Genomic DNA, 61,936 nt, shown 5'->3' with positions numbered 1-61,936 from the left:
GACAAAACGCCAAAACACAGACTTAACAATGTGGTGTATGCTGTACAGTGCAGCGAGGAATGCCCAGACCTCTACATTGGAGAGACCAAACAGCCACTTCACAAGCGCATGGCACAACACAGAAGAGCCACCTCCACAGGACAAGACTCAGCAGTCCATCTGCATCTATGGCTACGTTCACACTGCAGGCGAAAGCACATCCAATCGACTTTTCTGACCCCATATCCGATCTTGCTATGACAGTGTGAACGGCACAAATCTGATATTTTCAAATCCAATCTGGGTCACTTTCGTATGTGGTACTGAATCCGATACATATCTGATGTTTTAGAAAGCGACTGCTGTTTTAATGGTCATGTTGCATTAAATCCATCTTTTATGTCACTGACACAAGACAGACGACAATTATCAGCGCCTGAGAAGACATCATGAACGCTTCCTGTCCATCCAGCGTAGATGTCAGTGAAACTGTTGGGAAGACAACGTTGGAGAAACGTGAACATTTTATTTGTACTGTATAATCAGCAGATTCTGACAGAAATTCGGAATCGGAATTGAGCATTAAGACCTGCAGTGTGAACGTAGCCTTAAGGTCAAAGGTCACTCTTTCGAGGATGCCAATGTTCACATTTTGGACAGAGAGGACAGATGGTTTGAAAGAGTGAAAGAAGCATCTATGTCCACTGTGAGCGACCATCTTTGAACAGAGGCGGGGTTTACGACACCAACTCTCTGCCATCTATAATCCAGTTTTGAGATCCTCCCCAGACGCCTTAACGCCCACTCACATCCTGGGCCATCTGACCTCAGGAAATCACATGATAGGGTGGGGCCAGGTTTCCTAATGAGCTCACCCGAAACCCTGGCTGATTGGGACCCACACCCGTTTTCACACCACGGCTCACGTGATTAGGTAGAGGATCATCAGGGGGTTGTCTCTCTTGGGGAACCCTCCCATAGGGCTTTACAGCATCCTGCGATTGCATTTGTCCCTAACCATCGGGAACCCTCACATTAACTTTTATAGAGTGGAAAAAGGTTAGCGTTCATCGTCCAGCTTTACTGTGTCTGCTATGCTAACATAGCTGTGTCACTAGCGATCACATAGCACATCATTATAAACCAACTAGCCCAACTTTAGTAACCCTACAAACATCACTGCTGTTTTGTGTTCTGTCTTCACTCATGTCTGAAGTGATAGCAGCGCTGTACGACTTAATTTTTTCTGAAATGCCTCAATCAGAACATGGTATATTATATTTCAATGGAAACTAGCGACCTAACTTCCTGCTAACTTCTCCGTTAAACTTAATAAATTCTGTTTTCCTGGATGCCTGGATGTTAAACGTAATTGTTGCACCTGCCAATCAGCCACACTGATCATTTTATTAAATATGAAAGGATTTAGACAGTTTTTAACTCTCAGTGATGCTGCAGTGATCGTTTGACTTTTGGACCTGCAGCGGAGTTTGGGCCCAGACACAGCTAATGATGACAGACTTAAAGACTGGATTGGCTGATGTCTGAGGCCTGTAGCCAATAAATGCTCTCCAGGGCCTTTATAACTGGACTGATGCTGCATTCAGGGCCTCTGTGTTTGTGAAACTGCTGTTAGTATGTTAGTTAGGATCTGATCGTCTTTGTTAGCTTGTTGGTGTTTGTTAGCCTTCATTGATGGTCTTGTTAATTTAGCCAGAAACCTTGAGTGCCCATTCTATTTTGGTTTTCACCGTTTTCTCCTGTTTTTCCAGCCAGTTTGATGTTACTGTCCTCACTCGTAGACCAACTTGGGGATGCAACAACAGCAACATTTACTTTTAAGCAGGTGTGTTTGTTATTTTTATTCAGAGTTTTACATGGTATAATTTGGTGTTATTGCCATGACAACAGATCCAACAGCGCACTGAAGCTAAACAGCAAAATAAAATCTGTAAGAAAAAAAAAACAAAAAACAATTTTTTTCCAAATGATTTAAAATTGTGGACACAAAGGTACATACTGAATCTGCAAGGCACTTATACCAAACTGGAGCCCAGCAGCAGTAGCTTGCTATTGTGCCACACTGTCTTTAGTCTCCATGAGCAGCTACGATGCATATAGTTAACACAGGTGTCCTGCTTCTGTGTGATGGAGCATCAGAGATCAGAATCTGCTGCTGTGTCTCGCTTCTGTATCTGTCGAGCTGCAAAACACACAAAATAAACATGGATATGATGGATGGTTATAAATCATACAACTGCTTAAAGTCTGTTTCACTCTATAATTTACAAACTGAACATCATGTTGAAACTCTTAAGACTAAAAGGATCATTTTCTCAGAGACTTTTATGCAGTTGGACTTCTATTTGTAAACCTGCAAATGTGCAGCTGCACAAACATCTGCACTAAAGCTGAATCATGTTACACCTCAATGAGTCTGAAAACAGTGATGATGAGAGCACAGAGGCTCTTTGAGCTCATCCACCTTTCCTCCGGGTAACAGCAGTGATGCTGATCATGATGATTAAGTAGAGCAGTCCAATCAGTGTGCGGACAGTCATGTGCCACAGGTGATCAGCAGCTGGAGGACAAAGAAACATCTGGAATCAGAGCCTCATCCACCACCAGCTACAGTCACTGATCACTCAGTTATTCAGCTGTATGGGAACAAAACTGAACACTTGATTATTCTGGTACGTTTGTCCTGAAACAAACACACCGGGTAACACTCAGAAATTAATATTTTGTCTAAATACTGGTCACAATAATGCAAAAGTCGTTCTTTGAATAACTGCTTTCATACCTAAGATTTCCTCAGGTGCTGCTGCCGCTGTTGCTGCAGTTCTTGTTGTCAGTGAAGTGGTCGTTGTTTTTGGTGGTGGTGTTCGCGTTGTTTTCCTGTCTGTGTTTAACATTTGAAAGATATAAAAGACAGAAAATGTACTTTAGAATAGTAACTTTACATAAAAAAGATTTTTTAAAAACATATCAGAACCCCATGAGTGTTGGTAATCAGCCCAGGACTCTTCGTTTCCAACTAATATTGGTCAGTTTTTGCTGGCCTCTGCAATTCGTCCTCTCAACCCACTGGCTCCAAAACCTTTCCCAGTATCCGCTCACGTTCGCCAACAAAGCATTGTCAGTAAATATATAGATCTAGCACAGCTCATTCTTCCACCACTCAACCAGCCCACTCCACCCATCATGCGCAGTCCGGCCCCATCTCAGGCAAAACAGCTCACTCCACTCGAGTTTTCTTTTGCATTTTCACTATACAGAGACAGCTTCTGCACTACTTTCCCTTCCCAAAGACAAGTTCTCGATACCTACTTGACCATAATACTCGATCTCGCCCTACACTTCGGCAGCACCAGCTTTTACTAGTACCACATCCAGTTCACTTCTCAAGCAGCTGCTTGCCTACAACAGTTTGATCAGGACACATTCTGGGGCAGGAACTCTACTGTCGCTGTCCGATCTTCACTCTCCTGCAAGATATGCAGTGCTCCGTCACATCCTGCTTCCGTTTGTAGCATTCCAGCCCAAAGCAACTGACAGCCCATAAGCCACACATCCACTCTTACCTGCTTGGGTCCAGCCTCTAAACCAGAAATTTCCAAACCCACAGCATCCATTCCTAGCATGCCTTTGCCACAAGGTACAGACTGAAAGGGCGACCCATCGTGAACCTAGGAGGCCGCACCATTTGCAATAATTCCAACTCCAGAAACTGATTCCAGTTGCCTCATGTCTTAGTGCTGCTATCTTCACTCCTGCTCTTTTTGCGGCAGCGGCCATTCCTGCCCAGCATGCCCCCACAACCCCCCCAAACAATGACCAGTTTTATCTGTTTTGACACCTATACATATTCGCGCTTTAAAAGAAGCCTTAAAAAAAAAAATCACCCTTACCCAGACTTGGTGAACTTTTTAGTAAAATGTTTTTAAGGTTTCCACCCAGGGATTGTTACCCAGCCATCAGGTCTCTTGTACCTGTAAAAACCTCCAGTCAGCTCTCGAAGACCCAGACGCCATTGAAAGCCTGCTCGCCAAAGAAGTTAGGAGGGTTTAATGAGTGGACCCTTTCCTAAACTGCCTGTTCCCCTTTTTCGCATCGCTACCAGAAAATATTCAGGCAGAAAGCGCATCATCATCATAAATGTATCTGCACCTCATGGGAGTCATGTTTTTAAATTAGAGATGTCATTCCCTGGAAACACCTGGAGAAACACAGCTGACACAAATGAACCTGACGCCACCAGGGAAGCAAAACTGAACACATTGAACATGGAAACAAGACTTTCAAAATAAAACAGGAAAACATAGAGAGACGTAGACATGACAACCACACTTGACATTACAACAATGGTTTGTATCATATCTATCTAATAGACTCCAGTTTGTGCATGTAAATGGAGAGTCCTCTACACACACTGAGGTTAATTATGGAGTTCCACAGGGTTCAGTGCTAGGACCAATTCTGTTTACATTATACATGCTTCCCTTAGGCAGCATCATTAGAAGACATAGCATACATTTACACTGCTATGCAGATGACACCCAGCTCTATCTGTCCATGAAGCCAGATAACACACACCAATGAGTTAAACTGCAGGAGACCTGGATGGCCGCTAACTTTCTGCTTCTTCATTCAGATCAAACTGAGGTTATTGTACTCGGCCCTGAAAAGCTTAGAAATATGGTTGTGAAATGCACTACACACACACACACACACACACACACACACACACACACACACACACACACACACACACACTTCTTTATAGCGAGATGCCACGTTTATTTCTAGTTTTTGTTTGGTGTGACAGTCCAGTCTCAGCTCTTCCCAGCCTCCTTCCCGCTCCTCTCCCGTCTCACAAAAAAAGGGAAGAAACCGTCATCAGACCAAAAACCACCAGCTGTGTTCTCACCTGCCTCTCCAGCACCGCCCCGTTGAGCTCACTGCACCACTCCTCCCCTGCAGCTGAGCCAGGGACATACACCCCCACCGCCCGACTGAGGCCAGGGAGCCGTCTGGCCGAACCTACTTTCGTGGACAGGATGCGATAGCTGCCGTCTTCTCCACCTGTGGACGCACCTGCCTGCCCCCAAGTGGTGCCCCAGATACTGTAGCTGTGGTTGGAGAAGGGTGTTTTTTCCTTGGATTGGCAGACAAGGGAATCTGCCAGTAACCCTTGGTTAAATCCAGTGTCGTGAAAAAACGGGCTGTGCCCAACCGGTCCAGGAGCTCGTCGACCCGGGACATGGGATAAGCATCAAAGCATGACCCTTCATTCACCTTGCGATAGTCGACACAGAACCGTATAGACCCATCCTTCTTCACCACAAGAACTATGGGGCTACAGCAGGCACTGTGCGACTCTTCTATCACTCCCATTTTCAGCATTTCAGCCAATTCCCTCTGAACAATTTGCCGGTTATGCTCAGGAAGCCTGTAGGGCCGTGAACGCACCTTCACGCCAGGCTGTGTTTCAAAATGATGCTCAATGAGAGACCTTCGGCCGGGCAGGGGGGAGAACACGTCTGCAAAATGCTGCTGTAAGGCGTCAACATCCGCTTTCTGGGCCTGTGTGAGATGGTCATCACAAGGGAGGGAGGCGGGGATGATAGAATTTGGCCCCTCCGGCCCCAACTCCTCTCTCTCCTTAACCAGGCTTACCAGAGAAGCGTTTTCAGGCTCTCTTCACGCTTTAAGGAGATTGAGGTGATAAATCTGCGGTGCTCTTCCCCTGTCTGACCTCATAGTCAATGTCCCCAATTCGCCGTGTGACCACAAAGTGTCCTTGCCACTTTGCAAGCAACTTTGAGCTGGAAGAAGGGAGTAATACAAGCACTGTCTCCTGGTGAAAATTGCCTGAGTCTAGCCCCTCTGTCATACAGGCGTTGCTGACGCTGCTGAGCCTGGAGCAAATTCTCCCGTGACAACCTCCCCAAAGTGTGGCGTTTCGCTCTCAGGTCCAGCACGTACTGAATCTCATTCTTGGCGAGGCCCGGACCGTCCTCCCAGCTTTCTTTAATCAGGTCGAGCACCCCACGCGGCTTCCTGCCGAACAGCAGTTCAAAGGGAGAAAATCCCGTGGAGGCCTGGGGCACCTCCAGCACTGCAAATAACAGAGGGTCTAGCCAGCGATCCCAATTCCGTTCATCCTCGTTAATGAACTTACGAATCATGGACTTTAAAGTCTTGTTCAACCGCTACACCAGCCCGTCCATATGAGGGTGGTGGACGCTGGTTAATGCCCAGTAATTCGTACAGTTCCCGCAGTGTGCGAGACATGAACGATGTGCCCTGATCTCTTTCGGGATTCCGACTCGGGACCTGAAACAGTGCCTGCGCCACACTCTTTGCAGAGATGTTGCGCAGCGCCACTGCTTCCGGGTATCGCGCTGCATAATCCACCAGGACTAACAGAAAGCGATAGCCGCGTGCACTCTGGTGAAACACCCCGATGAGGTCTGTGCCAATGCGCTCAAACGGGACCTCCATGAGTGGGAGCGGGTGCAAAGGCACTTTTGGTATGAACGGCTGATTAACAAGCTGGCAGGACGCGCACCAACGGCTCACATCCGGATGTCCGGCCAATAAAATCAGGCTGTTATTCACTCCAGAGTTTTTTCATATCCTATATGCCCTGCCATGGGGTTATAATGAGCCGCCTGGAAAATCATTGCCCCTCCATGAACTGCTCCAGCACCGACTTCTCCACCAGCAGCGTCTCCCCCTCTGACGATCCCGGCTGCAGCCACCACACCGCCGCGTCGTGTAGTTTCCGGGCCCAAGCAAACGGCCGATCCTCCCCGGCGAATATCCTCAGGGGAAAGATCCATCCTGTCCAACACCGCCCGGCTCATGTCCTCGAAGTTGCTCCTCGAGGAGCTCAGACGGCGGCCCTGAGTCTGCCGCCGTCTGAGCCTCCCCCGACAGCAGAGGAAGCAAACGTGGAGCCCACTAAACCTGCGGCCACTTCCAAGGTGGCCGCAGGTTTAGTGGGCCACCTTGGAAGTGGTTTAGCTCCAATCAGCCGCTCCAGAACCTGGGTCTGCCGGTCCGCCTGCTCCTTCAGCTTTGCCAGGTGATCACGCTGGAGCGCCGCCTGGTCTTGGCTCATCTTCGCCATCTCTGCTGGCATTTGCGCCAGGAACTGCAAAGGCTGGGCAGCATGTGGGTCTGACATTCCCACCAGACAAGGTTTCGGCACAACTTGTGAAATGCACTTCACACACACACACAGTTCTTTATAGCGAGATGCCACGTTTATTTTTAGTTTTTGTTTGTTGTGACAGTCCACAGTCTGGACAGCTCCGGTCTCAGCTGTTCCCAGCCTCCTTCCCACTCCGTCTCACTAAAAAAGGGAACGCCACCAGCTGTTTCCTCTCCAGCACCGCCCCGTTGATCTCACTGCACCACTCCTCCCCTGCAGCCGAGCCCGGGACCACACCTCCGCCACAGTGGTATCTAAGCAGATTCTTACTCTGGATGGCATTACCTCGGCCTCCAGTAACGCTGTGAGGAACCTTGGAGTCATTTTTGACCAGGACATGTCCTTCAACGCACATATTAAATAAATATGTAAGACTGCTTTCTTCCATTTGTGCAACATCTCTAAAGTTAGAAATATCCTGTCTCAGAGTGACGCTGAAAAACTAGTTCATGCATTTATTACTTCCAGGCTGGACGACTGTAATTCATTATTATCAGGAAGTCCAAAAAACTCGCTGAAAAGCCTTCAGCTGATCCAAAATGCTGCAGCAAGAGTCCTGACAGGGACTAGAAAGAGAGCAGATTTCTCCTGTTTTGGCTTCCTGTTAAATCCAGAATTCAAAATCCTGCTCCTCACATACAAGGTCTTAAATAATCAGGCCCCATCTTATCTTAATGACCTTGTAGTACCATATCACCCTATTAGAGCACTTCGCTCTCACACTGCAGGCTTACTTGTTGTTCCTAGAGTATTTAAAAGTAGAATGGGAGGCAGAGCCTTCAGTTTTCAGGCCCCTCTTCTGTGGAACCAGCTTCCAGTTTGGATTCAGGAGACAGACACTATCTCTACTTTCAAGATCAGGTTTCAAACTTTCCTTTTTGCTAAAGCATATAGTTAGGGCTGGACCAGGTGACCCTGAATCCTCCCTCAGTTATGCTGCAATAGACGTAGGCTGCCGGGGATTCCCATGATGCACTGAGTTTTTCCTTTCCAGTCACCTTTCTCACTCACTATGTATTAACAGACCTCTCTGCATTGAATCATATCTGTTATTAATCTCTGTCTCTCTTCCACAGCATGTCTTTATCCTGTCTTCCTTCTCTCACCCCAACCAATCACAGCAGATGGCCCCGCCCCTCCCTGAGCCTGGTTCTGCCGGAGGTTTCTTCCTGTTAAAAGAGCAGGGGTGATGTGGTGCATAGAAGGGGTCCTGGTGATAATACGGGCAGCAGAGTTCTGGATACGTTGAAGCTCATGGATAGATTTTTGACTAAGACCAAAAGAAGAGAGCTGCAGTAATCGATCCAGACTGTGAACAAGAGTGTCAGCGGCATGTGGGGTCACTGTTTGATCAGACTTCACAAACAGGAAAAGACTCATGAACACCTGGACATTGATTAAACATAAACTAGAATAATACTCCACTTAACCATAACCAAATAATAACACCAGAACTTTGTGTTAATTGAATCTAACATTAGAAAATACAAAATACTCAAAACGCTGGTTTACGTGAACAGTCGAACTCGGTTTGTTCTGTGTCCAGTCCTCATTGGGGTCTATGCTGACTGGCTTACTGTACAGATGTGAGGTGATTCAGTCTCAACATGTAACTCTACACGACTTACAGTAGAGAGCAATGAAGTGAAAATCTACCTTTGTAACAGCGCTTTCTAAAGTGCATCACGTCATGAAGAGGACAGTTATTCACATCCTCTCTGGGACATGTCAACAGAAAACGATTCTAATATTACGTGTGGGTTTAAGATTCAAAAACAGAAAAAGGGAAGTGAAAGTTTGACGTTACCTGGCGGGATCACCCTCAGCTCTGCGGCCGTTTCGTTATTGCACAGGTATGTTCCAGAGTCTGAGACAGCAGCTCCACGAATGTGCAGTGACTTATCCACGAATGCATGGTAATGTTCTCCTGGATCATCGTGTCTCATTACACCGTCATTAAAAACTGTAAGTATGATAACTTTCCTCCCTTCTGTCTCTCTGCTCCAGGTCACGTTGCCCTGAGGGCGAGGACAGGGCAGAGTGATGGGCTGCTGCTCCTCAGCTTCTCTATAGATTAAATCTGTGAAACATAATCTATGAAAATATCTAACAATACCAAATTATCTGTTTACACATGAAAGGCGGAGTGTTAGAAGCCTGTACCTGCAGAGACATCAGAGCCCAGAATAAAAGCACAAAGACAGCAAATGTTCACCCACATCCTGATGCACTGAAATAACTGCAACAGCTGACCCAGGCTTCTGTTTCTGCTGAGAACAGGAACTGTGTGGTTTACAGGAACTGTGTGGTTTACAGGAACTGTGTGGTTTACACGCACATCTTCTGCACATCTCAGAGTCTTTTTATAGGAAATGAATATTAATGTTTCCTGTTAATATTTCCTCAGGATTTGTTGTTGACTACCGACAACAACAAAACTGTGTCTGTACTGGAAAGTGAAAATTACTTTTCTGTGAACAAACACACTACGCCACAGCTACAGTGGGGCAAAAAAGCATTTAGTCAGCCACCAATTGTGCAAGTTCTCCCACTTCAAAAGATGAGAGAGTTCTTCCATCACAGGTATGCGTCAACTATGAGACAAAATGAGGACAAAGATCACATCGTCTCATTTTTAAAGAACTGATTTGTAAATCGTGGTGGAAAATAAGTATTTGGTGAGTAACAAAAGTTGATCTCAGTACTTTGTTATATACCCTTTGTTGGCAATGACAGAGGTCAAATGTTTCCTGTAAGTCTTAGCGAGGTTTTCACACACTGTTGCAGAGGTGTGGACTCGAGTCACATGACTTGGACTCGAGTCATTAATTTTATGACTTTAGACTTGACTTGAAAAAATGTTCTAAGACTTGTGACTTGACTTGGACTTTTACACCAATGACTTGGGACTTGAATTGGACTTGAACCGGTTTACTTGAAAAGACTTGATATTTTACCCCAAATCTAAAATTTAACACACACATTATATAGAAAGTGTGCATCATTAATTCAATTCATTCATCCGTTTATTCCAACCACACTCCGTACGTATGTGTGTGTGAGCTGTAGCACAGCCAATCAAATTAACCAGATTTCTTTTTTAAGAAGAAAAAAAACGCTCAAAAATGTTATTTTTTCCAGGTACATAAACTATGAAGTAGTCAACAAAAAACCGAAACGCAATATGCAAAACATGCAAGCAGAGAATCACAGACAGAGATGGAGCAACTTCCAGCAGTTGGAGTTGCATAAAGAACGGTAGGCGGTGCTTCATGACTTCATCTAACTGGCAAATGTTTTCCAGGCTACGTTGGTGATACAGTTTTTTTTAATGTGTATGATATTTTTGTCATGCGATTTTAAAGCCGGTCCTACAACCGCATCCAAGAATAACATGCAGCTTATCTCAGAACTGTCGGTGAAAATTATTCTTGGAGCTAGGTTTAATTGAGCTGCATTTTAAAGAGGTGCAATTTCACAATTTGTGTATATTTTCTAAGTTCACTATTTTGTCATGTGTTGAGAAAAACAGATCTAACAATCACATGGTCTAATATTTACATTTAGCATAACTGCAACATTATTTTCTTTTTTTTTTTTTAAGACTTGAAATTCAAAGTTTCAGACTTGTGACTTTACTCGGACTTTTACAGTGACTTGAGACTCGACTCTGACTTGAGGATAAAGACTTGAGACTTACATGAGACTTGCAAAACAATGACTTGGTCCCACCTCTGCACTGTTGCCCCACAGCCTGATGTTCCCACCATGCTTCACAGCAGGTATGCTGTTCTTTGGATGCAACTCAGCATTCTTTCTCCTCCAAACACAACAATTAGACTTTTTAGCAAAAAGATCTATTTTGGCTTCATCTGAACATATGACATTCTCTCAGTCCTCTTCTGGATCCAAATGCTTTCTAGCAAACTTCAGACGGGCCTGGGCATGCACCAGCTTAATCAGAGCGACACGTCTGGCACTGCAGGATTTGAGTCCCTGGCGGCTTCGTTAGCCTTTGTTACTTTGGTCCCAGCTCTCTGCAGGTCATTCGCTCGCGCCCCCCGTGTGGTTCTGGGATCTTTGCTCACCGTTCATGTGATCGACCCCACGGGGTGAGAGCTTCCATGGAGCCCCAGGTCGACGGAGATTATCACTGGTCTTGCTCCCACAGTTGATTTCTTCACACCAAGCTGCTTGCCTATTGCAGATTCAGTCTTCCCAGCCTGCTGCAGATCTACAATTTTGTTTCTGGTGTCCTTTGACAGCTCTTTGGTCTTGGACATAGTGGAGTTTGGAGTGTGACTGTTTGAGGTTGTGGACATGTGTCTTTTATCCTGATAACGAGCAAAAACAGGTGCTATTAATACAGGTAACAAGAGGAGGACAGAGGAGCCTCTTACAGAAGAAGTTACAGGTCTGTGAGAGCCAGAAATCTTGCTTGTTTGTAGGCGACCAAATACTTATTTTCCACCATAATTTGCAAATAAATTCTTTAAAAATGAAAATTTTTTACTCATTTTGTCTCTCATATCCTGGAACACCACCAAGTCATTGGTTCAGGTATGTGGATGACACCTGGGTGACAATCAAATCTCAGGACGTTCCACATTTCACGGATCACATTAACTCAGTGGACCAACACATCAGATTCACCAGGGAGGATATGAACAGGGGCAGGTTAGCCTTCTTAGACTGTGAGATTTCCATCAGTAATGGGGGACATCTACAAGCTGACGTGTACCGTAAACCTACACATACGGATCAGTATCTAAGGTTTGACTCTCATCATCCACTGGAGCTCAAACTGGGCGTCATCAGGACGCAACACAGAGCGAACACCATCCCCACTGACACAGCAGCCAGGGAGGCAGAAGAACATCAGGAAGGCCCTGAGTAAATGTGGTTATCCCAGCCGGACTTTTGTCAAAGCTGGGAAGGCTCCTAAAGAAAGCTCCAGCTGATCCAGGAGAGAAGGACAACCACATGTTAATGATCCAGGCACTGACCTCACAGCCCATGGTTCATTCAGTTGTGCTAGTTTCCATTATTATGCAAATGTCCTGTTTATAAATTTTTATCATCATCCAGGTGACTTCTTCAGCCGAGGCTGAAGAAGTCACCTGGATGATGATCAAATGTTTCTCCCACTGACAACACAACGTCCAGATGAACAGAATCAACTTTTTGGGATAGAGTGCTCCCAGCTTTCTGTCGAATGGCCTTCATTGCTTGGAGAATCGAGGAGAGCATCCGGCAGGCTCTACGGGATGATAATAATAATGCATTGGATTTATATAGCGCTTTTCAAGGCACCCAAAGCGCTTTACAATGCCACTATTCATTCACACACACATTCACACACTGGTGGAGGCAGCTACAGTTGTAGCCACAGCTGCCCTGGGGCAGACTGACAGAAGCCAGGCTGCCATATCGCACCATCGGCCCCTCTGGCCAACACCAGTAGGCGGTAGGTGAAGTGTCTTGCCCAAGGACACAACGACCAGGACAGAGAGCCCGGGGATCGAACCGGCGACCTTCCGGTTACAGATGCGCTCCCCTAACCCTGACCTCCTCCAACCTCCAGATCGCCGTTTTGTTCCCACGTTCGGACTCACATATCTAAATTCTCCTGTCACCACAGAGCAGGTTGAACCATCGCCTTACCGAAGCGCCACTTCTGGTGGGAAACGTGCGCGGGAGTACGTCTCCGCCTGCGAGACCTGCACCAGGAGCAAAACCAGACTACTGCAGCCATTAGCCATACCTTCCTGCACTTGGTCACACATTTGTCTGGACTTCGTCACCAGTTTGCTCATCTCGGCAGGTAAATCCGTAATTCTCTCTGTAATTGATAGATTCTCCAAAGCCACTGACTTTATAGCCTTGGACAAACTCCCCACAGCTACTGAAACCGCTAAACTTTTGGTCGCTTCATCTTCAAGCGCCACAAGAGCTCAATCCGAGATCACCTCCAGCAGAGGACCCCAGTTCACATCACAGGGTTGGAAGTCATTTTGCTCTTGAGGGGACCAGGTCAGCCTCAGACCAACGGAAAGACTTCTTAGGTTCTTAGCTTTTGTGTTCTCATGTTTATCGCAGGTTTAGTTCAGTGTGTAGTCTGTCTCTCTGTGTCGTGTCTGCGTCTTTGTTTAGTGGTTTCCTGTTTTATTGTGAAAGTCTGTCTTATGTTAGTGTGTGCAGCTTTGCTCCCCCTGTCTCGTTAGTCCAACCCCTCCCAGCTGTGTCTCCCTCCTGTGTCGCGTCGTACCATCAGATTATGCCTGTGACAGTATTCAGTGTTCACTTCATGTTTTGTTTCCGTGCCAGCAATAAAGCTGAGGTTTGGAGTTGTATTCAGGGTCCTCCTCTCCCTCCGCCTGCACACAGAGCCCTGACAGATCAGATGCTCTCCTGAGAGAAACTGGGAGACGAGCGGGGATAAATCATGAACTCAAAAGCTATATAATAATTCAAAAACACAAAACACTGGGTCACCGACCCAGGACCGTGACACGTTCCTTCATACTTGACCCTCCTCTCATTTCAGATTTTTTCAGGTCACATCGCAGGTTGGAGGCTGCTCCTGCTGCATGGCTGCTGCATGGCTGCTGCATGGCTGCTGCATGGCTGCCAGCTTGGCCATCTGGCCAAGCAGAGTTGCACTTTTTAAATGTCTTTTATTTTCCAGCTGCCCTCCTTCTGTGTCACACACAGGTATCTCAGGTCCCAGCAACATGATTGGATAATTAGGTCACGTGTGTGAGTAAACCTCCCCTGACACCACACCCTGAATCCATTGCTCCACCCCTCCCAGGCAGCTGAGCCACAAACCACACCCCGCCCCAAGGTCACTACCATGAGATATTTTATATTCACTGTCTTATTCTCACCGCTGTCAGATTTCTCCTCTTTGATCACTTTTAGATAAGCAGCTGGTTTTCCATCACAGTGGTACAGTCCGGAGTCAGCAAGCTGAACATCTGGAATAATCAACATCTGGCCCACAGTGGAAGCATGAGGGCAGACTATCTGTTGTTTTCCAGCAAAACTTCTGCTCCACGATGGACTTCCTGATCTTCGACCAGCATGAGGGCATCTCAGGGTGACGTTCCTCCCCCCCACAACAGCGAGTCTCATTGTTCCTGTGCACAGTAAACATGAACATTACGGGGTCAGCACCTGTCTAAGGTTCACACACATGCATTCGGTCTGTCTTCTGACTTTCATTCTCCTCTCCAGGCTCTCACTGCAGATCACAGTGTCGTCTGCAAACATCAGAGTCCACAGAGACTCCGGCCTGACCTCATCTGTCAGTCTTTCCATCACTGCAAACAGGAAGGAGCTAAAAGCCGATCCCTGATGTAATCCCACCTGCACCTTCACACCCGTCTCTCTGCTCTTATACATGAGTTGCACCACCCTCACTTCTCTGCCACTCCTGTCTTCCATCTTCAGTGCACCTCTCTAAACAAAATGAAATGTTCTCGAGAGACAGAGAAACATGGTCACATGACCTCACATATTCAGACCTGAGTTCAGGGTCATAAGCCTGGGCTGATGTAACGGTCAGAGAGGCAAAGCGTTTCTAGTCTGTGCTGTTTCAGATGCTTTTTGTGGCAGACACGCAGCTACACTGGGGCCATGCGGCACATGTTACCTGCTCACCAGCAGAGCCACACCAGTGAGCCAACGTTCATTATGCAAATTTAGATGTACCGGAAATTTACATAACGATGTAACGTCATAAGGGTTTCTTTTGAAAAGCAGGCTTTCCTAATAATAAACTACTACTATAACAATAATTCTCGGTATGTGGAGAAGACATCGTGTCATTTCTTAACCATTTATCAGTTTTTGTAGTTGCACCAGTGCAGCCAGTTTTGGCCCAGCAGGTGATGTCAGCGGGGAAGCTAAGCTAACCTCTGACCCACACTGACTGCTCAGATGTGAGCAACATCTGACTCAGAGACTGTTATGACCTCAGCACTGAGAAAATATCCACATCATGTTGGGAAAAACCCAACTGAAGACTGAAAAATCGAATAAGTTTGCTGTCACCTGACGGGATCACTGTGAGCGCCATAGCAGCTTTATCGTCACAGAAGTAGGTTCCCGAGTGCGAGACAGCAGCTCTGTAAATGTAGAGCGACAGGTCGTCGTATGCAGTGTACTGCTTGGTGAGGTCATCGTGTCTTATTAAACGTCCGCCATCGGCTGTCAGGATCTCCTCTCTGCTGTCATTTCTCTCTCTGCTCCACGTCACTCTGCGCTCCTCGGAGAGAGGACACCTCAGAACAACGGAGCGCTCTTCTTCAGCCACTTCATGCATCAAACCTGCAAAACACAATATCATAAAAATACAAGTGAACATTTGGCTGCAGCTGGATTAAGATTAAATCTTTACTGAGGTTTTTTAAATTAAATCAGCTGCACCACACACCACTGACACAGGCTTCAATATGCAAACTTATCATTAAGGTGTAAAGAACAAGTTTAAACATTTAGGTCAACATGTTCAGAATGAATGTAAACGGTTCTTACCTGCAGTGACTTTACAGCTCAGGAAAAAGGCAAAAAGACAGCAGCAGATGTTTGCTGCCATCCTGATACAGACAGAAAAGATTTAAACTCTGACTTCATCTTTTCTTCATGAGAAGAGGATCAGGAGTTATTTAGGAACGGCCTTAACACCTCTCACTGTCTTTTAATAGTGTTTCCTGTTTTGTGCGCATGAACGTGTGCAAATACAGTGTTGGTGCTAAAGGCGTTCGGGGAAGTGTGACTTCTGAAACACAAAGAGGATTTAAAGAAACCTGCATCAGAAACTGGCTGATGGCAGCAGAGACCCAGGAGCAGAGTGGGACAGGGCGCTGATGACCGGTCGGGCGGAGACGCAAATGGACCAGACGGTGTGGAAACCTCTGGTGAGACAGAGCTAGCTGCAGCTGTGCAGGACACGCAGCGTGCTCAGGACGCTTCTCAAGCTCAGGGAGCGACGTGGAGTTTGTGGCCGGCTGGAAACGCTCGCTCGAGCTCCCAGCTGATGCAGGAGGCTGAGACAGCTCGCAGCCTCCCCCATGTTACATAGTTAATGTTGGATTGCAGTCGGCACAGTCAGAGGACATATCTTACACATCGTGTTTAGACATTAAACTAAACATTACCCTCTGAACAATGTCCTGCTTCTCCTCAGTTACTTCATAGATTAAATCTTACAAACACATTTAAACACAAAAGACAAAATGCAGTGAGCCCAGTGAGTGTGAGTGTCTGGTAGTAGGAACTCAAGCGCAGAGCCGTAGGCGTCTCCAAAAAACAGTTTATTCACAGCACCAGTGCACGATATATACAGTGGAGGGGAAGCTCTCTCACACTCGCTCACGTCTTCTTGCCCAAACTCACACACGTTCACACGACTGGGGGGTCACAGGTACGGAAAGTCTGTCGCAGAAGAGAGGGAAGTCACACACGAATCACAGGTTCACCAGCACTGGGAGAAACACTAACGTCTGTAGTACAACCACCCAGCGACGAGAGGATCTGTGTTCCAGCCTCAAATAGTGCTCCAGGTGATGACCGCTGATTGTTGACAGGTGTGTGGGCCAAGGGCGGAGCCCACAGTGAGCTCCGCCCAGGCAGAGAGAGAGAGAACCAAACAACACATGTAGCCCTGTGGGGCCGGCCGGGCGCGGAGACCATGACAGTGAGAGCCTATAACAACACAGCAGGAGATGTTCACTGTCACCATCGTTCTGTACTCAGATTAGCATCTGAGCTAATACTTCGGGCTGAGAGCAGGAACTCTGTGGTTATATGTGGGTTTGCCCACACGTAACCACAGACAAAGAGGTGCTTTATATACAAGGTCAAAAAACCTGTACTGAGTCCATCCACAACTCAGCTAAACTAAAGTTCGTGGATGGTTTTGTTTCTTATGTAATATCTCAAAGAGCAGCTCTGCTAACTCAAACTGACTCATGTGTTATTTTTACTTTAAGCTGAAAACAGGAACTGTGCGGTCGTGTTTGCAGGTCCTCAGCACACCACAGTGTCTTTTTAGACGCATACAGAAGATGTGTGAACTGCCATCAGACACATGCAGTGTGACGTTTCCTCCGTCTAGTCTGCGCAAGTAAAGAATACAACAGAATTCAAATGTCTGCAACAGCAGAAGACGAAGAGAGGACTCCTCAGCTGTGTGGCACATCGATCATGCAGGTGCACTGAAACCTGCTCCTCACATACAAGATATTGAATATTCAGGCCCATCTTATCTTAATGACCTTGTAGTACCATATCAGCACTTTGCTCTCAAAACATATAGCTGTAGGCGGCTGGGCGATTCCCATGATGCACTGGGAGTTTATTGTTCAGTCACTATGTATTTATAGACCTCTCTGCATTAGTTATTTTTAATCTGTGGCAGTCTTCACAGCGTGTCTTTGTCCTGTCTTCCTCCTCTCGGCCCCAGATGGTTTCTCTGTATTAGTGTAGTCTTTATCTTACCATACAGAGCATGCTGAGGTGCCTGCTCTTGTGATTTGTTGCTACAATGAAATTGAATAGAATTTGTCTAACAGCAGGAAAGCAGCACAGCATGGCTGTGAAAGCAGGGTTACGTCTATGAGACAGCACCGTAATATTTTGCCACTAAAATCAATAATTATTGTAACAAATAATTGGAATCAAATATTGATGAAAATAATTGTGATAATTAATTTGGTCATAGTGATGAAATCCAAATTACAAGGCTGCCGGTCCAGACGGTGTAGCTGAATGTGAAAAGGAAGCACGGCATCATCAACACCTGTCTGAGTCACACATGCCCACTCAGTCCTCGTGGAAGAAGTGTCGAAAAGGTGGAGCTGAAAAGCTGAGAGAGGAAAGCATGAAGAGAAACTAAAAATAGATGCAGCTGCTGCATCGTGAACATTAGTACCACCAACAACTAACCAACCAGCCTCAGGGTGCTGGACTTGGGGTGAAACCCTTCATGCATGGTCAAGAGCTTCCTGGACTTGATGTCAGTGGCTTCTATCTCCTTCTTTGGGCAGCTTATTATCCCAGCAGGGTACCTGATCACATCAGGGCAGGTGTTGATGGCCCAGGTCTTGTTCTTATCGTTCAGCTGACTCCTCAGGACTTGCCTGACCCTCTGCAGGTACTTGGTGGTTGCGGTTTTTCTAGCGACCTTTCCATGACTCCCACAAGACTTTTTTGAGCATGTTGTAAGCTTTGTGCTTCTTTGGAGATCCCAAAGATAATTACTGGTGGATTTGGATCAATCTTGGTTTTAAGAATATTAGACAGACAGGTGAAAATGTCACACCAAAAACCCTGAAGTGCATTTCCATAATGTGTCATACGTTTTTCACAGAGGGGGGAGCAGTCTGGGTACATTTTGTGAAGTCTTTCCCTTGAGTAATGTAACCTGTGTACAATGTTATACTGAATTAGGCAGTGACGGGAATTAATAAAAAGCCAAAAATCTTCCGATAGGGAAATCCCAAATTCCTTTTGGATGAATGAGTTGAAGGTGCACTCATCTCCTGTAGTGCGTCATAGAATAATGAGATTCTCTGTTCGGACCCCGGCTATCACTAAGGCTTCTATCCAAGGTGTCGGACGACGTGTGCAGATATTATTCCGTAGTTGAAGATATCTTAAAAGATGGCTGCGCTGTAGTCCAAATCTATCTATTAACTGTTGAAATGACATGAAGGCATCGTTTGAATACAAGCCTTTTAATTTACGAATTCCCAGTTCCTGCCACACGTTGAAAGCTCCGTCTGCACATGATGGAAGGAAAGAGTGGTTAGCTGTAACATACTCATCGATAGTGGTGGTATGGATCTCTGGTTATAGTTATAGTGTGCACTTGTCAAGGGAGTAGAAGTAATATTCCACCAACACAGTAAGGAAGGCAGTCCTGCAGACCGTGGGGGAGTAACGCTGTATCATCAAGTAAGAGGGAACTTATTCTTAAATTTGATGCCCAGTAATAATGCAGGCAGTGCAAGTCCTCCAAGGCCTTTACAAAGATGTTCTTTCTTTATTCTATGCGTTTTCCAGTTCCATATAAACGACATAATAATGGCATCCAACTTTTTGAAGAAAGATTTGGGCAAAAAAATCGGGATATTTCGGACCAAGTACAGATATTGCGGGAGAAAGACCTTACTGAGTTCACTCTTCCTATAAATGAGATAGGGAGCGTCCTCCAAAACTGGATGTTGTTTTCTAGCTTCTCCAGTAGAGGGAGACAGTTTTCTTTCACTAGTGAACTACATTTTCTTGTTATTGAGATGCCCAGATATGTAATTTTTTCACAAGTTATTTTAAATGGTAGAGATGTAAGCCACTCACTACTTTCAGATTTGATGGGCAATACTTCACTTTTCCCCCAGTTGGTCCTGTAACCGGCGAAGGGGCCAAATCTTGTCCCAATTGAAATTTCTCTAAGACAGCAAAGAGATAGGGCCACTCCACATGATCAAATGCCTTTTCAGCATCTAAGCTGAGTATAAGTAGATCCTGTTGCACCTTAGAGGAGTAAATTATATTAAATAGATGCCTTAGATTATTAAGGGAACTCCTATCTGCTATAAAGCCTGTTTGATCTGAATGTACCAGTTTATCTATCACCATACTGAGTCTACTCGCTAGTGTTGTAGCCAGGACTTTCTGATCCAAATTTAATAAAGAGATAGGTCTATATGATCCCACTTCCTCCAAGACTTTACCTTTTTTGGGGGAGTACAGTAATAACTGCTTCATTCAATGTTGGTGGTAAGGTGCCCACATTGTATGCATGGTTGTACAGTTTAAACAGATATGGAGCCAGTTTGATCTTAAACTGTTTGTAAACCCATCTGGGTCTGGACTCTTACCATTTTTAATACACCGATAGATTTAGTAATTTCTTTTGTTGTAATCTCGGCATGTAATCTTTATGTAATCATGTAATCTTTAATTGTAATGCCGAGATTTTTGTTTTTAATTCATGTCCTTATTTGCATACCATAGGTCAGAGAGGACACTGTGTGCTGTTGTGACAGCCTGTGGGCTGTAGCCTCGTTTTCTTATTGTTTCTGTGGCTGCTGTGGTCAATACAAATATGAAAGCATTAATTTATTTGATTATTGAATTTGTTTGTCTAGTTTCGTGCCCCCTGTCAGCAGAATGAACTTAAAAAGTAAAGTAAGTTGACTCAAACAACATCTACACAAATAACTCAAATCAAAAATGGACTCACTCTATTTGCAAAACAGTGAATGTAACACATGTAAAATTAACTGAGCTTCTAACATGTTTTTAACGCCTGTTGACTAAATGCAGCACAGCTCCAGAAACAGCAAAGACAAAGAAATGAGACGTGACGGGACAGGAACTGTTGAGCTGCAGGACGTTGAGAGGGCAGAGCAGCAAATACTTTACATGTAGGTCTGGATCACATGCTGAAGAATCTGTCGTCCCTCTGATGTTCAGACTGGCTGTTTGCTGTGTGACTGGATGACGATGAACTGATCCCAGTTCAGTCTGTACGGCTCTTGTTTCTGTGTGATGGAGGATCACAGGCCGCTTTCTGCTCCTCTGTCTCTCCTCTGTTTCTCTACCCGTCGAGCTGCAAGAGACAGAAATGAATATAAGATGTTGGATGATCACAAAGCAGAAAACCATCAAACATCTGCACTAAAGCTGAGTCATGTTAAACCTCAGTGAGTCTGAAAACAGTCATGATGAGAGCACAGAGGCTCTTTGAGCTCGTCCACCTTTCCTCCAGGTAACAGCAGTGATGCTGCTCATGATGATGAAGCAGAGCAGTCCAATCAGTGTGCGGACAGTCATGTGACACAGGTGATCAGCAGCTGGAAGACAAAGAAACATCTGGAATCAGAGCCTCATCCACCACACCAGGACTTGTCTGCTGGAGCTGTCAGTGGTTTAATTCTTGTCATACCTGCGTTTTCCTCTGCTGGTGGTGGCAGTTCTGTTGTTGTTACCATTGTTACCACTGTTGCTGTCCATTCAGTTGGTAAGAGCGGTGGAGCTGGAGGTGGAGGTGGTGGAGATGGGCGTGGTGGAGGAGGGGCTGGTGGGGGTGGGGGCGGTTGGGGTGGTGGAGGTGCCTTTTTCCTTCTAGCTCCACAGTTTGTCAGGGGGCAGAAACAGCAGTTTGAGGTATCAAAGTGTTTTTGAATGGCCGTGGAACCAGGAGATAACAGCAGTCACAACATGAATTGTGTGATGTGCAACAAAAACATCTGGTATCACAACTGAATAGTAAAGTACACCCTCCCCCACTCGCCCCCAGCCATTCTTTGCACGTGTTCGTTTCTTTGTTTCCACGTCCTGTTTTATTTCGCTCGCTGCGCTTCTCTGCCACCTTGTGTATTTCCCTTTTTTGCCTCATGCTGAAGGATGTCTTATTTCCTAAAATGAATGAGGAGGAGCTACATCCAAGGATACATAGGTCTATCCTGTCAGAGATAAAGGAGGCATAACGCACAGCTGGAATATACAAACCACAACAAGGACTCTTTCCCCCTTCTCATTTTATAATTACACGTCCTCATTAAAAGAGCTTGATGTTACCTGATGGGATCACGGTCAGCTGTCCCCGAGTCTGAGACGGCAGCTCTCTGAATGTACAGGGACCCGCCTTCCAGCACTCTCTCTGCTCCACGTCACTTTGCCCCTTACAGAGCGACGGCAGCTCAGAATGACCTGCTGATTCTCCTGAACGGCTTCATGGATGAAACCTGCAAACACAGAATTCGTAACAAGACTCTGATCATTTACCTGCCCGATGCAGCGAGAGGACATAGAGTCCGCCAGTACAAACCAAGAGCTCACAGTTTAACACAGACCGTCATGAAAACAGTGAAACAAGGAGCAGATTAAACTGTTTGGTTTCAGTAAATGTGCAAAGTTCTTACCTTTAGTGACATTAGAGCCAAGAATGAAGACAAAAAGACTGCAGATGATGTTCACCTTCATGTCAGGATGGACATTATGATTCACCAAAGGCCGACAACAGGAACTCTGTGGTCACGTATGTAGGTCTCTGGTGTGAGCTCTTTTTATACATAGCATCTAAACCACAAGAAAACACAGTGTGCAGTGTTGGTGTGACACTAAAGGTGGACACACGTATGTACGATTGTTTCTGTTGGTGTCACAGATCTCGGGGTTGGACACTGTCCTGATTCTTTGACTGAGTCTGGTTTTCCAGCAATTAACTGAAGAAACGCAAAGATTTCTACTCAACAAAGTGAAACAGAAAACCAAGTCACGTGACTCTGCATCCAGGTGCTTATTATGAATCATAACCTTACCAACTTTAATCTCAGTGATCAACAGGACATACTCGTATAAGCTGCATGTGTAGAATCATTTTAGTCCAAGTAGAGTTTTGAAACCTTGTTCCACTATGGAAGCATCTACCACCATGTTTTCAGACTCTTAAATTTAGGATTCTTTGATTATAATAATAGTTACATCGTTTCTGCTGCACCAGATTTCATTCATCAACAAAATTACAGTGATGTGACTGTCAGTCATTTGCACGTTTAAAGGTTTCAATAGTCAGAGCTGTGAAATAGAGCGTACACGTTCATTTGCTCTCAGAAAACCACATGAGCTCACTCACCACAGACCTTCAGTGCACAGCACAGGTTAGACCGCTGGGTTAGTTTAGTGGGACAACAAAACCAGGTGCATGTGTTTGGTCTGTGCTGTCACACTGACCTTGGTCCTGTGAAAGTCTCTGTGTTTTAGTCCCATTTTCACCTTGAAACAGTCCCTTACAGGAAAATCCAGGAACAGAAAAACATGTTTTTGAAATTCCTGTTTGTCTGCAGCAGATCACAGCACACCTGTGATCACCTGACATGTCTGCTCACACACCATTTTATTTTACAGCTGGAAACTTTTATTTATTTTTATTAACGCTCCGAGTGCGTCACTAGGAGGCGCTGTGCTCCACCTTCCACATAAAAGCCACAGCAGTACACCGGAAAGCAGCTGCAGCTCTCCGAGTTCCTCATTAAAACTTCCCCCTGCAGCGCGCAGCACCTGCGCCATCCTCAGGTGTGCTCCCAGTGATTAATAAAAACAAAACCCTCGTGAGGGGCTGCAAGCTGCCGCTTTCGCTTTGTCCCCACTCACGCTGCACTGTTATGTAACGACTCCCACGCTTCATCCCCAAAACTAAAAATGAGAGCCCCATGCCAGCCCCGCTAGCATCGTTTACTACCACGCGGATTGTTTTGTTTATGTGTGCACACCGGCTTCTTCTTAAATTCGTCCACAAACTGGACATAACGCAGAAATCATATCTCTCTGCCTGGATCCACGTGAGTTCACCAAAACTGTTTTTCTACTTCTAACCCGTGATTGGCTCCCCTTGCCTGTCAAACCCTGACATTCCTAGCGTTCACTGGCTTGCTACACATGTCAATCAAAATACGACCATTTGATTGGACCGAATCACCTTTAAAGCCCTTCCTCACTTGTTCTTCTCAACGATAGGCTCCCTGGCAACCCAATAGTAGTCTCTGAATTCTCCTATTGGCCCAATATTTAGTCAATCACACATCCCTGTGCTGTGATTGGCTTCTCTAGCAGACGTGGGCGGTAGCTCTGCCCAAAAGAAGCGTTTCCTTGTGCTGTCATATGCGACGTAAAAGGCAAGGACCTACAGTTCAAGAGGATACAGAAAGTTGACATAAATAAGGGAATTTAGAGCAAATATATATTTGATTAGTTTGAATTATAAATGATATCTTTACATCACACCGCCCAGCTATCTTGATGCGGACGCTGGAGGCGGTAATCTGTCTGTTTGTTTAGCTAGCTGCTATCGAGCCTCCTGCTCCTCAAACACACCGCCTGCGGGGCGATGGGTACGGATCTGTTGTCGGACTTGGACAGCCGCTTCTTCGCGGATAACCTGCTGACGAGCGAAGACTGGGGTGAGGCAGCATTTTGAAGCATTAAGGGTGAGGCTGAAGCATTCAGAGGAGGCTGACGTGATAGCGGGGGTGTGGATGCATCGAGAAGGCGAGGCGACGCAAACGGGGTCGTCGGAGCGTCTTCGGCGCTCATTGTTCTCACCGTGACATCTGTGTTCACGACAGAACTGGTCAAATATATTCGTATATGATGATTTTTGGGTTGTGTTAGAGCGCACGCGACTGCAGGGCTGTCCTGTGCACGCACTTCCTCCTTCAGCCTGCTCGCCCGGACGCGCCGGTGTGTTCAACACGTTGGCTGGAAACGTGAGCTGCTTTAATTTAACCGCACACGTCGCCCTCTGCGTGTTGTTCCCCCATTTCCGCTAAAAACCCGCATTAAACCGCGTACTGTTGACATGTTTCAGGGCAAAGCTCGAGCCGCGGTCAGGGGGAGGAAGAGGGCTGTCACGACTGTCGTGATCAGCGCACGCTGTTATCGCGATATCTGCTGGAAACTGGTTAAAAAACCTCATCAGCCTTCTCTTATCTCCAGCTTCACAATAACCCCGAGAAAGGTGGTGTAGGCAGGTGGATGCAGGTGGAGGGTGTGCTGTTCCCTTTGTTAGAATAACATGTCATGGATAACCAGTCAGATAGAACAGCCGTGCTGTAGATGTAGCTCTCTCTGTTATGTTAACATTTTTAAATAAAAAAACACGTTTCCAGGATTTACCTGCCTGTTAAACAGTGAAGTAGGTTTACAACCCGTTTTATTGTAGTTGTTAGACCAAAGAATTTATAGCGCCCTGCCGCTGCGGTAAATACAGTTTCATCTAATCTCACCTGAGATTAGATGAAACTTTAATGATCCCCCTGAGAGAAGTGGGTCAGAGCAGCAGCAGGAAGAGTGAATACACCTGAGAACAAGAGACGCTTATAAAGGACAATAACGTGTAAAACACAGCTATTTCTGACCAAAGTGCAAGCATGCTGTATGTATGCACACAGCAGCACAGGAGGCGGAGTCATCACATATAAACTTCTGTGTGTAAAAAGTTTAGGTTTTTTATTTTGTTGGTAAGAGAAACTCTGCTATTATTATCCACAGATCAGTGTGTATTTATCAGCTTCTAGAAAATAAAATGGTATCAGCATCTATAAACATGACAAAACAGTAAGAGGAGACATGAGAAACACCATTCAGCCCTGCTGTGTGTTAATGGTGCATAGTTTGTCCACAAGGGGGCACTCTGCAGCTTCCTCGTTGATAACAGCTATCGGCACATTTAATCTTTCTTAATCACAAAAATATCCTGTATTAGTCAGTAAATCATTTTAAAATCTGTGATCGTAGCGTCTCTGAGCTCGAGTTCTGGGATACTCGAATACTTTACGCCGTCTCCGGCTGAGCTGATGGACTCATTTCTAGTCCTGTCCATCTGCTCACACTTCAGCTCCGCCTCCCATCTCCAAACCATCACAGCAGGTCTCACCTCCATCTTTAAACCTGCTGCTGTCCTTCTGTCACAAATCCTGTGCAGAGATCTGGAGGATTCATAAAAAGTAAAGGTCACATGCAGATTTTTTGAGTGCTGCTCTGACAGCATGTGGCTTCAAACTCCAGAGGTGTGAGGAAAGCATGACGGGAGAAGCAGAGTTGACACCATCGCGGTGTGTGCGTGGTTGAAGCTGGTTTTGTTTTCTCTCATGTATGTGGACTCGTGTCCCCTGCAGATGCCTGCCTGTTCCAGTGTGAGAGCATGGAGGAGGGCGAGGACGGGGACTTCGGCCGAGGCTTGAAATACGACGCATCGGTACGTTCGACACACAAAGCTCACGCTCTGCTTTCTGTGCACGCCTCACATTGAACCCGACACCCTGCGACCAGCACTTTCACACGGTGATGAAATCCAGTGTGTAGCTCTGCTGCTACACTTACAGCTAATCCTAGATCATCAGCACCGTCAGATGATGTAAAACCAAAGTGTTCAGCCGCAACATTAAAACCACCTGCCTGATACTGAGCAGTGAAGACGGCTGTGAGCCTGCAGGGCTGTGTGGGCTCTGCCTCTGGGACCTGGCCTGCTGTGACTCGCTGGGCACATTTGCGTAGCCTCACAGAGCTGTGAGCTCATTATTTGACTGTCTGATATTTATGAAAATGACGACGCTGAGCCCAGCGATCGCTGCCTGATTGGGTCTTTCGAGTCGCTGCACTGCTTCCCTGATTCGTCACTCCACTATCACATGACCCACAAACACATCCTGGATAGCAGGAGATCAACATGTACAAGAATAAACGGACAAATAATTTCTGAAGTAGGGATCATTTGAGTTTTAACAGATAAATTGATTTTGCTCAACTACAGCAGCTTTGCATGAGTGATGGTTTAAAATAAGCCTTCTTATACTTCCACTGGACCTCACTGCAGCTGCTCAGTTCATAATCTGTCTGAAATGAACAGTTTGAGTTTGCCCCACAAACAGGTTTGAAGAGCAGGGGCGTGGTTTCTGTGGCCGAGACCTCCATATAAGGAATATTTCCCCTTTGTGGCTTCAGCTGCATCAAGAGTGGGAAACAGCTGAGACTTCTAGACATGTTTAATATCTACATCAGCCATCGTAGCTGCACAGTCAGGAAGACAAAGAAAAGCAGAAGAAGCTTTTTTTAGCACCAGAATCTTTGTTTGCTTTGTTTGTTTGTTTGTTTGTTTTTTAAATAGAAAAACAAAACTTTCAAAGTAAAAGTTTGTTTTTCTGGATTTTGGTTCTTCAGATTAAAAGTCTCTGAAACAGACTGACACATGACTGTTTTGGTTAGCAAGCTGCTGTGAATGCAGTGTTTGCTAGTTTAGCTGTGAGCTTAAAGTGCTGCAGATGGTGATTAATAATTGTTATGACTTTAACGATCAGCGGTGACGTGGCGTGTGTTGCGGAGCTGCTTCCTGGTTGAAGCTGCAGGTTCAGCAGGATGTTTCCTGGTGTTTTGTTATCTGTGATCTGCAGGACGTGACCGACAAGTTTACTGAATTGCAAACAGTTTCTGCAAACGTCCCACCTTAAAATAACGATGGAAATATTTGGCGTGCTGCTTTGGCCCTCAATGAGGAGAAATGTTTGCTTCATGTTTATCACCTGCTTCCTGTGACCTTTGACCTGAATTGAGTTTCCACATCACAGCTCCTGATGCTTCATGCTTCAGCAGATTTACGTCCTCACAGAAACTCAAGTTTTTGTCTGAGTTGTTGTAGCTGCAGATCACAGCTCCGCCCACTTTGCTGCTTTGGTGACAGCGGTGTGATAATGAGACACACACACACTCTCGTTTTGGTATCTTAGTGAGGACATCTAATTGACATAGGCGTTCCCTATCTGCTAACCGTTAACTATGAATGCCTAACCCAACTGTGACCCTGACACTAACCCCACACTTTAAGTCTCAAACATGCAAACTCGTGAAGACGGGCACGTTTGGGCTGTTGGTCCCCACAAAGATATCTAAACAGCATGCACACACACACAGTTGCTGGGTCTGATTGTTTACTTTCTTTGCTCTCTCTCTCTCTCTCTATCTCTCGTTCTGCCAGTTCGACAATGACCTCGTGCTCACCCTCGATCCTGACAACCCTACGTCGCCCTGGCGACACCTTGACGACAACCTTCTCACAGGTACATGGCGGTCAGCGGACCGTGGCGACCTTAAACCACCACCGTTTAGTGTGAGTTTGATGTAAATGAGCTGTTTCCTGTGTGTGTTTTCTTTGAAGCTGACGCTCCGGCCATTAAAAACGAAATGACAATAACGCAGCCGCTGCCGGTGGAGATGTGTAAGTCCCTGTCGGGTTTCTTTTCATCGGGTTTTGGATCGTTTGTACGTTTCCTGTGGTTTCACTGTTTGTCGTGTGCAGTGTTTCAGGTGAAAGCAGAGCCTCCCTCGCCCCCGTCCTCGCTCAAGTCCGAGTGCTCGGCCTCTCCACCTGACCCACAGGTGTGTCTCAGTCAGTGGGTATATTATAGAAAGCTAATGAACACAGACGGGTTTGTTATGGCGTTTAAAAAGATGTCCTCGTTTCTCTCTCCTGCTCAGATCACCGTTAAAGGCGAAAATCCTCCGACTCCTCCCTACATGTACGGAGACGTGCTGTCGCCTCCTCTAGGGTCCATGGAGGTTACCGTAGCAACAACAGCACCCCCAACACAAACCCAGATTGCTGCGGTGACACAGACGCAGCTCCAGACGCCGCTGACGACGCCGATCCCGGCGGTCATCGGCGGGCTACAGACGCAGGCTACAGGTACGACCGCTCGCCCGCTTATCCACTGAAAGCAGCCAATGGGAAAGCTGGGTGTGGTTTGGTTGCTTTGGTGATTGGTGCACGAGCGCAAGTTTTCCAGGTGTGGCTACAGAGGACCAGTGTTAGCTTAATGAGCAGCTTCCCTGGCTGGGAGTCATTCTCCACGTCAGGAAGCATCAGAAACATCAGGCCTGCTTCTCCAGCTTCGTGTAATCAAATGTAACCTTTGTCCAAGAATCACACAAAACAAGAAGAACGTCTCCGAGGCGCCTGGTTAGCTGCTGTGACACCGAGGTCAGACTTTAGCCTTTTGACACAGTGATGGACAATCTGAAGCTCAAAGTCAGATTCAGGGTTCTCAGTTTAATGAGCTGTGATCAGCTGATGGCCATGGAGTGATGTAACAGCCACGCGTTCAGAGTTCATCAACCTGCAGGCTGATGACGAGCTGCTGATTCAAGCCTGATGTTCAGTAATGACAAATAACCAGCAGGCAGAAAGCGTCGCTGCAGGGAGGCTGTTAGAGGTGTGTGTGTGTGTGTGTGTGTGTGTGTGTGTGTGTGTGTGTGTGTGTGTGTGTGTGTGTGTGTGTGTGTGTGTGTGCACTGATACACGTTTATAGGGGAGGTCGGGTCTCTCGGGGAAATGTAAGTTTGTTTTGCATAACTGCACTTTAAACATAAAAGTTGTTTTTAGGCAGGCGACGTCATACGAGCTGCAAAAATGAGCGAATGTCTGTGTGCAGATTGTATTCTGCTTGGTGTTGTTTGTTCGTGGCCGCTGCACACGTCGCTGCACACGTCGGTCTAAAAACAGGATGTTCCCGTGCTGGTTAACTTTGGCTCTGAGCTGCACTTCAGTGTGAAGCAGCTGTGGACGAGTCGGCGAGCACAGCACCGGCCCTTTGTGTGAGAGGTGAAAGAGTTCAGGTGTGTGAGCTCTGCCTCAGTGGCTCTCTGCTGTTTCCAGGTGTAAGCCTGCTCAGAGAGCCGGTGTGAATAAGGCAGCAGCTCAAAGCAGCTTTTATCTGAACTGTGGGGAAAACGGAGCGTCGGCGGGTCGCTCGAGCTTTCATGTTTGGGCTCTGCCTGAAGGGAAAGCTCTCAGTTTACTGGGCGACTGTGGAGGTGGAGCCTGAACATAATAGGTCGGTCCCAACAGACATGAATGTCTCATCTGCTGCAACCTGATCCTGGTTAAAGGCAGAGAAAAGGCGAGTGTATCATCATCATCATCATCACCACAGCGACTCACTCTGAGGCTCGCCGCTCACCTTAAAGTGTCTCTAATGAACATCAGAGGGTTTGGATTATAAATCCTGGCAGTGATGGCCGTATGAAAGCACACGCTGGTGTCACGTTAGCTTACCTCTGTATGCGTGTGTGCGCTCTGCCAGCAGGATGTGGAGGAGTTTAAATCCTGCTCAGGGTCAGACGCGTCGGGTAACCATGACAGCGAGAGGACATCACTGAGTGAAATATGTTTCCAGAAGTTTCTGAGTGATTGAACTCAAACTACTGTGTTTATCTTCTAAAATCAAGTTTGTCATTAAAAGTTTGGAGCATTTCCTGCTCTGTTGTGGACAGCACGCCTGCAGCGCTGCAGAGCTGCAGCGCCTCCACACCGGTTGTTCTGTGCGAGCATGCAAACGACGCACGCTAACAAACCTGTTTGTGTACTTTGGATTAACTGCAGCGTGCGCGCTCCGTCCTGTTTGCATGCTGAGCCTTAGCGTCGGGTTTCACTTACGCTGTCGTTTAACCAAAGAGCCGCGAGGTTCCAGTCTGACCTGTGAGCGCCGCTGCAGCGTCTGTTAAACGGCGCCGTTTTAACCTCTGACGCCGCCTCTTTGTCTCTTTCAGTCTCTCTCAGTCCGAGCTTGGCCACGTTAAAGGCCAACACCATCCTGAGCACCAAACCCCCCATCCAGCCCCGACCCGTGTGCGTCGCCACCCTCCCCGTCTCCCAGACCGCCACGCCGGCCAAGGCGCTCATACTGCAGGGCCTCCCCTCCATGGACCAGACCAGACCTGGTAACAACATCCTGTTTCTTCCTTTACTAATCCTTCTGTTTATTTCCTTTCCCATCACCGTTTCTTTTATACATATCTACTTTTATGTTTCACATCTAAATAATTTAATTTATTATTATAAGTTAATATATTAATTTATTTCTGCCTTTGCTTTTCGTGGCGTTTCACTTTGTGCAGCTGATTTAATAACGTAGTCGGGGAATGAGTGATGACGGAGTCCGACCTTTAACCTTCCTAAACAGTCATGTGTTCAGTTCTCGTGTGTCGAGGATGCTCTGAGCAGATTCGTCTTCATCTTCTCCTCTTCCTCCTCCAGTTGTCATCTCTCCGTCCGTCTGCCTCGGCTCCACGCCGGCCATCGTCAAAATGGAGCCCGTCTCTCCCAGCATCCCCCAGCACTGCTCCAGCCCCACGGCCCCGCCCACCAGCAAACCCATCGTCCCGGCGACCACAACTTTGCCCGGCAACAGCTCGAACGGCATCGATGTGAGTACAGCACTGACGTTACAGCCAGTACCCACAATTCCTCACTCTGAGCCTGTGAACGGATTACATCACACAACTTTCACACAGCTCCTCCTCTTCTTCCTGTCCTCTCTTTTTAACTTCCTCCTTCCTGTTTCCCTCACTGACCACCTCCTCCTCCTCAGATGAAAGTGCTGAAGCGGCAGCAGAGGATGATAAAGAACCGCGAGTCGGCCTGCCAGTCGAGGAAGAAGAAGAAGGAGTACCTGCAGAACCTGGAGGCTCAGCTGAGGGAGGCCCAGCAGGAGAACGAACGGCTCCGCAAGGAGAACCAGGCACTGAGGGAGAGACTGGCAGGGAAGGAGGTGAGACTCCAAGAAACATCACAACACACGAGTGAAAGGTTTGATGGAAACCGCGCGTGAACCGTTCTGCCTGCTGTTAAACTGTAAACGCCGGGAGCAGCAGGACAGCAGCGGACACACCGGTTGGTGGAGTCCTGCGAGCTGGACGTTCTGGTTGTTCGTGTTTTCCCTCTCAGCTCTTCAGCTTCACGCCATTCCTCAGCCTTGTGATAAGGATCTGATGCGTGACAGCAGCATCAGAGCGCCAAGCGTGGCGTTCAGCGTAATGTCGCTTAACCTGCTGCTGAGTGAGGAACGTTCTGTGAGACGCAGCGTCTCTGCGTAACGACACTGAATGATCTGCTGAGGGAGCCAAAACCACCAACAGGAAGTAACTGAGACAAAAGGGGAGGAGTCAGACGAATAAGAACAGAGTCAGATGGACCTGCTGCGTCAGCGTTCAGGGTCATTCTCTCATCGTGTTCGTGTCATTTCAGGGCGCCGAATCAGCGAGTAACAAGAGAGCCGTGTGCGTCATGGTCGTCCTCCTCTTCATGACCTTCAGCTTCGGACCCGTCAGGTATCGTTTGCGACTCGTCGTGAAAATATTTGCCGCCGCAGATGTCGGCGCCGCTTTTGATCAGCACGTTCTGTTCTGCATCACAGCATCACAGACAGGAAGCTGGCGACGGGTCTGCACGAAGACGTGGTGTCGTTTACAGGACGGCGGCTGCTGGAGATCGAACAGCACCAGCAGGCGCCGCCGCCGCTTACCAACAAGGTGGAGGACAAGACGGAGACGGAGGAGGACGGAGGAGACGAGCGATGGAAGAGAGCGGAGGCGAAATACGCCGCAGAGCCGTATCAGTTCAGGTGAGAGGAAGCTGATGTCGGCGTTTTGTGACATCACTGCGACTGTCGGCTTTGAGTGTTTGTGCTGCCATCACACCACAGGAGCAGCTCTGAATACAGAGCGCTTCGGCAGAGGCGGAGCTTTATCACACAGAGAGGTCAGGGGTCAAACACCCAGCCACAGCAGCACCAACACACACACACACACCCACTGATACACCAGTGGGTGTGTGTGAAAGTGTCCACGCTGTCACAGTTATCAGCTGACAGACACGTTTAACAGAAGCCCGCCTGCATCAGACCGTTTCTCCACACTGAAACAAACGTGTGTGTGTGTGCGTGCGTGCGTGTGTGCGTGCGTGTGCGTGCGTGTGCGTGCGTGCGTGCGTGTGCGTGTGCGTGTGCAGAAACCTGAGCGACGTGTTCAGTGATGTGAAGGACCTGGTTCTGCAGGACATCGACCGTTACTTCACCTCCTCTGACTGCCGGCAGTTCAACCGCTCCGAGTCTCTCAGGTGAGTCTGACTGTGTTAGGATCTCCACGCTGGCGCTGTGGCTCGCGCTGTGGCTCGCGCTGATGTGAGGAGCTGCAGCTGTATTTAAACCTTCCTGCTTCTGTTTCTTTGCTTCCTCTGAATCTTGCAGGCTGGCGGACGAGCTGAGAGGATGGGTCCATCGACACCAGATCGATCGCAAGAAGTCCGGAAAGCCGAAGATGGCCAAGAAGGCCAAAGTCACCCAGGTGAGGAGTCGTCTTCATCTCCCAGAGTTTTAATCCTTTAATGGAGAACAGTAGTTGGTCTTCAGCTCACTGGGATCTGTGTTTTGTGTCACTTGTGTCTCGTTCTGCAGCAGAAAGCTCAGCAGAGGAAAACCAACTTCTCCAGATATCTGCCGATCCAGACTCACCGCTCCATAGAAAGGTACGACGCGCTCTTCATCGCCGAGCGCAGACCTGCTGATGGTGCAGCAGTCAGCCTCAGCAAGTCAGACAGGAAGTGACATACATGACCATCGTTTAAAGAGTCTTTAAAAACATCCAAAGCTTAAATCGCTGAATGTTTCTGTGCTGCTGAAACTCAGTTATAAAATATTTGTGCTGATTGTTTAAAAAAAAACAACTTTTATTATAACGTGAGCTCATGTTAGCTGAGAAACACTTTTGCTGTGTTGTTGCATTAATGTTGGTTACTGTCCAGCCTGATGAGTCTCTCCCTGCTGCAGTCAGCTGCAGGTGCTTCCTGGTCCTGAGGTCACCTACAGCGACTTCCTGGACGCCATCGACCGCAGAGAGGACACGTTCTACGTGGTCTCGTTCAGACGGGTATGACGCACGCACACACACACACACACACACACGCACACACACACACACACAGCAGGCTCTCACAGCTGTGCGTGTTAAACGGCGTGTCTTCCTGCAGGATCACCTCCTGCTTCCAGCCATCAGCCACAACAAAACCAGCCGGCCCAAGATGTCCCTGGTGATGCCGGCCATGTCTGTAAACGGTGAGTGTGCACGCTGTGGCGCGACAGGCTGCAGTGCAGCTGTGAATCACTCGGCGAGCGCCGCCGTGCACAGCTGACTCGGTCACGGCGGCCCAGCGAGCGCCGCGCCCTCATGGTGAAGATAAAAGGCTGTCATTGGCTCAGCTGCTGTTCTTCTCCTTATTGATACAGCTGTCCTGATGATGATGATGATGGTGGTTACTGTTATTATCATTAACCAGCCGCTCTTCCTCCATCTCCCTCCTCTTCCTCAGAGAGCCTCTATAACTCATCTCAAGGCTACGAGATGATGATGCAGGTCGACTGCGAGGTCATGGACACTCGGATCGTCCCCATCAAGTCGTCCGCCGTCCCCCCCTCGCTTCGAGACCCACCCCCGCCTCCCCCCTCCTCCCACGGCAGCTCCAACCATCACCACAGCAACCACACCTCACTCCGAGGACGCCACCAGCACCACCCCTCCTCTTCCTCTCCGTCTCAGAGGCAGCCTTTACCCGCCCGCCGACGGACAGCTGAATACTTAATCAGCCAATCAGAAGGAGTCTGAAGGTCGGAGGTTAAAGGTTGGAGAAAGACTTGAAGTATAACCTCACTGTCCCTGCACCAGGTAACGGTTCCTCCTCCAGCAAACAGGAAGCTCCTCTCCGCACACAAGTCGAGTTTCCTGCCGTTTCCCAAAAGGTGAAAATTCAAGAAAACAAATTGAACTTGAGGACGTCCCACAAACGCCAGCATGTTTGTAAGAACGACAGCGGCGTGCATGCTGCGTTTTAATGTTTAACAGCGAGAACGCAGCGTGGAGAAGCTGCTCCATGAAGCGCCCACAGCCACACATCTGTCACCTAAGCTCCGCCTTCTGTACCTCATAATTCAGACAGAGGACGAGCTGAGCTTCTTCTTTCACGTACAAACAGGAAGTCTGTTCTAATGCTCTGAAAGATCCGAGTAAACGTCAGAAATAAACTTTACAGAATAAATTCAGCTCATTTACAGGATCAAGTGTAACGTTCATCCTTCAGAGACACCGAGCACAGCGCTGAGACGTTAACCGGCGCCAGCGTGTTTTTCACGTTTTAGTGAGTCGTAATTATGAGATACAGAAGCCCAGAGGAGCTGCAGCGCCTCTCAGCTGTCAGTCCGGCAGCTGCTGCATGAAGCAGGAGCCGCAAAGATGTGACGCCGTCCGTACGGCGCGAGGTGTGGCATCTAAAATATCGCCAGCAAAAAGCCAAACCAATGAAATTCCACTGAGAGTGAAACAAAAGCAGCTCGTTTGGTACTTCTCTGGATTTTCTGTGGTACAGCAGTGAAATCGTTTCTGCGTCGTGCGTCAGCCGTCGCCTTTATCAATGTTTTGTTTTTTATGCTTGTTTTGGAGCGGTTATTTAATAGTTGTAAATATGAGTGTAGATATCTTGTCACCTTTTTACTTTTTCTAATTTTTGTTTTTTCACAACAAAAAGTAAAAAAACAAAGAAAAATATTTTGTATTTGTCGGACGGTCCGGCGTGACTCTGTGCTGGTCGTTTGAACTCGGGATTATCTCCTGATCTAAAATATTTATGGATATATGCAGATTTTTGATCTTTATTATTGTACAGAATTAACGTGTAGAAAACTTCATACAGTTTGTTTTATTGTGAAAAATCTTGGCCTGTTCTGCTCACTTCCTGTCTTTTTTTTTTTTTTTTAAGTTTAGACTCTAACAGAGCAGCTTTGCATGATCCACAGTTCATAATAATCCTTCTTTATCTGATACGGGGCCAGTTTATCCTCTGTGTGGAAAAATAAAAAGCTGCTTTGGCCACTCCCCTTTAACCTTTCTTTTGAATTTTGGGTGGGGCTTCTGTGGCTGAGATGACCATATTAGGGATGCTTTCTTTGTGACATCATCCAGAGCCACAAGGAGAAAAAAACTGCTGAAATTTTCCATTTGAGCTCCTGGATCATAGGACGATTGTCCATTAGTGCACATATGCTTGTGTTTACCACGAGCACGGAGGGCGGGGCAAGAGACCTGGCGGATGAAAGCAACCCCCAAATGTACAGAATAGCTCCGGCCCGCTGAGCTGACGCTGTGACTTGTTTTTGAGTATGTACGAAATTTTCAATCGTTTAAAAAGTTTAAAGCGCCCAAGTTTCACCCATCAGGGTCACGTTTGCTCAGCATTATGGGAAATGTAGGATCTGCAGCCTTTCTTACAGTGAACATGTGGGAAAACCTCCTCCTGTGTTAATGTCGTTTCACTTCATGGTGTTTTCCTTTCATACTGATGTTACTCTTCATGTGTGCAGAGAGGAACGTGGAGGATATGAAGGTAAACTTTTCCTTTTAATGGTGGTTTGAGTTTTAAAACACAGATGGAGCAGAAAAACGAGATTTGTCAGCTGCTCGTTGGTTCTTTCACACACAGTCGGCTCATGTTTCACTTCCTGGTTTCTGTAATCTGAAAACGCACTGAAAGCTGTTACTGAACCTTTGGGGTGCTTGTTGATCAGCTGACATTATGACATCACGCATTTAGATAAATCCTCAGGAAATGTTCTGGTTTGTGTCTGTTCATCACAAGAATGACGTTTGCATTCTAAATGTGGTTCAGACGTAGTTTTATTCAAAACTCCGACCTTTGACCCGCTTTAAGAGCCACCGTCTGCTCTGCAGCCTGTTCTTGTACAAACCAGATTGTGAGCTCGCTGAAGCTGCACATATGAAAATGTAAACTGTCCTTTTTTATGTAAAGGGAATAAAATCATGAATGTGTAAATATTTCACAGGCTCCTGCTGATTGGTCGCTGCCTTCATGTTAGCAGGAAATGAATCAGAATCAGACGGCTGAAGGTTCAGAGCCGCGAGCTCCGAGGAAGCCGGAAGACTCACTGACCCCTCACTCACTGACCTTTCACATCACAGACTCAAAGGGGACTTTTATTTTTCTCACTGCTCACACTGGATTTTTTAAAAAAAATTAATTGTTCACATTTAATTTCATAAGTCAGGGAGAAAAGAAAGCAGGTTGAGGAACAGACAGGAGAAAAGTCTGTCCATCCAGCAGAGGGCGCCAGAGTGCTGCAGACTGACACTTCATGAAAGAAGAACACTGACGGAGGCTTTACCTGTGCAGGTGAGGAAGCTCAACCTGAAGAGACGACCTGCCTGTAGCAGACTGAGTCACAGCGCAGACACGGAGCAGTGAGGTGGCGCTCCCTCAGGCATGAATACACGTGTAGTGAAAGGCGGGGCCGCCTCACCTGCTTAGATTACAAAAACAATCAAACACTTAAAGTCACCTGTCATAGGAGACAAAGACTGCAGCAGCATGGGGTCATCACTCAGTCACATGACCTGCTGTGATGTTTAGTTTCGCCTCAGTTTCAGAGATCAAAACTCAAAATGTGTCAGTTTGATGGTCCGTTAATGTGAAAAACTACAGATGGAAGAATCTGAAGACATAAAGATGAAATATTTTTAAGCTTCCCTCTAAATTCAGATCTAATACCTGGGTCGTGTTTGTGGTTTCCTCATGACGGCCGTTTCGTGCAGACTGAATAGATGCTGAGCACTTCAGCGTGCTGATGCTTCAGGCTTATCTGGCACGCAGTCCCAGCGTGGATGTTTATTTGCTCGTTCAGTGAGACGCTGTGTTTATAATGGAAAATCGTCCACATGCAGTGTTCGCATATACGGCTCCCTGTTACAGGATAATCAGGACAAACTAATTCTTTATTCTTTAAGACGTTTCCTGACTGGCTGTAAACAGATAATACTCGTAATTACCAGCCTGTTAAAAAAACAAACAGCAATTAAAGGAGTAAAAGGAGAATTTACTGGCTCGGGGTGACGTCAGCAGCCGGCCGCCTGTTTGTTAGCAGTGTTTGTGTGGGAGACAGTTGTGTGACGCGGTAGTCGTACACAGCTGAAGGAGAATCTGTTTTGGTGGAACTCTGCTGTGTGAGGTCGACTTTGGGCCAGAAGTCTTCACAAAACATCATCCAATCCTGAGCCACGCTCGGTCAGTGGACGTGACCGAGCGTAAAAGCAAAGAATCGAGCTCCCGATCAGCACGTGGAAGCATCCAGCCATGAACCAAACACCAGTCATGTTTATAACCACATTTTAAAGACGTTTCTGCAGGACTGAGGCTCAGTGAAAGCTGCTGGTGATGTCGCAGAGCTCTGTGTGCGCGCTGCTGTTAAACAGCTGTTTAGTTTTGTTTCTGACATTTGGGGCAGAGCTCTGTGAAGAGCCGAAGCTTTAGCACCACGTCCACAACGCAAATAAACAACTATCAGAGCCGCGGGCACAAAGTACGACTCTTTATACCAGCACAGCTGCTTTCTTCTCCAAACGTCTGAGAGGGAAGCGCCTGCATACGCATCAGGTAGGCTGTGAACACACCTGCGGCCACACCTGTCAGGCAGCAGTTTACACCTCCAGCAGAGCGTCCCGGGCTGCCAGCTCTGGACTCGACCCTCAAACAGAAGCTTTTGTCTGTAACTGAGACGTGCTGGCGTGAACGTAGACCGGGAGGAGCAGCAGTCCTGACATGAAACAGGCTGCAAAAATCATTAAGGCCAAAAACACATTGAGACTGTGAAGGTTTGAAGATGAGCCCCGACCTTCCTCCTCATTCAAAGTGCTGTTTGTAAAACTCTGTGCACCAGATTTCATTCAGTCTGATCCTTGTCTGCGCTCTGAGATCACGGGTCTACATCCCATCATAGCTGCCGGCCTCAGACGGAGCAGCTTAACAGTCGCTCGTATAAACCGCAGAGCACAGTTTGTCTCGTCCTGAGTGAAAGTCTTTTATAGACGGAGCGAGGCCGGAGACGCCAGGACAGACGTGTTTTAGTGTCGGCGCGAGTGACGTCTTCGTCCATCTCCGAGGCTTCAGATGAAAAACTCATCAGGCTACCAGACGCAAGACGACAGTTCGGTGTCCCGAGTTTCCGAGTCCATCGCGAGTGTTTCCAGCGAGCAATATTATGAAGGTCAGCGAGAGGAACGAAGCGAGGAGGGAATGAAAACACACGGCAGTTTGTTTTATGAGGGACTCCTGCAAACCTCAAGGACGTGCACACGGCGTCACGAGATGACATCGACCCCGTGGTGCTGACGGCCCGAGGCCCGGCGTTCTGCCCGTCGCAGCAGGTGTCTCACCTGCCAGAGACGCCAAAGACGAGCCGAGCTCACGGTCTCTGGCTGCGATTTAAAGGAGGGGAGGAAAGAGAGGTGCAGTGGAAACAAGGCAGCGAGTGTCTGGCAGCTGACGCGTGTAAATCGGTGCTAATCTGGTCCTGCGGCTTTAAAGAGGAAAGTCGTATTTTCTCTTTGCCTGCCTCGCAGAACAAAATCATCCGTCTGCAGGAGGCTGAACGTAACTGCACAGTAATCCAGACCAGACCTGGAAAAGTGTGCAGAAGCATCAGCATCGACCAAACACCAACCAGTCCACATAAAACACCATCAGATTGAACTAATAATGGTTTAGGGTACGTGGGGAGTCTTTTGATGCTTCCTGCATCGTGTCATGGTTCAGTCATCATGTTTCTCTGAACCTCACAAAGTGTTTTGTTGCCTAAACCTTTATAGAACCACTAGGATCTCTGAGTGTTTCCCAGGTGGGCGTGGCTCTCCTCCCGTCGGGGTGCCGGTGTTGTGCCAAAAAGTGATTGTCTGCCAAAAACTGATTTCCAGTGTTTCTGTGTATTTTTTATGTGTAATATCTTTACATATGTTCGTAAATAGACTTCGGTGAACAGGGTTTACAAAGGGGTTATATAGAGAATTAAAACAATATCTGTTTTGCAAGTATCTTTACAACTCTCTGCTATTGTACTTACATTATAACCAATCCGGTCCTTTATCCCCACTTAAAATATTTTTACAGAAATATTGTAATATTTGCTGCCATTTCTGCTGTCCTCTTGGCCAACTTACTCTTACAAAAGACATTTTTAATGTTAATGAGATTTTTTTAACTGCATAAATAAAGGTTATATAAAAGTCACTGCCAAAAACTGATTGCGGCTTCTACCTTGTTACACGAATGTTGTTTGTGGCTCAAGATGACTTTATGTCATCCATGAGGGATGCATTTGACATATGTTTCACATATTATAGCCCAACAAGTTACTTATAGCAGTTTAAATACGAGCAATCAGTTTTTGGCAAATACCGGAAATCAGTTTTTGGCAGACAATCACTTTTTGGCACAACACCGGGCACACCTGTGCTCCATCAGCTCACAATCAGAGCCAGTATTTAAGGAGCAGCTGCAGCAGCCTCTCCTCACCAGACTGCCTGCTGCTCTCTGATGGTAGCGTTTGTGCGCCGTGTCGTTATCGCGATGTCTTGCCTCTCCTGTGCTGACCTTGTTGTCTGCAGGTTACCTTGGCCTGGGCTCAGAATCCACTATGTTACCTGTTTCGCTCACCTGGTCCCTCGTTGTCTTTTTCGTCCCTCGTCGTGGCTCGTGTCTGAACCTGACCTTCAGTTCTGCACGAGCCTGCCCTCCTGGACTCCCTGGACTCTCAGACTCTGGACGGATTCACGCCGAGCATCCTTCCCCTTGACAGGATCAGTGCTCCCCGTTCCCCAGTAAGTTATCACGTGTCACTCCCACTAATACACCTGCTCAATTATCAGCTGACCCCGGTGGATCCACAGAGGTGCCTGTTCTCTCTCTGCGATCACCTGATGCTCCAAACATTTGTGTTGTAAAGCTTTGAGTCCAGGTTTTACTACGGCCGGCGTGGACCTCGATGTTTGTAGCTGATGGTCACGCCGGCACGTGCGTGCATCCATGTGGGCAAACGCCATCGATGATTTCACAGCTTCTGTTTCCTGCCAGCAGTGACGACACTATGAAATCATCCAGCTGTTGTTGTTTTCTGGGTAATCTGAAGCCTGGGCCGGCGCTGGAAACTCTGTCGTTGTTTTGATCGCTCGGTTTAATCAATGTGGACGTAACTCGATCTAATTTTCACCCACAGTGGACGTAAATCCAGATGTGGTTTGGTTTTCTGATGATGATGAAGTAGGAGGAAGGAGCAGCTCATCCTCTGGAAACGTCCCCCCAATTCTGGTGGCGATGCGTGAGGCGCTGCTGCTGATTGGAGCGTTTAATACGAGCAGATGAAAAGAGCGGAATCGTAGCGGGATGGGTCGAGTTTAGCCCGGAGCCGGGCCCACGGGATGGAGACGTTTATTCCAGCCTGAAATACGGCGTCATGATGGAAACGAGCAGCTGCTACACGATGACTCAGAGTGAAAGTCACAGTGAATCAGGGGTTCTGGGAGAAGCTGGCAAGCATTTGTCCTAAAGTAGAGACAGATGAGACAAACTGGGAATACTGGGAATATGAATCTGTGACATCAGCTTCCTCTGTGGGTTTTACTGTTGGAGCCAACCTGCACATTAAACACGTCAACAACAGTGAATGATAAATCTGTTAACTTTAATTTCAATACTAAACAGAACTGACGAGATGAACCGTGTGCTTCAACTTCCCAGTCTGTTTTCCTCCTCATATTCCAGCCGTACGCACACAGCACAGCTCTGCTACGGACACAGAGTCCCTGTCACAGCACGCCTCCACTCCTGTGGATATATTCACAGCACATCTGTATATAATCTGCTCTCTGCACTTCTGATTGGATGCAAACTGAAGCTAAAACTAAACCCTGTCTCAGACCTGGTGACTCGCTGGTCAGTGACAAAGCTCACGGGAACCTTTAGCTGAATAACTTTTACCTGGTGCATGTTGGGAGCAAAGCAATCCCAGCAGTCCCAGTGCTTCTTCCACTCAGGACGGCCTCACTGCACCGATCTCTGCACCTACGACTGCATGAGTTTGTGCTGGTGACAGATCCACTGTGTGCAGGTATGCACATCCCCACATTCGTAGTTGATATGAATGAGACTGGGACTTAGTCGTGTGTCAGGACTGCAGTAGATGCAGCAGCATGAATGTCAGAGTCCTTTCAGTCAAACTGATGCTGTGATGAGGCTGGTGGAGTCTGCGCCCGTGTGGGACTAGTTTGTGTTTGTGGACCGACTGGTTCTTCGGGGTAAACTAACTGTGGCAGGATTAAGTGTTAACATGTACGTGCTGTGTGTGCGGGCTCTTTAATGACTCGCACGTTTCCCTGCTGCACTTTAAATAACCGAGGCCTGTGCGGCCATCGCTGGATTCCCGCCGCTCAGCTTTGATCAGCGTCGATGGGAATCTCTCATCTGGCCTCAAATGTGCTCGCCAGCATCGTTTTAAACATGTAGGGTTTGAAACAGAAGTAGTAAATGTATTTTTCCACCTGTTTCTGCTTTACCTGCTCCTCCACAGTCTCAGCTGTGCTGTGGTTTCCAGGCAGCAGTGGGCTCTGATGGGCTCAGAGGAGCCGTTAACAGCCGTGTTTCCTGTGGAGGTGCAGGGAGCTTTAGCTCAGCCAGATGTTTAGGTTGCACCGATGGCTTTTACAGCTGTGAGGGAAATATGCTAATGTGACCCAGCGTCCTGCTGACTTCTGTGTGTTTCTCTTTAGTTTAACATAACTCTGCTTTTTTCTCCCGGCACACACAACAGCTCAGCTCTTTCTGTTTCATGCTCTGCAGCTTCAAGTGAATCTGTCTGAGTTTCTGAGTCTGTGAAAATCAAACTGGCCTCTCCAGCTGGAGGCTCGTTGCTTTATTTTTATTATAAATATACAAGAAAGCTGAAGACGTGGAAGTTTGCGTTTCTTCATCACAGGCATGGATTTCTCTGTAATTCCTGGTTCCCTCTGCTGCACCTGTGATTCCCCGGCTGGGTCCACTCCCACTAACCAGCCCTGTGTGTATTTGTAGTGATGTCTTCACTGAGGTCACTGTCAGAGCATCTGTTTAGACCCACTGTGGACTGGGATGTGGTGACTGTGGAGTCTGATTACAGTGATGGCTGTGGTGTTTAAACAATGCTCAGTCGGTGCTGATGATGCAGAGTGGGTCTCCACACCATCAGCCTGACACACAGCAGGGCTGCTTCAAACGGACTCATCAGCTCAGGCAACATTTTCTCCAAACTCGACCAGTTTCCAGATGTTAGCCACCAGGAGCAGCAGCTGGTGTGGTTTTGTCCCACCTGCTCCACAGTCTGACACGCTGCATGGTCAGACGTGTCCGTCTGCATGCCTCGGCTGTAACGCTGATTATCTGAGTTACTTTTACCTTCGCAGCCTGAATTTTTCCCCGTCAGCATATTTGGCAGCATCATAATACACTGTTTCTATAACATGATTGAAAACCATTAAATGTTCTTCCTGCTGGATGTAAATATTTGATCTTAGCACAGAGCACAAGGTGCCGTCTCAGAGCCTTACCTGGGGACTCCCGGTCAGCCGGAGCAAACAGAGCGCCGTGCTGAGCAGAAGAATTTATCACATCATAAATCCATGTTTATGAAACTGTCCAGGCAGGACGGAGAGCCAGTTGGCCGCCAGTCACCGTGCCTCGGAGCAGGAAGCAGATTCAGGAGTTGCAGCTGCAAAGCTGGAGCTTAGATTTAGTTCCACTGGGTCGACCCTCCAAACCAAACAACGGGGGAACCGAGTAAATACACACAAACAAACCGCCTTGTGTTAATCTGTCCACAGAACACGGGTCCAAAACAGCTGATTCACGTCCCACCTACAGGTTTTTACTTGTAAACTTTTATATTTTGATTTAAGTTAAGTGCAACACTGCTGTCATGATGCCATCTGAGATTTTACAGGAAATTACTGAGAGACAAAGTCAAGTATTAACTGGACCCTTCGTGTTTGTCAGCTGTCACAATGAATGAGGCCGACGAACGCAGCTCCCAGCACCGCCGACTGTTTGATATACTGATGACTCTGGATGTTAAAGGAATGATACGTCTGCAAATAAGGTGGGAATACCTGCTGTGACTCCACCCGCTGTGACTCCACCCGCTGTGACTCCACCCGCTGTGATTCTGGACTCTGCATCTGTCTCAACGTCTTTATTTGAAGCCAGGTGTGACGATACGAGGACAACAGAGTGGGTTTATATGCTAATGTTAGCATGCTGCACCAATAACCTGTATGGATGAACCCACAGACACACACATGTGCTAAAGTATGCTAACGCTCACTACATTGTTATAATGTTATTATTACCTCACGTGACTCTGTGGGGCTCTGGATCAGGGCACAGCAGCTTCACACGACCTCGTTTCACACAACACGCATAAATGGGAAAAACTCCAGGCTGAAAAGAATCAAATATTCTTGAAACAACAACAAAGCTCTTTTTGAGCCCAAAGATCTTTTTAGCTTTGACTGCATGGAGCTGTTTCCTCCTCACAGGCTGTTTAATGTTGTCTGCAGGGCTTCACCATTCGTGCAACAGATGAAGTAAATATTAGTCATCAGGCTGTTTCCTTTTCAACATTTACTCAGCCTCAGTTCATCCCCTTCAGTCAGCAGAGGTCCTGTTTGCTGCACCTTTGGATCAGGCTGCAGGCACGGCGGCACAGAGACTCGCTGTGATGAAGGAATGAAGCCGAGTTTGTCTACCTGAGACCGGCTCCTGAAACCACATCCCACAGACGCCGTGTTAGCGTGTGAAAGTAAGATGTTCACAGCCCGGAGCAGAAACAGGCCCCTCTGTGCGTGCAGATGCAGACTGATGAGGTTATGGAAGCAGCGTTCTACCTGAGACCGGGTTACCCGGCCGCTCAGCGCGCCGTCATCTGACTCCAGCACATCAACATGGGAGCAAACAGTGAAACGCTGAGGGTTCAGAAACAGCTGTTTCATGGTTCTGACTCAATGACGTTAAATACTTTTAAAGACGAGAATCAGAGGGAAGGAAGGGGCGTGACTTCCAGAGACATGATTACCCTCAAAGATGGGAGCTGTTATCAGCTGGTTGGTGATGGGTCAGCGCCTCAGGCGTGTGGTCGCGTGTATATTTTAAAGAAAACAAATCTTTTGTGTCATCTTTGACAAATCTGAGGAAAGTTTACACAAACAGAAACGTGACAGAGCTCCAGACGCTGTAACTGAATTATTCCCATAACAAACATTAACATGAAACATCCTGTTTGGATTCAAACGAGTGGCTTCACTGTGAATGTGAAGTACGGGGTGGGACTGTGGAGCGAGATGTTTACCTAGCCCGACAGAAAAGACTGACCTCAGAAAGAACGTGAGCTCCTCCACATTTTAGAAAGCCGCAGGCTGGAGCTCATATGAAGCCATATTTGTGCTCTGAGATTAAGTCGAACCACATGGACCTGCCGGGACTGACACACGAAGCCAGAGGCGTCCGAGTCAGACGCTCAGTGTCGGGTTAATGATGTTTGCTTAGCTCGTGGCTGCTGTTTGTTCTGGGCTCTCCGCGATGTGTTCGTGCGCAGTGAGACGATCCGTAAAACACATCCTCAAACACGCCGAGCATCATCCGACAGGCTGGGGGTCAAATCTGATTCGGCACATAACGTTGGTCTGTAACACAAACAGGAAGTCCTTACATCAGACAGCATTACTGTGAGCGCTCAGGCTTTATCCGTCTGTCCTGGGTTATGTTACAAATGAGACGCTAATCACTAAACGACTCTAACTGATCGTCTTTGACACAAGGTGAGGACATTCATAATAAAACTGGATATCAGAGCAGGAGTCGTTACACTCGTCACAGGATGAAGCTCTGCTGTAGTTTCTATGTATTCATGTAAGTCCATCAGATTTCCCTCCATCACCACACACAGCTGATCACATCCCGGAGAAAGAAAAAGCTCGGCTCCAGATGGGATTTCATTTGCAGGTGTAATTATTACTGTGGACATAAGGCTGAGAACGTGCCTGGGACTGGTACAGTCACAGGGCAGATGGAGTTCAAACCCCTCTGCTGTTCTTACACGAATGCTGCTAAACAGGCCGAGAGGAGAGAAACCAGGAAATTCTTTTGCCAAAATGCAATCTTGAAACCATCGGCTGACATCTGCTGACGATTTAGCTCTTTGTGACCTTTTCTCATCTGCATCAGCAAACAGTAACCAGCAAACATTAAAGGATTAAAGTCGGCCGGGCGTCTCCTGACTCTGGCTGAAACCTGCTCGCTGTCCTCAGAGGCTAACGCCATGTGGACAGGCTAACGTAGAAGATGGTCCAGCTTCAGGTGGACCACAACTGTCAGCCTCCCAGTGAAGCTCCAGAACATTGGAGAGAGTCCCGGATGGTCTGTGAGTTTGGACCGTCTGCAGGTGCTCTGTGAACTGAAAAAGGCGTAAGACTGCAGGCGTCCCCAACTGTAGGGTAGATGATGGGGGGCGAGACCTCAGTCCGTGCTGCAGACGATACATTAGAATAGTCGTTGGTGGACTCTGATCTCTGCCCAACATCATCGGCTCCTCATAATTTATATAGAAGGAATTTTGAGATTTTCTCTTCCTCTTTCGTTCCTCAAACCGTGACAGGAAGCAGCTAAAATGAGATTTAACACCTGGAGGCCTGAACTCAGCTGGAACAGGGTGGAGTCTGACGGGCGAGTCGGTGCAGCATCTGTGACGATGCTGAATCTGTTTCCTGCCTTCACCTCTGCTCATCAGCTGTGAGCAGTGAGTGAATAAGATCACCGGTAAACCAAATGATGTCCGAGCTCTTCATTAAGCTACATGTACTCTGCCAGCTGTGCAGCTGTGTGTCTGCTAAAGGTGATGAAGACGGATGCACGTACAAACTTTGTCAGCTTTTTAAAAATGGTGTTTGTTACAGGTCGCTGCTTTCTTGAGAAATGAAGACGAAGAAACGATGACATGATGAGAAGCAGTTTCTACACGTTAATGATGTTTGAACCAGGACAAACATCTGCAGCAGACTGAACCTATCAATGCATTTGTGTTTGTGGAGCAGTAAAGTGTTTATAGTGAACGATAAAATGACGTTTTACTTTTCCACACACAGAGCTGTTTAATGCAGAGTACGGTGCTACTTACTGCACACTCCTCTATTAAGCTGCTGCCTGAGTTGAAGCCTGTGGCCGCGGTTCAGCGACGTCTGCGTGTAACATCAGGAAGAGCTGCTGCAGAGGGACTTCAATGTGTGTCAGCACCGTTTCAGGTGCACCGGCGGCTGCAGCACATCTGCATACTCCTGATGTTTCACCTCAAACAGGACCAGAGCAAACATAAAGTGTCCCTGCAGGCTTCTGCACGGCATCGTGCAGAGAGGAGCCGAGTCCTGGGTGATGGCGAGGATGATGACGGTGCTGCTGGACCTGCATGACATCACTTCTCTCTACAGCGTGCCTCCAGTTAAAGATTCAGTTACCGAATCCCCCGATGATAAACGAAACCAGCATCACAGATGTGAGCTGAGGAGCTGCTGGCTGCAGCAAACAGAAGCACCGTTGTGTTTTTAACGAGCGCTCGTCACACGACGGCTGCGTTTCACGTTTGGATCGCACACTGGAAGCATTTGGGACGTCCGGCATCACTCTCACATGTTTTTATCCTTTTCCTTGCTGAGTCTGTGTCATAGTCAGAACGATAGATCAAGGATCACCACAGCAACGTTTTTCCATATCAGCGTGGAAAACGTTGATGTTCCTCACATGAATTTACCAAAGTGTGAAAGACTGAAGGGCATCTGTTTTGGTTTGTCGTGAAAACGACGGCAGGCTTTTGTTGTTTGCATGATGAGACTCATTTTTATTTTCTTAGCACGATATTGAGTTTAGTTATTATTTCTATTACGTCGATATTTGATTGTTCAGGTTAAATGTTTGGTTTTAAATATCAAATGTAAAAACGTCTCGATCACAGACAGTCAGGAAAACTGCACGTGTTCAAACATCCTGTTATTATAATAAATCTTTCTCTACAACAGAAACTTTATGATAAGTGTTATTCTCACTGTGACTGTAGCAGAGGTCAGAGGTCAAACATGCATAGGCTTTTATCAGTTTTGGACCGTTGACCTTGGCGAGCTCGGTGGATGCGAGCCAAATATTATTGGATGGTTGCCATGACTCGTCGCTGCACCGCTGCCAGACACGTAGAGTTATTACAGATGATAAGAAGCTGTTATTACTTTGTTATTGCTTTTCTCTCTGTCGCTCCTCGCTGCTCGGATGTTTGCGACTCTGCATAATTCAGATTCTCTTTCTCATTTACGTCGGAATACTTGGGATTTCACGGAGGACTTTCCTCCTCCACGCGGGCACAATGGCTGCTTTCAGCTTCCGTGGGAACACGTCTCCCAGACGTGACTTTTCATTTTTCCTGACAGTGACATGAATTTTCTTTGCTTGTCATATTTACATCTGCAAACACTTTAAACACCAGATGAAGCGTGTTTGGCTTCGTGTGTTTCTGTGGTTAATATCCATCGTTGTCTCGCTCGGAGGTCTTTGAGTTTCGTGTGGATTTGACTCCCTGTGGGTTATCTTCAGCCTCAGTGGGGTTACAGAGTGACATGTATCATGTCATGGTTTGCCTCGCTGTAGTTATTTTGTGTCTGTTCGATAGAGTTTTTAGAGCTACGTGTTCAGACCCTTTATAATGGAGGCTGGGGCCCTGGGCCCCCGGGGGCCTATAGAGCTGTAGTCGCCTGGATCGCGGTGTGAGGAGAATCGAACACTGCGTCACCGGCTTCGGACCGTATGGGGCGACTGGTCTGGAGGCTGCAGACGGCTGACAGCGCTCTGTGTGTCTGTGACATATGAGCAAGCTCGCAGGCATCTGTGTCGGCCTACAGCGAGGCTTTTCCCACGGCGTGACTCGGCCCAAACAAAGGCTGCCGCCGACGCTGGAGCGCGTCCAGCTCCACCATCTAACCTCATATTTCTGGGACACATTCAACCTTTCACAATGAAATATTTCCTCCACAGCAGCACGAGAGGCGGGTGAAGGCAGACGGAAAACCCCGAGCCTTTGAGTCACCCGCCTGTCCGTCTGCTTTTCAGTTATTTTAAGATAAAAGCAAAGATTTTTTTATAAAGACATGAATGAAACTGTGGTTTTAAAGCTCCATCTGTCTGTCAGAGGTGGAGGCTTCCTCCACGTCTCTGTCCTTCAGCCTTTTTTTGAGATGAGATGATCGGGAGCTGCACATGCTGAAGGAACGATGGAGGGGAAATGAGACAGAGGGAGGCAGAAGCTCTTATAAAATCTGCCCCCACGCTCCCTCTCCGCCTCTCAGCGGGGCGATCGCTGCGACGTGTCTTGATGTTCTTCCAGCATCGCTCTGAGATGGAGAAACCAGAGGTCGGTGGCAAACGCACAGAAACACAAAGAAAACACATCAACAAGCAGGAGAAAAGCCGATTTTCCCATGAAAGCTGATATTAGCGAAACCTCGGCGTGACCTGTGCTGCTGATTGTGTCGCACACGTGTGTGCGCACGTGCACGCGTGTAGATCAGTCTAAAGAACGTGCGTATTACGATGGCTTCATGACAACCTGACCTGTCGTCGCTCACTGCCAAACTGAACAAAGCTCACCTCAGACCTGCTTTGCTCGCATCATTCACTGTTCATGCTAAGCTGCTCAGCACAAACCAAACGCAGCACAGAAGCTGTTCACGGCTGCAAATGAAGGATTTCAGTTCATGTCAGTGTTTCAGAAGTGCTTTGGAAATATTTTGGATCACATGTGCAGATTTAATAAACCTCATTGGTTACAGGCTTAGCCAATAAGACTTACTGGATCCTTCAGAAACACGTAGCAGGAAGCATCAGAACCGAAGAAAAAAACTTTGAAGGTGGTTTCTCTTTGAGTTTGTAATCCGGTCATGCAACACAGTTTTTCTACCCTCGGATCTTTGTGATGTCATAAAGATGGGCTAACCCTAATATGGTCGTTTTTACGAAGTTGTCTTCAGCAGTTTGGATGAAGTGAGCGGGGTCTGTGAATAAGCAGCAGAGGTGCACTTTACCTCCGAGTCATCACAGCAGGTTGTTGTTGTTTGTTCTGGAGATTTCTGATCGATGTTTGGTGTGTGTGCACATTTTAGTGCACCAGTACTGTAACTAGTCTTGTATATTTTTGCATTGATTCTTTATTATTGGCCATCGCTGCACATATTTATAAACTAGAGCTCCACATCTGCCCGGCTGACAGGCAGCTGATTGGTGGAGACGCTGCTCTGGGTTTGTGTAGTAGGTGTGTGTGACTCGCGCTGAGGTGCTGAAGCTGCTTCGACTGGAAAATGTGAGTCAGCGCTCGCAGCGGCACATGCGCCCATCTTTTACCCGGCGTGCGTTGGCCTCCGTCACAGTCATGCACTGCAGAGGCTGCGTTTCTGCTATGCTCATCTGCTGCGACGGGAGCTTGAAACCTGCAGCCTATGAGGACCCGGGTCAAATACACAGGACTGTCACATAAATCAAGCTGTTCTATAAAAACCTCTCTCACCCTTTTTCAAATCCAGTGTGTATTTGAGGATTAAGCACATTATGTGAGGTTTGGGAGGCTTTAAGACTTATTTCAGGTTTAGCCCAACACCAATGACTGAGGGGAAGATTATTGAGCCTAATTATTTGGCAGGCAGCACTTTGTTCCACGTCACCCACCACGGGGCAGCTCTGGGTTCTGCGTCTTTGACCTCTGCACGCCTCCGGCTTGTGGGCAACACATGTGAGGCGGAGCTGCTGGTTTAAAGACTTCATTCATGTTAAAGCGGCCGTGTTTATTTTGTGCAGATGTTTAAATGCATGACCCTTAAATGTGACACGAGTCTGCTCCCTCTGGTTGTCAAACTGACGGTTTTACAGCGAGGCGACGGTTAATGACCCGTTAGCGCAGGGATCGCTTCCTTCCCGCGCTGCAGACCGCAGGTCAGCAGGTCAGATGCAGAGGACGTGTTTGGGCTTCAGACTCAACCGCCGCCCGTCCCAACACGCCGATTTTTTTCAGCTCAACTTTGTGCTTCTTGTCCGTGTTTGCTTTGCAGAGCAGAATCAGAGTTGGCAGGTTTTACTTTCAGTTTCTCACAACTGCTGCTTTGTTTGGCAGATGTGCAGCTGTGTTGTAGTTCAGGACGTTTGTGCTGCAAAAATCATAAAACTGTGGTCAGGTACCAGTGGCTACCATGAACATCCCTGATGACGGCGTGGTCTCTAACGAGTCAGGAAGGAGGATGAACCCGGTACGAACAAAGATGCGTCAAAAACAAGCCAACTTCCTGGTCAGCTGACGATCTGTGTCCAAATGTATGTAAGACTGATTATAACTCATCTGTGTGTGTGAGAGTGTGTCACTGATTTAGCTCTGTGACGATCAAAGCTACAAAACCATCATGCAGCTGAGCCTCGGGCAAACCCAGCGCTTTACAGCAAACTTCCAGAGAAACTCTTCAATAAAGCAAAGTCGAGTCCAGGATGCTGCCGAGAATAGAAACAAATAAACGAAACGAGTCCTCAGAGTCGCACGCAGACGTACCTTCATACCTGCTGCTGTGAAACACCAGTAAAACCAGAGGCTCTGTGGGTGACGTGGGCTCAGTGCCTGCTGGTGGCTGCAGCATGACATCAGCGCGGGTCAGATTTTCATTGGCGTGCACGGCTCGCGTTCAAACAGGCCCATCAGGACCCGTCCGTCTGTCTGGCTGCACGCCTGCAGAGGGAAAACCTGCACAATGAAATGCTCATAACTCATCTGTTTAACTCACCAAGCGTCTCTTACCTAACGGAGCGCTGCTCTACGCTGCGAGGGTCCCGCTCCGACGTTACAGGACACCAGGGGAAAATCGCACAGCTAACCAGGCGAAACATGCACTTTGGTCTTTGTTCGACTAATTCAACCCAGGCGGACGATTTATGACATAAACTATGTTACAACTTTCAACAGACTGTTTATGGACGAAGGATTTCCCAGAGTGCTGTTTGGATGTGGCAGCATCATCATTCTTCTTGCTGCCCGCTGAGGCCGGATGATGGAAACACCCACGGCTCCTGTGAACGATGTCTGCACGTCGGAGCAGGAAACACTGACGTCTGTTAGCTGCTCACAGTGCTGAAGCTCCTCAGCTCACCTGTACTGGGTTCTCACCAGTTTAGCACCAGTTTGAGAACTACAGGATAATCTCCCCTGTGGGTTTGTTGGTAGAGACTCATGCAGAACATGTGCAGACCTGGGCGTCCTTGTTGCACCGCTGTGCCATGTTCGACACGTCGCCAAAATCATCTCCAGAGACGATTATTAGGCAAGCGAGCCTCTTCATCATACCATCAGTCATCTGCATATGTCCCAACTCCAAGCTGTAAACACTTCAGTGCTTATTCAAGTGTTTACTCTGATTTTGTGGCAACTCAGCTTTTCTCTGAAACACAAAGAAACTGAGTTTTGTAACAAAGTCACATCTGCCCGTCGCAGCTGCTCGCGTGTGGTTTCGTGGTGGAGGTGAGAGCAGGAAGTCATCAGAGCACAAACGGTTAGCACGGTGGAAGCTCCGAGTGAGGCGGCACACAGGGAGCCAGTCATGAGGTCGACCGCAGAGCGGTTTTTCACTTCCACATGAATCAGGTTCAAACCGCCGTCGCGTTCTGTCTGACTCGGCTCGATCTCATCGTCACATATCCAACAACAGAACGTCAGCCTGATGCTGAGCTGCAGACGTCTGTTAGGACGGCCTCTTTCAGACCTGTCACATGATTATTATCCGGTCTTTAAGTGATGACGTGACGAATCCTACTTCCGGGTCTAAAGTAGTCTGCGTTTAATATGGCTTTTGTGTTGTTAACATGTTTAATGTTTTGTATTTTCTTCTATTTGATCTCAAAAAGCTCCTAAAACAGTCAGTGATCACTGTTGACCTCCCTCGGCTTTTATTACCGCTAACCATTTATTTAAGCTCAGTTTTTAAAACCTTAGGATGTAACTACAGCCCAACCCATGCAGCAGTATATGAATGACTAACCTCGTATTGTGGATGGATTATCTCAGTTGTTCTCCTGGCTGAAGTTTGGTCCTTTTACAGCATCCTGCCATGCGATTACATTTGTTCCTGACCACCGAGAACACTCACGTTAACTTTTATCCAGTGGAAAAAAAGTTAGCTTGTTTATATTATGCTAACATAGCTGTGTCGCTAGCATCATTATATACCAGCTAGCCCAACTTCAGTAACCCTACAAACGTCACTGCTGTTTAGTTTTCTGTCTTCATTTATGTTGGAAGTGATAACAGAGCTGTACGTTTGAATTTGTTTCCAAAACCCCGCAGTCAGGACATGCTATATTGTATTTAGATAGAAGCTAGCGAGCTAACTCCATGCTAACTTCTAACTCCGTTAAATGTCATAAATTCCGTTTTCATGGATGCCTGGATGTTAAACTCAATTGTTACACCTGGTAGAGCAGAACGCTGATCATTTTATTAAAGATGAAAGACTTTAGACAGTTTTTAACTCTCAGTGATCCTGCCGGGATCGTTTGATTTATGGACCTGCAGCGGAGTTTGAGCCCAGACACGACTGGTGACGTCAGACTGAACGACCAGATTGTGATTCTCAGAGTTAAGAGGAAGTTCTGGATGTTGTGCACGATTAATGGACCGTAAAATGTTTCGTTTCTCTTTCATCTTCTTGATTTATTTATTTTTAATGTTTGAAACATTCAGAGTGATTCACTGTTAAGTTATTTCAAACAAGCGTCCTCTCGTCTCCACGCCGACCTGCTGAGCGTGGGCGAGCGCAGTTTCTGAAGGCCGTCCAGGTTCAGACGCCGTACACGGGCCTCCATCAGTACTGATGGAATATTGATTATTTATTTAGTCCTTTTAACTGGAGATATGAAATGAGTTCCAAACTTGCACCAGTGCAGACGAAGAAAAGCTCGTTCCTCCTCGTTGTCGTCTCGAAACTTTGGAGGAAACTGTATTTCCGGGCTGCTCCTGGTTTCCTCTATGAGCGTCTTCTTCCTGCTCCTCTTCCTTACTTTGGATTTCTTGCTTGTTTCGTTCGTCGCCTCTGTTTCAGCCTGTGATGTCCTGGCTGTCAGACAGACTCTTCGCCCTGCTAATGAGCCGTTCCCTCTGCTGTCATTATGACTTCACCTCCTCTCAGACTTAAATGGCTTCTTTCCTCATTTCTTCCTCCAACTTTCCCCTGAGGGAGCGACCTGCTCTGTTTCCACTAAACTTAAACTAAGTTAAACATCAGGAGCATCGAATCCGTCAATCAAACAACAGGATATGAAACATGTGCAGCAGCGGGAAAACCTCAGCGTCCGCCTGTTTCCTCGCGTTAGGACTAAAGTGTGACAGCAGCAGCTCCCTCTGAGGAGGTCCGCTCGCCACAGCGCTAAACTCTGTCTCCGCCCACTTTAACCACAGACTGCTTCATCAGCATGAAGAGCCTCAGCTTCTGAGCAGCTGATCAACAGTTTTTAACTTTATTTGTCATAATTAATAACCTTCAGTTACTGTGGTTTGGACTCATTAAGGTCAGACTGCTCTAAGTACAGTTTCATATGTATGATGTCACTGAATGGGTGTGGCATACGGGCATCTCCACCCCCACCTGCTGCTTGTAGGTGAAAGCCAGTCAGAAAAGGGTGACATTAGAATATGTGGAGCAGGTCAGGCGGTTCACTGTGTTCAGCATCTTCAGGTCAGATAAAACTCATTTCTCCACATTGTCACGATTTCTCTTTGATGAGTGCTTGTTGGAAGTTTGCTCCGACAGGAAACAGGCCTGAGCTTTACACTGCTGCTCGCAGAGCCCAGCTTTGCACAGCAGGTCACAGAAATGAAGACGTGCACGAGCAGCGGCGACGCCGTCATTCACGAGTACGACAAACCGTCAGCAACGCCGGCTGCATCGTGCACGACGGCATGACTGCGATGAGCAGGGTCAGGGGGTTGCAGGGGAAGCTTGAGTGGATTTAACCCCAGCAACACACGGTGAGTGATGCTTTAATGGGAATCGGGGCTCTGTGAACGGCCTGTTGTGTGAATGTTGCACATGTCTGGATCCCTGCAGCCAAGAGATTCTAACTCACGAGGTGTTCACGCATCACATCCTGTTTGGCAGCACATCTGGACAAAGAGCTGCAGTTTTTAGACTGAGCTGTGGTGGGACAGCAGCACTCAGAGCTCCACAGTCTCTGCAGGACTTTCCACTTTTCTTACTTTCATGTGTATAAAATTCACCAATTACGTTCTAACAAATATGGATCAGGTGGACAGAAACTCTGGACTCTATAACAGCGAACTCGATGCTCAGGCTGAGCTTTGACACAAACCAGAGTAGTTTGGGTCATTAGTGGGTCAGAAAGTGCCAGAAACCTCCATGGAAACCAAATAAATCAGTGACCTGCACCGGCTGTTTCCTCAGACTCGATCTGTCACAGTTATTGACGGGACAATCAAGACGTGGGCGTCAGCTTCAATCGCTCTTTTCCCACTTTTACAAGCTCCAGCTCTGGTTGCTGGCTTGGCTCGGCCCGCCGCACATGTGGTACAATTAGCCTTCGCTTCATCGCGCATGTGTTCCTGGTTTCTGTGGTATTTCAGTCATTTCTGAGCTCCCACGGGAACCGCAAAAGCACCGCCGACCAGCCGCGGGGGCAAACCGAAGACTTCTGAGGTCTGCAGTTAAAGGTGGCAGTAAAGACGGTGAGCTCTGTGAAGCACACGAGGGAGCACACAACACTGCATGCATGTGTACGAGCATTACAGATGCTTTAGCTACACAGAACAATCAAATATTAATACTCAGGTAAATGAACCGTTTTAGTTTGTTTGCAATTTAGAATTAGGATCATTCATTTGTAATAATTGTAATTATACAATAATGAGTTTGGTATTATGTTTCAAACTCTCAAATTTACATCATCTCAGTGTGAAGCTGCATCAGCTGACTGATCTTCTTCTTCTGTAGCTTAAAATCAAGTTTGACTCGTTCCTGTTTGAGGATGTATGAAGGTAAATATCTGCGTGGTTTCATTAGAAACCTGGAAGTATTGTCCCCAGCATCAAATCTTATTTTGAAGGAATCACTGGGAAGTTGCTGACCTCTGCTAAACTTGTGTCGGTAGAACTGTGAGGTTTTCAGACTCTTTATGATCTGAGCAGGATTTAAAATTCAGACGAGGTCGCAGCCTGAGCGCACCACGCTGTGAGACTGCACTGCTGCTCTCTTCATGCACAAAGTGCAAATATTGCTGCAAAATCCTCAAACAAAAGCACGCCAGAAAGTCACGGAGCACCATGGTAATACAAAACAGGGCTCGTGGTGAGAGGGTGGAGGTCAGTGGGAGGTCATCGGGTCATGAAGCTGGTGATAAATTTGGACCATAAAGCCCTGAGTGTGCCTTCAGGTGTCGTCTCACACCACACGTCTAAACTAAAGGCAGCTTCAAAACTGAGTCACTCCCCAAAGACACTCACATCGCTAAGGTCTGCAGTTAGGGGCGTGGGCAGGTGGCTGCAGGTGTGCAGTCCGGCTCAGGTTGGACGTGACCTACCAACAAGGCTTGCAAACATCATCCAAACACATTCTTGCAGCAATAAAACAGCACGAGGGACTAAAAATGTCTCCCAGTCCCAGGAGTCCTTCCTCCATCTTTACTTACAGTCTATGCTTTGAATCAGCACACTGTAACTTTGTCCAAACCTGCAGTCACACATGAATGAAAACTCTGTCACGCACCTATTTTACATCCTCTCTGAGCAACACGAGCGCCCGCAGCCACACGCCTGTGTGGAGTCAGCTGGGTCCTTCAGCGCCCGCTAACCAGCAGAGCGTCCTGCAGCGGGGGACGCAGACCCCTCTGAAACACATGAGCCCCTGAAAACATCTAAAAATCAGATGTTTTCCATCTCCAGCCCTCCGCCCAGCGGGGACCTGTAAAGCCCACAGAATTACATCAGAGGGAAACAGAGGAGGAAGAGAGGAGAGAGGGAGGAAAAATTCTTCAAGTATGAGAAAATTTTACTGCACTCCTCCTCCCCTCCCCTCCTCTCTCGCTCCGTCCATCACCCTCCTCGTCCTCCTCCTGCCGGTCAGTCAGCGAGAGAGCCGGACTGAGACGAGACTTCAGCACTGCTGAGGGAAACTCCTCACCTCTCTGAGCAGGTAGGATGCTGCTGCAGGACCAAACTCTGCTGAGAGCGAGGTTCATAAACATTTAATATGAATGTAACGCAGAGCAGATTTCATTTGAAAATTCATCATTTAAACAGCAGAACTGTGCAGCCATGATTGCTGCTTTTCTTCATTCGAGGACGAGGGTGAAACGAGCAGCTGCTGTTTTACATTCAGTGCCGACGATGTTTCAAAAGGTTTTAGCTTCATGTTTCATTTATTTTAAATTGCTTAGATATTTATCTCTTTATTTTTTATGAGCTTTGCAAGAACACGAGTTTCATATTTTGGTCATTTTTATGACTTTTACAAATAAACTGAAAAGATTTCTTTTTATTTGTTGGTTGAAAAAAGATTTAATTGTTGGACTTTTGAACTTTTGTCTGTTTTCTGTCAGTTTAACGACCAAATTAATTTGATCTCATCAGCTGTAGCTTCACAGGGGAGGATTTGTGGGTTTTGGTGATAATAATTGGCAGCAAATGGAATAGATTCATGTTTTTCAGACATTCATTCATGTAAAAAATAAATCATAATTTCTTTTACATGATCCAACGATGTGAAAAGTGCCGACTGCTGCAGAGCTGTGACGGAAATCATAAAGCAAATATCCAAATCAGGATTTTACAGAGAACCAGGCAGTAATGATGCAGAAATACAGACAAAGTAAAATGTTTTCAGTTTTATGTATAAAGCCAAAGATCAGAGAGACTCGTGCATGTAATAACGCATCCTGCAGCAGAATCGATGCAGGCTTATGTTTGGACGTCGTCTCTGTGACACTGAAGTCTCCGTCCTCTGTGATGGACTGAATCAAATAACTGCTTTGATTAAAAAAAAAAATCTGCTATTTCACTCATCAGCAAGTCAATCAGCAACCTGCAGGACTAAAAACTTACAGCAGTTCATGACTGCCAATAACTGCAGTTCCTCTAATGTCCACTAGAGGCCACATGTTAGAACATCTGACTTCACAGCAGAATCAAACATTTACAGGTTTACAAGCTGCTAAACAGCTACTTTCCCCCCTTCATGGTAACTGTGTACTGCTGCTAGCTTCATCTCTGAACTGCTTCTTTTTAATGCACTTATCTGACCAATAGCATGGCAGCTGTGAGGGTACACACACAGTCCTTCCTAACATTTCATCACTTTGTCACTTTGCAAACATTAGCAGGAATCTCTGCACCCACTTTATGGAAGCAGCTTGCTAACTGGGCTAGCTAGTATTAGCATTTACCTTAGCGCGCCGCCCTGTTGTCCATATATGCTAACCGGGTTGCAAAAACACTGAGCCCTCAAAACACAGAATCCAGAAACCAGTGGCTGATGTCACAGTAACAACTTCCATTTTTTATGTACAGTCTGTGTTGTTGCACCCACAGCTGCCAGATTTCCTCACTGGACTCTTGCTGCTGTGATCCTCTGTGGTCTCGGGGAAGCTTTTGGCCAAAGCATGTAAATGTGCTTCCTGATGTTCCTGATCTTTCATCATTCTGTTAGCACAAATGTTAAAGTTTCACAAAGTCAAACCCGTTTCCTGTTTCTGAGACCTGAGATCGCTCATGTATGTCTGAAGGTTGTGACTGTGTTACTCGATATTAACTAGGTAATAGTAGTTTCTGGAGTTGCACCCCTGCTTGCTGGTTTGAAGCCAGAAGAACATTTATAGGGTTTATAAGATCTCCTCCTCCTGGTCATTACAGTGCTATCAAATGATTAACCTGAGTGTGGGCGTGGAGCGACAGGTTTGTCACATAGTCTGGAAGCAGTGAGGGAACAGCCTCCAGCAGCACTGAGAGTAAAGGTGAAGAGCACATGAGAAGCCTTCATGGTGTATTTTGAGAATTTGTATTGCCCTCCTGAGGTTCTCCCGTAGCAGCTGGAACAGCTGTCACAGGCAGCTATTTACAAGGTAATCGTTCTCACTTAGACCCACTGAGCAGAAACTGGCCGAGGTCCAGACTGAGATCTAAATCAAACCGCACATGCAGAAGCCTCTGTGTGTCGGTCGAGTTAGCAGCAGAGAAACATGTGGACAGACGGAGAGGAAAGGTTCAGGGTTCAGGGTTCAGGGTTCAGATCCAGAGCTGAGCTGAAGCAGAGACATGATGGACGAGTCCTGAGGACACCTGCATCAAAAGTTAAATTATTCTCATAGGAGGCTTTAAAACAGCCAAAGACAAATAACAGATAGAAGTCAGGCTGGTGCAAGCTGAAGCTGAAGAGGGATCAGGATCCACTCATCACAGCTTCACTGCAAACATGCTTGTTTCACTCCAGTGGACTGAGAGGACACACGGGTGGTTACTGAGGCCGACAGACCATTCACAGAGCTACTTGCTGCTAATAAATATGCTAACAATGTAAAGTAAAAGTCATGTAACCAGGAGGAGTTTGCAGTGTTTCCTCCTGCACATGAACAGGATTTAAGGTGTAAGTATCTAAAGAAGTCTTACAAACATTCACAGAGCTTCAATTTTGCCTCTTTTTTAAGTAAAGAAACTCTAAACTGGGATCTGTTTCCTCAGATGCTCCACACATAATCGGCTGTTTGGGGCCAAATTGCACTTGAAGTAATATTCGGCGTTGCCAGGCCCCGGCCTGATCCGCATGTCAGAAAATCGGCTGCAGGATAACAAGCTACTCTTTCAGACCAAGTTACTTTTTCCATTGGGTTTTTATTGGCCGCCATGCTCCGCTGACGGGCCCATAAACAGCTAATGGCCCCCTATTCCGGCTAATTGTGGCCAAAGTGGAGTCTGCTGCGCTAACATGAAATTTAAGGTGAGCTTAAATGTGTAATTCTGTGTCTCTTCCAGTGGGAAAACCCATGGAGAGCAAAGGCGAGAGGAAAAAATCCATCACCTCTGTGACTGAAGCGAAGTGAGAGCAGGTCCAGATCTGCAGACTCTTTCCAACTGAGTCCTGGAAGCAACCGGCTCCGCTGTTACCGGCAAACGTCCGTCAGCATCGATTTCCCGAGCGGTCCGGCATCTTTCTCCTCAAACACCCAGGGAAGTCTTCTCCTGGTGCCACCCTGGCGATGCTTCCTTTCATCCCCTGCCTCCTCCTCTTCCTCCTCCTGGCCGGCCCAGCCCTCCTGACCCCGTCAACCTCCAAAGAGCTACAGTTAAGGGGTCAACGGACACCAAGGGACACCAAGCAGGACTCCTTCAAGGTGATTAAGGGTTTAGCTGAGATAAATGGGCCGACTCACGGCAGTTCAGTGGTCATCTGGGTTAAACGAGGGTCAGTGTGGTTAAAAGGTTCAGGGAATTCTTCTTTATCTGCTTTTATTTGATGGCCCCTGTAACATCTGACTCCGCAATCACAGGAGTTTTAAGTTTTCATATCTGTCTGCAGATGATTCCTTATTGCAGGAAGAAGCCAGTGAAGGCCAGTAATGAACATACAGGCATCTCATTGTTAGGACGTTTGAATCCAGAAATCTGCTCAGGAGATGATGCAAAAGCCAACTGCACAGTCAGAGTTCAGTTCCAAGCCGTCTGCAGTCCAAGCAAAGAATAAATTGCAGAGACCTATCATCAACAAACTCTCGATGTGTTTTAACTGATGACTGACGTCTTTGCTGCCCTGCGCTCCAGCACATTTTAATGTTGGAAAAAGCAGAAAGTTAAAGCCATAAACCTCCTGCGCCTTCTGTAATATATCTACCCCGGCATCGCCGGACTAATGTGCAAATGTGAATTTGTCTGGAACCTTTTTGTTGAGCTCCAGTTTCCAGCGGGCACAGAGCAAACTCAACTAGATAGACGAACAGCCAATCAGAGGAGCTGCGATGAAGGATAATGCTAATGGACTCTTTCAGAAATGACACTTTGTGCTCCAGAGCAGCAGCGATTATTTCACCCCGAGCTCAGTAACATGAAAAAAGGTGGCTGCAAGAAATCCACAGTCCAAAAACCTGACAAAGTCCAAACACAGTCAGGAAGACGACTCAAAGGTTTAGACTCAAACACACTGATAGGAAGATGGACAATACGACACAGGAGGACTCAACCAGGACAACAGGAACGTAGAAACATGAGAAGCCATATGTGGAACAAACCAGCAGAACACAGCATTGAGAACATGAAAACTTAACATGAAACAAAGTGCAATGATTGGTGTTTTCTGCTGTTGCAGGTGGTCATCTCAGAGGGCTGTGCCACTCAGGGTGATGCATCTGATGGGAGTACAGGAGGTAAAGAGTCTGACCTGAAACAAGAACATCCAGAAACTGTAGTTTTTCACAGCAGTGGGGGGTGTTGTAGCTCAGCTCCTACTGCAGAATATAATCACAACCAAATGTCCTCGTTTGCAGGTAAAGAAATTGACCTGGCGCCTGGTTCTCCTCTGGTTCTGACCCATAAGATCAAACTGGTTCCCTCAGATTCGGCGTCTGGGTCTGGATCTTGTGGATGCGACGCCGACTTTGCTCCGCTGCGGGAGCGGCTGGAGAGGCTGGAGAGGGAGGTGTCAGCCCTCCGGGAGACGTGTGGAGGGGCTGAAGGAAACTGCTGCAGCTCAAACGAAAGCAAAGGTAAAACTGGATATTTCTATTAGATCGACCACGTTTCTTACCTTCAATATTTATCTGTAGAGCAGAAAGACGCGACTATCAGCGTTAAAGAGGGCACACTTTTATGTCAACAGCACTCTTACAGAGCGCTAACAAGCCTCCGTTACAGATCCCTGTTAGCATGAACTTGGCAACAGTGGGAAGGAAAAACTCACTTTTAACAGGAAAACGCCATCAGAACCAGGCTGAGGCAGGGACGATCATTTGTTCTCCAGATCATCCATCAGTGTGTGAATGTTGGACACAAAGCATAGAAACACGGCTTTAACCCTTTAAGTCCTACCATAGAACCAAGTCTGCCAGAGCTTATATTATATTTTTACATGCTGTGGAGCCATTTTTGGGAGCATTTCAAGTTGCTATACATCAATACAACCATTATAGCCCAGATTTTAATGATATGTCTGCATTAAGTGCATAGTAATTACACAAATTGCAAAAACTTGCAATAAACTACAAAAAAATTGAAAATCGTTTTTGTTTTTTTAACATATATTTCTAGTGAGAGAAATTTAAGAGGCTTATCCCTCAAAACTGTAAATACAAAAAAGTTTCACAAAATAGTTTCCCACCACAGGAAATTTATTTTGAGTGTCTTCATAGTTTTATTTTTGAAATACAGCAAT

At 47.0% G+C, this 61,936-nt stretch overlaps 3 protein-coding genes and 1 long non-coding RNA gene across 8 annotated transcripts in view; 2 read left to right on the top strand and 2 right to left on the bottom strand.

Moving 5' to 3' along the window:
• Positions 1 to 1,839: 1,839 nt before the first annotated feature.
• On the bottom strand, positions 1,840 to 21,301 carry LOC309699528 (uncharacterized protein). The gene is made up of 9 exons (XM_082522610.1): positions 21,162 to 21,301; positions 20,916 to 21,069; positions 20,639 to 20,825; positions 15,743 to 18,990; positions 15,260 to 15,535; positions 14,092 to 14,343; positions 2,783 to 2,881; positions 2,465 to 2,560; positions 1,840 to 2,182 (listed from the first exon to the last, which is right to left on the bottom strand). The coding sequence occupies exons 4-9, from the start codon at positions 15,801 to 15,803 to the stop codon at positions 2,136 to 2,138; spliced, it is 831 nt and encodes a 276-aa protein (XP_082378736.1). The 5' UTR covers positions 15,804 to 18,990; positions 20,639 to 20,825; positions 20,916 to 21,069; positions 21,162 to 21,301; the 3' UTR covers positions 1,840 to 2,135.
• Positions 21,302 to 21,305: 4 nt separating this feature from the next.
• Positions 21,306 to 23,745, bottom strand: LOC309699567. Of its 2 annotated transcripts, XR_014274391.1 has the most exons (4): positions 22,854 to 23,745; positions 22,141 to 22,297; positions 21,797 to 21,963; positions 21,306 to 21,681 (listed from the first exon to the last, which is right to left on the bottom strand). It is a non-coding gene; the product is annotated as an uncharacterized lncRNA (long non-coding RNA). The 2 variants fall into 2 exon arrangements; XR_014274390.1 differs by having other exon boundaries at positions 22,141 to 23,745.
• Positions 23,746 to 23,868: 123 nt separating this feature from the next.
• On the top strand, positions 23,869 to 36,427 carry atf6b (activating transcription factor 6 beta). Of its 2 annotated transcripts, none has more exons than XM_082522563.1 (17): positions 23,869 to 24,177; positions 25,894 to 25,973; positions 27,747 to 27,828; positions 27,927 to 27,986; positions 28,068 to 28,147; positions 28,247 to 28,454; positions 30,317 to 30,487; positions 30,804 to 30,973; positions 31,138 to 31,317; positions 31,794 to 31,876; positions 31,963 to 32,169; positions 32,556 to 32,663; positions 32,794 to 32,890; positions 33,004 to 33,071; positions 33,373 to 33,472; positions 33,573 to 33,657; positions 33,912 to 36,427. In XM_082522563.1, the coding sequence occupies exons 1-17, from the start codon at positions 24,105 to 24,107 to the stop codon at positions 34,202 to 34,204; spliced, it is 2,145 nt and encodes a 714-aa protein (XP_082378689.1). In that variant the 5' UTR covers positions 23,869 to 24,104; the 3' UTR covers positions 34,205 to 36,427. The 2 variants fall into 2 exon arrangements, with proteins under 2 accessions (XP_082378689.1, XP_082378688.1); XM_082522562.1 differs by having other exon boundaries at positions 33,001 to 33,071.
• Positions 36,428 to 49,017: 12,590 nt separating this feature from the next.
• LOC309699501 (tenascin-like) overlaps positions 49,018 to 61,936 on the top strand; it is a 61,433-nt gene continuing 48,514 nt past the window's right edge. The window contains exons 1-4 of one of the 3 annotated variants that reach the window (XM_082522541.1): positions 49,018 to 49,592; positions 59,548 to 59,906; positions 60,875 to 60,932; positions 61,053 to 61,271. In XM_082522541.1, coding sequence (XP_082378667.1) covers positions 59,772 to 59,906; positions 60,875 to 60,932; positions 61,053 to 61,271 — 412 coding nt within the window. In that variant the 5' untranslated portion in view covers positions 49,018 to 49,592; positions 59,548 to 59,771. Of the gene's footprint in view, positions 49,593 to 56,419; positions 56,717 to 59,547; positions 59,907 to 60,874; positions 60,933 to 61,052; positions 61,272 to 61,936 lie in introns of those variants that run through there. The other 2 variants (XM_082522540.1, XM_082522542.1) reach the window with 2 other exon arrangements.

This window comes from Aulonocara stuartgranti (assembly GCF_965226115.1).
Source record: "Aulonocara stuartgranti genome assembly, chromosome: 22".
NCBI lineage: Eukaryota > Metazoa > Chordata > Actinopteri > Cichliformes > Cichlidae > Aulonocara > Aulonocara stuartgranti.
This window is presented reverse-complemented; position numbering and strand designations above follow the sequence as displayed.

Excerpts from the sequence above, each read along its gene's own strand:
- LOC309699528 (XM_082522610.1), bottom strand. The coding sequence starts at position 15,803 with ATGGCAGCAAACATCTGCTGCTGTCTTTTTGCCTTTTTCCTGAGCTGT. Across the intron at positions 2,882-14,091 it reads AGAGGAGAAATCTGACAGCG|ACAGGAAAACAACGCGAACA; the intron begins GTGAGAATAAGA and ends TGTTAAACACAG. Across the intron at positions 2,561-2,782 it reads AGCACCTGAGGAAATCTTAG|CTGCTGATCACCTGTGGCAC; the intron begins GTATGAAAGCAG and ends TTTGTCCTCCAG.
- atf6b (XM_082522562.1), top strand. The coding sequence starts at position 24,105 with ATGGGTACGGATCTGTTGTCGGACTTGGACAGCCGCTTCTTCGCGGAT. Across the intron at positions 31,877-31,962 it reads TTCAGCTTCGGACCCGTCAG|CATCACAGACAGGAAGCTGG; the intron begins GTATCGTTTGCG and ends TCTGCATCACAG. Across the intron at positions 32,170-32,555 it reads GCAGAGCCGTATCAGTTCAG|AAACCTGAGCGACGTGTTCA; the intron begins GTGAGAGGAAGC and ends GTGCGTGTGCAG.